Source organism: Rhinatrema bivittatum, chromosome 1 (assembly GCF_901001135.1).
Source record: "Rhinatrema bivittatum chromosome 1, aRhiBiv1.1, whole genome shotgun sequence".
NCBI classification, from domain to species: domain Eukaryota; kingdom Metazoa; phylum Chordata; class Amphibia; order Gymnophiona; family Rhinatrematidae; genus Rhinatrema; species Rhinatrema bivittatum.
In genome coordinates this window covers 503,088,087-503,160,175 of record NC_042615.1, presented here as the reverse complement: position 1 = coordinate 503,160,175, position 72,089 = coordinate 503,088,087, and the positions used below count along the sequence as shown (strand labels likewise).

The 72,089-nt window shown below is 48.0% G+C and overlaps 1 long non-coding RNA gene across 1 annotated transcript; it reads left to right on the top strand.

Moving 5' to 3' along the window:
* The first annotated feature begins 41,561 nt into the window (after nucleotides 1-41,561).
* LOC115095948 lies at nucleotides 41,562-69,823 on the top strand. Its single transcript, XR_003857917.1, has 3 exons — nucleotides 41,562-41,683; nucleotides 64,743-64,838; nucleotides 65,129-69,823. It is a non-coding gene; the product is annotated as an uncharacterized LOC115095948 (long non-coding RNA).
* The last annotated feature ends 2,266 nt before the right edge of the window (nucleotides 69,824-72,089 follow it).

The window sequence follows — 72,089 nt, the reverse complement described above, 5'->3', positions numbered from 1 at the left end:
TGGAACAGGATCAGATACTGGAACAAGAACACGAACACTGGATCAGGATCAGATACTGGAACAAGAACACGAACACTGGATCAGGATCAGATACTGGAACAAGAACACGAACATGCAGCAACTAAGCACATGACAGGAAGCATGGAGACCTGTTGCCAAGGCAAAGACTGAATGGCAGAGCCTGCCGTAAATAGTAAGGCTGAGAGACGTCATCATCCGGGGCCACAGGAAAGTTTCCTGCCGCAGCCCCTATAAAGTCAGCGAAGGTGCGCATGCCTAAGACAAGCAGGCTGGAACTAGGAGATGGCGGCGTCTCCCCTCGACGCACATGGGGAGACCCGACCGGGACTGGAGGAGGCCCCAGAGCTGCCGGAGGAGCCCGGGCGCGTAGCAGGAGTGTGAGCAAGTAGGCAACTGCCTACCACTGCCAAGGAGGAAGGGCCAGGCCCAGAACCCGGGCATCAGGGGTGAGTGGAGCCAGCTGCGGTCCTGCCGTGGCCAGGAAACGCAACAAAATGGATCAGATATATGAAGAAGACTATGATCTGTAAAGGCAGCAATTTACAAAAATTGTATGGCCTACATGTATACACGGAATCTCTTTATGATCATGCACCATATGAAGAAAAGGATCTAAAGTTAACAGTAACAACAAAAGAGACAATGGGCATCCCTCTTCACAATGAAAATTCATCCGGAGAAAAACATTAGCTAAAATCAAAGCCTATGGCAATACATATAGGGGCAGATTTTAAAAGGCGCGCGAATAGCCTACTTTTGTTTGCGCTCCAGGCGCAAACAAAAGTATGCTGGATTTTAGTAGATACGCGCGGAGCCGCGCGTATCTGCTAAAAAACCTGGATCGGCGCGCGCAAGGCTATGGATTTTGTATAGCCGGCGCGCGCCGAGCCGCGCAGCCTACCCCCATTCCCTCCGAGGCCGCTCCGAAATCGGAGCGGCCTCGGAGGGAACTTTCCTTTGCCCTCCCCCCACCTTCCCCTCCCTTCCCCTACCTAACCCACCCGCCCGGCCCTGTCTAAACCCCCCCCTTACCTTTGTCGGGGGATTTACGCCTCCCGGAGGGAGGCGTAAATCCCCGTGCGCCAGCGGGCCTCCTGCGCGCCGGGCCGCGACCTGGGGGCGGGTATGGAGGGTGTGGCCACGCCCCCGGACCGCCCCGGGCCATAGCCACGCCCCGTACCCGCCCCCAAAACGCTGCCGACACGCCCCCGAAACGTCGCGACGACCGGGCCCGCCCCCGACACGCCCCCCTCGCAGAACCCCGGGACTTACGCGAGTCCCGGGGCTCTGCGCGCGCCGGGAGGCCTATGTAAAATAGGCTTCCCGGCGCGCAGGGCCCTGCTCGCGTAAATCCGCCCGGTTTTGGGCAGATTTACGCGAGCAGGGCTCTGAAAATCCGCCCCATAATGTATTTATAATCTTCAAGAACAAACCGTCAAAGTCATAGTGTTTCAAGGATTCTTTCATAAAGATCCAGTTAACTCTGTCAAAGGCTTTTTCAGCATCAACACTAATAAACAAGGAGTCCCAGTTTCATAAAACAGAATGTTCCATAGATGCAATTATTTTATGCACATTAAGTACTGTTTGCATTCCTGCAAGAGGTTTATCTTTGTCTTTCTTCATGGATTTACCGCACATCTCTTGGGGAAAACGGGGGCTCCAAAAGAAGAAAACGAGTGCCGAGAACCATCAGCGACAACATATGGTGAAGATGAGTTATAGAAATGAAAAAAAATTGTGCCGAAATTAATGCAGAAGAGCAACTAAGAAAAATGTCCTAGTCCCCGCAGCGCATCACGCGGTCGAGTAAGGTTGATTTTAATCAGCTTTGTTAGCTCTGGTAGTAGCTGTCGCAGACGCTTCCCTTGTGCCCCACTCAGAAGATCAACTACATCCTGAAGAGCTGAAAGTTTAACTTTCTACTAGATTGCGATTTCCAACTGCATATCATGAGGAAGCTGTAATCGAGAAGCATCCAGGTCAGCTGCATTAAACCCTGCGCTTGATGCGCTCTCAGTCTCTTCAGTGGCAAACTGTTCAGTGCTGCTTATGAATTGGCAGACATCTGAAAAGGGACTGGGCAAGCAGCTGCTGATATTATCATCTACATCCTAAAAGATGTTTCTGTAGAATCCCTCGGGAGGCTTGCACCCAGCATCGTTGTGTCATGAAAGCTTTCTGTGCTTAGGCAGGATGGGACTTTCTACATGTAAGTACTTTGCTGTCAGAGTACCCTTTGACCAGAACTCTTCAGAGTTGTTCCTCGGTTGCTATGTACTCTCCTTGAACAGACACCAAAAGAAGTTCTGCTTGACAGAACTGAAGAGCCGTATTTAGTGTGCCCAAATGACCAAATATAAGCATCAACAGCTGCAGCATAAAGAAAAAAAAAATCAAACCACTGCAAGAATCAAACCTCTGCAGGCCCCAATCCATCCGTTTTTGTCTCAACATCTTCTCTCCCCTCAACTGATGCCTTTTCAAATATCTCAATCAGCACTTTATAGTAAATAGCAACTGACTGTAAGGAAGCTGCTTTAACTGTTGCGATCCCCCCTGTTGCTGCACTACAGGAGGCATCTTACCTTCCTCCAGAGGCCGCTCTGAAGCCAGGGCCTCGCCTATGCACCGTCCGGGACTTGCTCCAGGGCCTGAGAGGCCTAGCTGTTCCTGTGGCTTCGTGCCTGTGTTTGGACTTCCTGTTTCCAGCCACGCCCGTTTCTCTAGGGGCTGGCCCGCAGCTCTCTTCCCCAGTTATAGGGCCAGCAAGGGGCGGTCCTGTCTAACTCCTCCCAGGGAGTTGCCTACAACCTCCAGTATATAAGGACTTGCTTGTTAGTTCCTGTTTGCTTTTGGATCGGGCTCTACAGTTGTCTGTAACCTTGCTGATCCAGGTCTACCGTGTGCCTTGCCTTGATTTGATGTCGGTCTGTTCCTGGCCTTGCCTTGATGTCTGTTCCAGTCCAGGCCTTCGGATTGGGTTACACAGTTGTCTGTGGCCTCTCCCGATCCAGGTCCTCCGTGGTCTGCCGTGTCTAGATGGTACCTTGTCTCGATGTCTGTTTCTGACCGTACCCTGATGTCTTCGTGTCTCTGCCTTGACCTACGTCCTCGTCCGGTTCCTGAGCCTTCTGTCCTGTTGGGCCCTGGAGTGGCCAACAGGAGGGATTCGTCCCATGGGCTCTTGAGCTTCTGCCAGCCGAAGGGGCTTCGGATGTTAGTATCCCAGCATCGGAGTTCCTGCCTGCCTGGATCTTTCCTATGTCTCGCTTCAGCCCTTGCCCTGATGTCTCCAATGTCTTGCTTTAGCCTGTCCTGGATGTCTGCTTCAGCCCCTGTCTGATGTCTTCTGTAAAGGACTCTGTCTGCCCTCGCCTCTGTCCGGCCTGCTGTCCATTGCCGTTCCCAGCGGCAGGTCCGAAAGGGCCGGGAACAGTCGGAGGACCGTTCATTAGTCAACTTCCCCGTGTTGGCTAACATGGGCATGCAGGTCCGGCTGAGGGTCGGACTCCCTGCTTCTGTTCCTGCCTGCCTGGCTCACCATGCCTGCTCAGCTCACCTCCCACGGTGTGGCTTGGGGCTCCTCCTTGAGTCCTGCCGTGGCCCAAGGGCTCACCACCCACTTATGACGACCGCGCCTGCGCGCGCTCGTAACAGAATCCGAAGGCCATGAGCTCGGTGAGCTGTGCTCGTGATGGACTTGTTTGGTTCCAGGATTTTTTCTTTCGTCTGCTTTTGTTCCACGACCTGCTGGAGGCGCCAGCTGTTTGGGTTCCCACGACCTGCAGGAGGCGCCTGCGCTCCTCCTGATGTTGCTGTAGTTTCTGCCCCCCCCCCCCCCCTCTTGCTCTTGCTCTTGCTCTTGCTTTTGCTTGCTTCTGCTGTGGGTGTGCCTGGGGGTGCTCGTTTGTGCTGTGTGCTGTTGGCCCTGTGTTGCTTGTTTGTGCTGTTTTCTGTCTTTCGTTTGTTCTGTTCTGTTCCCGCTTGTTGTTTCCCGTTTGTGGGTTCCCGTCCTCCTCGTTCCCGCGTTTGTTTCCCCCGCTTCCTGTCTCTCGCCCTTCGCTCTTTCACCCTTCGCTCCCTCGCTTTCCGCTCTCTCACTCTTTGCTCTTTCGCTCCTGGGCTCCTTCGCTCTCCGTTCCCTTGCTCTCCGCTCTCCGTTCCCTTGCTCTCCGCTCTCTGTTCCCTTGCTCTCCGCTCCCTCGCTCTCCGTTCCCTTGCTCCCTCTCTTGTTTTTGTGTGTTGGTCGCGCGGTCTCCGTTTGCTCGGTCGCCGGTCCCGTGCTCCCTCAGTCTCTCGTCATGTTGCTTGCTTGTTGTGGTGTGGGTTTGTTCGCTTGTGGTTGTGCTTGTTTTTCTTGCTTGGTTTTTGTTTTTGGTCCCTTTGAGGGGGGGGTACTGTTGCGATCCCCCCTGTTGCTGTGCTACAGGAGGCATCTTACCTTCCTCCAGAGGCCGCTCTGAAGCCAGGGCCTCGCCTACGCACCGTCCGGGACTTGCTCCAGGGCCTGAGAGGCCTAGCTGTTCCTGTGGCTTCGTGCCTGTGTTTGGACTTCCTGTTTCCAGCCACGGCCCGTTTCTCTAGGGGCTGGCCCGCAGCTCTCTTCCCCAGTTATAGGGCCAGCAAGGGGCTGTCCTGTCTAACTCCTCCCAGGGAGTTGCCTACAACCTCCAGTATATAAGGACTTGCTTGTTAGTTCCTGTTTGCCTTCGGATCGGGCTCTACAGTTGTCTGTAACCTTGCCAATCCAGGTCTACCGTGGTCTGCCTTGCGTTGATGGCTCTCTGTTCCTGACCTTGCCTTGATGTCTGTTCCGGTCCAGGCCTTCGGATTGGGTTACACAGTTGTCTGTGGCCTCTCCCGATCCAGGTCCTCCGTGGTCTGCCGTGTCTAGATGGTACCTTGTCTCGATGTCTGTTTCTGACCGTACCCTGATGTCTTCGTGTCTCTGCCTTGACCTACGTCCTCGTCCGGTTCCTGAGCCTTCTGTCCTGTTGGGCCCTGGAGTGGCCAACAGGAGGGATTCGTCCCACGGGCTCTTGAGCTTCTGCCAGCCGAAGGGGCTTCGGATGTTAGTATCCCAGCAGCGGAGTTCCTGCCCGCCTGGATCTTTCCTATGTCTTGCTTCAGCCCTTGCCCTGATGTCTCCAATGTCTTGCTTTAGCCTGTCTTGGATGTCTGCTTCAGCCCCCGTCTGATGTCTTCTGTAAAGGACTCTGTCTGCCCTTGCCTCTGTCCGGCCTGCTGCCCATTGCCGTTCCCAGCGGCAGGTCCGAAAGGGCCGGGAACAGTCGGAGGACCGTTCATTAGTCAACTTCCCCGTGTTGGCTAACATGGGCGTGCAGGTCCGGCTGAGGGTCGGACTCCCTGCTTCTGTTCCTGCCTGCCTGGCTCACCATGCCTGCTCAGCTCACCTCCCACGGTGTGGCTTGGGGCTCCTCCTTGAGTCCTGCCGTGGCCCAAGGGCTCACCACCCGCTTACGATGACCGCGCGTGCTCGTAACATTAACAGTCCATCTTGTGGTGCAAAATTATTTCAGATGAGTGTCCTCCTCTCCCCCTGTGAAGTATCTAAACCAGACAAGGTGCTCGGGTGAACGTCTGTCATAAGTGATGAGGTCAGCTATTTCACTCAAAACATTTCTACACATTAACATTTCCTGATACATCTAGCACCACTAAGGGGTCCATATTCAGTGCGTTTGTCTGGCTTAATTTGGCATTTACCCAGTTAGAAACATATCCAGCTAAGTCAGGAGCGGTTTGGAAGTGTTCCGGGCTGGAGCGGAGTTATCTGGTAAGCTAGCCGATGTTCAGTGTTACCTGGCTAATGTAAGCCATAAAGCTCTAGGATTGTCTTAGAGCAGTCCTAAAGTTATCTAGGCAGGTGCATCCGCATAACTTGTCCACTCGCCGGCTTACTGTGAATATTGGCCTCTAAGTTCACAGCTTGGACTTCACAATACGCCTAGCATGCTGCTGGCTTCTCTTTCTTCATGAGAGTCTGAAGTCCACCAATGCATTCAGCCACATTTGAGGCTTCATCATAGCACTGGCCACGGCACCTATTAAAAGGAAGATTAAAATGGCAGAGTACATCTTTGAAAACAGCCAAAAGAATTTTAGACCTTATGGCATTTTTCATAAAAGCCCAAAAAAATAAATAAATCCTTCCATAGCCATATCTTCTGTGGCAGTATGAAAAGCAAAATGAGAGCTGCTCTTTTGTGGCAATATCTGTAGTCTCATCCAGAATTGTACTTTAGGAAACAGTGTTGTAAAGGAGCGCACGTTAAGACTTCTTTGGAAGATCAGGACCAGGCATCTAGCCTGGTCCATCTTAAGATAGCCACAAGGGAATCCTGGCTGCTGGGTGTTTTTTCCTGGGGATGAGAGGAGTAAGAAGGCAGGATCCCCGGGGAGGACAAGGAAACTCCAGGCCACAGGAGAAGGAAGAAGGATTTTTGTTAGAACTTCTTGTCTGCGCACATCTGCATTTTCTTTCCGGCACTGCTGAAGGTAAACAGGCTCTTGCTTGTTTGCTTTGTTGTAAATAATAAAAGTTTGCAGCAGAACAGCTGGAGTTCAGTTTTGCTGTGTTCTCTGGCCAGCCGGCCCATGCTCTTGTTACAAGCTTCTTCGGTCTCTCTCATTAATACACGCAGAACATTGTGAGCTATGATTTTAAGCATCTTGTTCACAACAGACGGTGAAATCCATTTGTAATATATACGATTCAACTAATCGCAAGTTAAATATTAATCCTTAATCACAAGTTAAATCCTTAATCGCAAGTTAAATATCGGTTACACGCCACACTGTGTATTCTATTACTGTCTCATGCTACATTGTATATATTGTATCATAGTATCTTTTAAGAGGCCCCCCTAGCCCAGTTCTACCTCTGACTTTTGCAACATCCTATACTTAATTCATAATGTTGTTTTTGTTCTGTGTTGACCCATTAAGGTTCAAGGTTACAATGTTTAAATAGTAAGACACCCCTGTCATATATTATACCTGTTATAATGTGAACCGATGTGATGTACTCCAATGAATGTCGGTATATAAAAACAAACAAACAAACATCTCAGCTGGGGAACATCATCAGTTTGAAGCAGCAAGAGCCGACCAGGGTTTGACCCTTACTCAGCCTGATCATGAACTGCCTGACCCTAACAGGCAGAGGGTACCTTACAGAAAATAAAGTGATCAGCATTGCTTTTCTAGCTTCTTGCATTCATTTCTGTTTGCGGTCTGAGCAAGGGACATGCATGTTTACTCCGCCTTTAACAGCACTCTAGATGCCCATGGACATCGACAGCCTGGTGGCACTGATAGAGAGCCCGGTGCCCAAAGGCATTGATGGACCGGCAGTACCGATGATGCCAAGAGCACCTGCAGGCAAAACTCTGTGACCCCAACATGGCCCCGACATGCCCAAAGGAACCGGCGCCAGCAACGGTACCCCTCAGCTCACCCATATGTCTGAGGGCATCAATGCTGCAAACTTGATGGTGCCCCTCACCAGTGGCCATGGCTGATGATAGTCTCAATAGCAACCAATGGTGTATAAAGCCAGGCAGCGCCTCCACTGCCCCCCAATCCCAGAAGCTCAGGACCCCCAAGATCATCAGCATCCATAGTGCCCGATAGCCATACACCAGTGATGGGACAGCACGATACCCCTTGGTGCTCCACCTGGACACCGTAAAGGAGCATTGAGAGCACTGGACCACTGCTCCTTGATGCCTCAGTGCTCCAGGGTGCCTTGGGTCAATAGCGACTCCGGAGCTTGAAAGCACCAAGGTCGTCCAAGGCCCAAAACCCCTATTGCCTAAGGGTTCAGTGGCACTCAAGGGCTCTCAGGAGCCCTGGCATTCAATGGCCTTGAGCGCGACCAGGATGCTCAAAAGCGATCCCAGTGCCTTGTCAATGGTGCTCGACCTTGTTGAGAGCAGCAATGAATGGCATCACTGGCCAACACACCTGATGGCCTCCATGGTGGCCCCGCATCTTGATGGCATCAAGGGTGTCGATGGTATCGAAGTGCCTCTGCACCGCGATGGCATTGAGGGGGACCACAGCATTGAGGCCACACATCTCAATGGGATCAAGGGTGGCCACGCGCGCACCTCGATGGGATTGAGGATGTCAGTGGCATCGAGGGCATCAATGGCCTTGATGGCATTTACGGCAGTCCGATGGCATCAAAAGGGACCATGGCATTTGATGGCAATCCTGGTCCCCAGCACAGTCTGGACCTCAACACTGGAGGTCGGTGCCAGTACTCTGCCACATCAAGGCCCTAGGCGCTCAATGACGCTAAGATCAATGCCATTTCTCCAGTGCAGAGACTCTATGGCACCTGCCTATGGCATTGAAGGCCCAGCCAGCTTGCTCGAAGCATGCACAGGTATTGATGGCGTCCACATGGCCCTTATAGCTTTCAGGGCGGTCACACACCTCGGCATCAAGGGTGCCCCAGCACCTCAATGTGTCAAGGGTGACTATGGTGTTCAATGACAGTCCTAGTCCCTGATGCGGTCCTGTCATTGACACGTCAGACCATCAGTGCACTGGCACAGGTATGCTCGGGCAACCGTTACTGGGCATAGCATCAAAGGTGCGACAGCAATGCTGCTTGTCCAGGCTCCTGCTCACCCTCTCTCACAAGGAGACTGCTCTGCCATCACAGGCAAGCAGGAGGGAAGGCTACATCTTCCAGGGCTCCTGCCTGTGGAGACTAGTTCTTTTGAATATAGGGAGGATGAGCTCTCCCCCCCCCCCCCCCCCCCCCCCCCCCCCCCCATAGGAACAGTGTGGTCCTTGATCTCTTCAATGTCCGAACCTCCAGTGATGCCGATCGATTGGTGAAATGACATGGAACTCCTGCCCGGATGGAACTCAGGCGAGTCCCCAGGCTCAGCAGCCTGCATGGATCACCCACGGACTGCATTCTGTCAGTCCTGCCAGCACCCAACAAAGGTACAAAAACAAACAGAGCAAGGAGAGGACGCAGATACTAAACTACAGGTGCAGTATTTATTTAATAAGGGATAGTAATAGACTCTTCCAGGCTGCACAGTGACTGCAGCCCGCCATGCAGCGGGCAGACAGTGGAAAGAAGAAAAAAAGAAAATAAAACTACCTTCAAACAAAACCTTAAAACATGGTTGTTTGAACAAGCATTCACTCTATGAATCTCATCTAACCTAAAAATTCAGCTATCCCTTATTATTCCTCACTGGCTCCAAATTCTTTTCCTCGCATTTTGTATTTACATTCTGCTATTCCATACCCCCCCACTGTTACTCAATTTAGGCTATTGTATGCAATGTGACATTGGTCTTGCTGCTGACAGTTAATTTGCTCCTGCGAATACATGGTTATTTATATTTTATAGTTTGATATTTTAATGATGTATGCATATTATCTTTAAAACCCTTGTTTCTGTAAAGCCTGTTGCTGTCAAATGTTTTACTGTTTTTTAAACTGTTACATGTAAAGCCTGTTGCTAATTTATTGTTTCACTGTAAACCGAGATGATGTATGTCTATACGTACCGCGGTATAAAAGAATCTATAAATAAATAAATACCATAAGGTAAGGGAAAGAAAGAAATCGATTACAAAAACTGTGAGGAGACAGCAAAGCTTAATACTATGGCACACATGTCTCCCGCGACCACACAGCTCTATAGAATAAAAGAGACTGAGGGACTCTGCCTAGGAGGTAGGGTGATAACTACAGCTTACTCCTGGGGGAATTCTGCGTAAAAAAATATAAAATTCTGTGCACAAAAATTTAAAATTCTGAAAAATTCTGCATACTTTATATTGGTCAAAACAACACAATATACGTAACAGTCTTTAAGTAATTAATTTAAAATGTAATACAGAAAAAAGTTATTACTTAAAGATGCATAGTTTTAAAAATTTGGAGCAGAATTTCCCTAGAAGTTCACTGTGCCTCTTCCACCTTCTCTCCCTACTCCCCTGGCCAGTCTCTGTCACTTTACCCTCTCAGGTCCCAACTCCTCCACCTGCCAGTATCTCTCCCCTCCCCCTCTAGGCTCAATGCCTCCATCTCCAGTCCCAGAGTTTGACCTCTCTCTCAGTACTGCCCCTCACACAGGCTCCTTCTGAGCCTCTCTCTCTCTCTCTGTGTCTCACACACACACACACACACACATGCTCCCTCTCTCTAGTGCATATACACACCCCCTCATACAGGCTCCCATTCTCTCTCTTGCACACCACATCCCCTCATACAGGTTCCTTCTCTCACGCACACACACACACACCCTCAGACTCCCTCTTTCTCTCTCACATGCGCACACACACCCTATTAAGGCTCCCTCTCTCTCACACACACACACACTCGCACCCTCATACAGGCTCCCTCTCTCTCTTGCACACACACACCCTCATAGGCTCCCTTTCTCTCTCATGCATACACCCTCACACAGGCTACATATCTCTCTCACACACTCTCCTGCACACTGGCTCCTTCTCTTGCTCACACCCCCCTACACATAGCCGCCCTCTCTCTATCACACACATCCCTTCACACAGACTCTTTCTTACACATATACACATCCCTTCACACAGGCTCGCTTTCTTACACATACATACACCCCCTCCCACAGGCTCCCTCTCTCCCAAAAAAATAAGCACCCTCACCTACACACAATCCCTTTTTCACACACACCAGCTCCCAATCTCTCACACACATATACACACTCCTTCAAAATCTCCTCACATAGGCTCCCTCTCTTTGGCACCCACACCCACATACCCTCCCACTTTCTCTCTCACCCCCCAGGCTTGCAGTCTTACACACACACACACACAAGCTGCCTCTCAAACTCTCACACACAAGCTGCATCTCAAACTCATGCACACACACACACACACACATGCACAAGCAAGCTGCCTCTTTCTCATGTGGGGCCTCTCTCTGTTCTTTGGCTGCTTCTGGCCTGAGCTCTGGCGGCAGCCCTGAGCTGAGCCTCAATTCTTCAGCTGCTACCAGCCTGAGTTCTGGCGGCGGCCCTGAGCCGAGCCTCCATTCTTCGGCTGCTGCTGGCCTGAGCTGCGGCAGCTGCACCAGGGGCAAGCAGGATGAGGTGGACGCTACAGCGACGTACTGAGAGGGGCATTTTTTGCCACCTCAAAATTCTGTCGCTTGAAGCGGTCGCCTCATCCTGCCTTATTATAGAACTGCCTCTGTGTGTGAGAGCAGGCATGTATGAGAGAGATGAAGCATGTGTGTGTGAGAGAGCATGTGTTTATAAGAGAGGGAGTGTATATGTGTGTGTTTGAGAGAATGGGAGCATCAATATGTGTATAAAAGCATGTGTGTATGCGAGATAAGAGCCATATGTGTTTGAGAAAGCATGTGTGTATGAGAGAGAGGAAGTGTATATGTATTTGAGAGGGAGCATATATATATGTGTGTGTGTGTGTATGTGTGAGAAGCGGAGCATGTGATTGTGTTTGAGAGTGTGTGTGCTTTTGAGAGCATGTGTATGAGACAGGGAGGAATGTTGTGAATATGTGAGAGAGAGAGCATGTGTGCATGAGAGAGGAAGCATGTGTGTGAGAGCATGTACAAGAGAGGAAGCATGTATGTGAGAGCATGTATGTATGAGAAAGCAGAAGCATGTTTGAGTGAGCATGTGTATGTGAGTAAGAATGAACATGTGTGTGTGTGTGTATGATAGACAGCTTGTGTGCCCTCCTCCCCACCCCTACTAATCCACAGCAATCTCAGGGTGACTGGAAAGCAAGAGTTCACAGATATGGAGAGTGGGAAATTTATAAATCCTTATTAGTTTTAATTGTTGGCTGTTATTTGATGTGTATGATGTTTTGAAATATTTTATTGTTGTTTGGGAAATTTAAAAACAATTTAAATAAGTTTTAAATTATTGGATGTTGCATACATCAGTTGTCTTAAAATATTCTTTTTATTAGTATGGTTTTACTATTATTGATATTTTATATTTCTTGATTATATTATCTGATGTTTATGAGGAATGGCGATGTTTCTGTTTTTCCACTATTCTATAAATATAGAGTCTGTCTTCTTGCTATTTCCAGTTCAGTTTTTGCCTGCACGTTTGTATTTCTACTTTTGATCTCGGTATTCTATATTTAGTGAGGTCTGTCTGTATTCATGTGGCCAAGGTTGAGGAATTTTGCTAGCATGTAGTTTCAGTATAGGGATCTATAGCAGCCTGACTTGTTCTCTTTTCCTAATTGGAGGTGTATTGTTTTTTTTAGGGCCTGATGTAATATTTGCAGTGTTGTCTTTTCATAGGTAAGATGGTTATTCTTGGAGTTTGGTTGTTAGGGTGTTATGGTATAGCAGGTTTCCTATAGATTTTGAGTACATTTTTTGGTAGTAGAAGGAGTTTGTGTTGCTGTTACTGAAGTGACAACTAAATTTGAATATTATTTTTCTTTGGTGAGTGGAAAGGCGCTATGTCAGGGGTCAGGAACCTTTTTGGCTGAGAGAGCCATAAACGCCACATATTTTAAAATGTAATTCCATGAGAGCCATACAATATGTTTAAAACTAAATACAAGTAAATGTGTGCATTTTATGTAAGATCACACTTTTAAAGTACAATAAGTCTCTGAAAATATTACACCAGGCCTTAAGACACCAATACATCTCCTATTAGGAAAACGGACCAAGTCAGGCTGCTATAGAGTCCTACACAGAAACTACACGCCAGCAGAAAACCTCACCTGAATCACATGCTGTCCCTCACCTAACATAGAATAAAGAGACCAAAACGCATAACAAGAAGCATGCAGACAAAAACTGAATTGGAAACTGCAACAAGCCAGAGTCTCTGTATGCAGTGTAACAAAGGAAAAAAGAAACATCACACATCCTTATAAAACAAATCAAGAAATATAAAATCATCAGCAGTAAAACTGTACTAACAAAAAGAACATATTTCGAAACAGCTGATGAGTGGAATATCCAATAATTAAAAACTCATATAAAACATTTCCAGATACCAACAAAATATTTCAAAATAGCAGACACAAAGATCCAGTAATGAAAAATAATAAGGATACAAAAATTTTTTTGCTCTGCATACCTGGGAACGTTTGATATCCAGGTGTCCTGAGATTGTTCTGAATTAGCAGGAGGTGGGGTGGTTTGCTTGGAACTTTCTCCTCTCTCAGTCACATACCAGCGCTCTCTCTCACACTGGCTCTCAATGACACACCTATACACACATGCTCTCAGTCACTCACATATACAAATGTTTTTTCTCTCTCACTTATATAGGCTCTTAATTACACATTTACACACATGCTGTCTATCGTTTCACGCTTACACACACACAGGCTTTCAATCACATAAATACATGCTGTCTTTTTCTCTCACACACAGACTCTCATTCACATGCTTACAAACATGTCCTCTCTTTCTCTCATTTACACACAGGCTCTCAATCACATACTCACATGCTCCCTCACCTAAATCAGCTCTCAATCACACACATACACACATGGTCTCTCTCTCTCATTTAAACACAGGCTCTCAATCACATACTCACATGCTCCCTCACCTAAATCAGCTCTCAATCACACAGACACACATGGTCTATCTCTCTCATTTAAACACAGGCTCTCAATCACATACTCACATGCTCCATCACCTAAACCAGCTGTCAATCAGACACAGACACACATGATCTCTCTCTTACTTATACACACAGGCTCTTAATCATACATACACATGATCTCTCTCACACACAAAGGATCTCAATCATACACACATACTCTTTCAAACAAACAGGTTTTCAATTACAAACTTACACATACAGGTTCCCAATGGTAAACTTACATTCATGCTCTCTCTCTCACAGGCAGGATCTCAATCACAGACATACTCTCTTTCACATATACAGGCTCTCAATCATTCACATACATGCAATCTCTCACTCACACACACAGGATCTCAAACACACATGCTTGCTCGCTCATTCATTCACTCTCTCTCTCCCCCCTCCCCCCCCCCCCCCCCCCGGGAACTCGCGGCAGCAGCAGCCACCTCCCAACGCTAACCTCCTTCATTTTCAGCCCTCGCGGAGGCGAAGGCGGAGTCCCATCGGCCGCGGTTGAAGATTTCATTTTCCTCCGCGCCGCGCTGCAGTCTTCTTCCCGGCGGACACTAGCGTGCCTGCGCGGGTCTTCCCGCGCAGGCACCCGATGCTCTCCCACTTCCTCTTCCGGGCCGCGGGAAGAAGAGAGCACCGGCGTGCTCTCTTCTTCCCGCGGCCCGGAAGAGGAAGTGGAGAGCATCGGGTGCCTGCGCGGGAAGGACCCGCGCAGGCACCCGGATGACTCCAGTCGGCGTGCTCTCTTCTCCTCCCCCCCGCGGCCCGGAAGAGGAAGTGGTGAGCATCGGGTGCCTGCGCGGAAGAAGAGACCACGCTAGTGTGGTCTCTTCTTCCCGCGCAGGCACCCGATGCTCTCCACTTCCTCTTCCGGGCCGCGGGGGGGGGGGGAGAAGAGAGCACGCCGGTGCCGCTGACTCCAGCTGTCCTGCCGCGTTCCGCCCGGGCTGACAGCATTTTAAGCCCGGGCGGCGGAGGACCGGGGAGCAGCTGGGTCAGCGGGGAACCGCGAAGTATGGCGACACTTGTCTGCGAGCCAGATGCAGCCCTCAAAAGAGCCATATCTGGCTCGCGAGCCATGGGTTCCCGACCCCTGCGCTATGTCCTTGTTCCGCTCTGTATCCTTTGTTGGGTGAGTTTCTGTGAATGCAGGGTATTGTAGAACGTGAGGTGCATGTTTTATATTGGGATTTGTCCCACTCCTGTATGGAAGAATTTTTGATTGATGCTCTTGAATAATTTTAATGGTAGTTTTACCAAATGGTTGAAACTGTTATTTTGTTACTTAGAAGGTTTTTCTGTCTAGAGATGCAACTGACAGCACCTTCTGATAAGAGTGAAAAATGTTTGTAGCAGTGCCTCTTGCTTTATGATCGGGGGGTGTCCTGTCTCTGCATACATGGGATTTGGAGACAGGCAGGTGTGGAGAGAGCCATTAGACCTGCCAAGACCAAACTAACAGGGTGGTTTCCCTGTCATAGGTGACTTTCTTCAAAATAATAATTAAGAAATAACATGATGGGGGTGGGGGGAGGTTTACATAAGAACATAAGAAAATGCCATACTGGGTCAGACCAAGGGTCCATCAAGCCCAGCATCCTGTTTCCAACAGTGGCCAATCCAGGCCATAAGAACCTTGCAAGTACCCAAAAACTAAGTCTATTCCATGTTACCATTGCTAATGGCATTGGCTATTCTCTAAGTGAACTTAATAGCAGGGAATGGACTTCTCCAAGAACTTATCCAATCCTTTTTTAAACACAGCTATACTAACTGCACTAACCACTTCCTTTGGCAACAAATTCCAGAGTTTAATTGTGCGTTGAGTAAAAAAGAACTTTCTCCGATTAGTTTTAAATGTGCCCCATGCTAACTTCATGGAGTGCCTCCGAAAGAATAAATAACCGATTCACATCTACCCGTTCTAGACCTCTCATGATTTTAAACACCTCTATCATATCCTCCCTTCTCTCCACATCTCCCTTCTAGGGATGGGAGCCCTGTGGGGACTCACCATGACAGGCGGGGTCTCAGCAGTGATGGACACAAGAGGCAAGAGGTTTTATTATACAGCAGATGTAACCCAAGGAGCGGGTTATTAAACACAGTCCAGAGTAGAAGAGTCTCAAGCTAGTTTCTCCGGTAGTGGTCCGCAGCACGGGGTAGGCCGGAGGCTGGTGTTGGAAGCAGGCACAAGACAGCATGGATCCGGTAGTGGTCCGCAGAACTTCTCACACAGGGTAACCCGAGAATCCACATAGCGTGCAGAGAGGAGGAGAGTAGAGCAGATATTGTATCAACAGATACGCTACTGTTGTAGATGTGGTGACCAGAATTGCACACAATACTCAAGATGAGGTCACACCATGGAGCAATACAGAGGCATTATGATATTCTCAGTTTTATTCTCCATTCCTTTCCTAATAAACCATAACATTATATTTGCTTTCTTGGCTGCTGCTGCACACTGAGCAGAAGATTTCAACGTATTTTCAACGATAACACATAGATCCTTTCCCTGAATGGTGACTCCTAATATGGAACCTTGCACTGTGTAGCCATAATTTGGGTTACTCTTCCCTAAGTGCATCACTTTGTACTTGTCCACATTAAATTTCATGTGTCATTTGCATACCCAGTCTCCCAGTTTAGCAAGATCCTCTTGCGACTTAATAACTTTGAATAATTTTGTGTCCTCAGCAAAAGTGATCACCTCACTTGTTGTTCCCATTTCCAGGTCATTTATAAATGTATTAAAAAGCATTGGTCCCAGAACTGATTCCTGGAGCACTCCACTATTCACCTTTCTCCATGGGGAAAACTTACCATTTCACCCTTCTCTCTGTTTTCTATCTTTTAACCAGTTGGCAACCCACAGTAGGACACTGCCACCTATCACATGACTTCCTAATTTCCTAAGAATTCTCTCATGAGGGACTTTGTCAAATGCTTTCTGGAAATCCAGGTACACTATATCAACTGGCTCACCTTTAGCCACATGTTTATTTATGCCCTCAAAAAAAATGGAACAGATTGATGAGGCAAGAATTCCCTTGGTTAAATCCATGTTGGCTTTTTTCCCATTAAACTATGCCTATCTATAAGTTCAGCATTTTTGTTCTTTATGATAGTCTCTACCATTTTGCATGGCACAATGTCAGACTCACTGGTCTGCAGTTTCCTGGATCACCCCTTGATCCCTTTTTAAAAACTTGACATTACATTGGCAACCCTCCAGTCTACCATAAACAATTTTAATAATACTTTATAAATTACTAATAGCAGGGCTGCAATTTCATTTTTCAGTTCTTTCAGTAATCTTGGATGTATACCATCTGGCTTTGGTGATTTGGTATTCTTTATCAATTTGCCCTACTACATTTTCCATACACTGAGCTTTGTTTCAGTTCCTCTGAATCATCACCTTTTAATATCATTTCTGACATCTGTATCTCTCTTACATCTTCCTCAGTGAAGACCGAAGCAAAGAATTAATTTAGTCTCTCTGCTATGGCTTTGTAAAACATTGATAAGACAGGCGAAGAGAGAATTTGAAATGAAGTTGGCCATAGAGGCAAAAACTCATAATAAAAACTTTTTAAAATATATCCAAAGCAAGAAACCTGTGAGGGAGTCGGTTGGACCATTAGATGACAGAGGGGTTAAAGGGGCTCTTAGGGAAGATAAGGCCATTGCAGAAAGACTAAATGAATTCTTTGCCTCCGTGTTTACTAATGAGGATGTTGGAGAGATACCAGTTCCGGAGATGGTTTTCAGGGGTGATGAGTCAGACGAACTGAACGAAATCACTGTGAACCTGGAAGATGTAGTAGGGCAGATTGACAAACTAAAGAGTAGCAAATCACCTGGACCGGATGGTATGCATCCTAGGGTTCTGAAAGAACTAAAAAATGAAATTTCTGATCTATTAGTTAAAATTTGTAACCTATCATTAAAATCATCCATTGTACCTGAAGATTGGAGGGTGGCCAATGTAACCCCAATATTTAAAAAAGGCTCCAGGGGCGATCCGGGTAACTATAGACCAGTGAGCCTGACTTCAGTGCCGGGAAAAATAGTGGAAACTATTCTCAAGATCAAAATCGTAGAGCATATAGAAAGACATGATTTAATGCAGGGGTCGGGAACCCATGGCTCGCGAGCCAGATATGGCTCTTTTGAGGGCTGCATCTGGCTCGCAGACAAGTGTCGCCATACTTCGCGGTTCCCCGCTGACCCAGCTGCTCCCCGGTCCTCCGCCGCCTGGGCTTAAAATGCTGTCAGCCCGGGCGGAACGCGGCAGGACGGCTGGAGTCAGCGGCACCGGCGTGCTCTCTTCTCCCCCCCCCCCCCCCCCCCCGCGGCCCGGAAGAGGAAGTGGAGAGCATCGGGTGCCTGCGCGGGAAGAAGAGACCACACTAGCGTGGTCTCTTCTTCCGTGCAGGCACCCGATGCTCACCACTTCCTCTTCCGGGCCGCAGGGGGAGGAGAAGAGAGCACGCCGACTGGAGTCATCCGGGTGCCTGCGCGGGAGTCATCGGGTGTCAGCCGGGTGCCAGCGCTGGAGTCATCGGGTGCCTGCGCGGGTCTTCCCGCGCAGGCACCCGATGCTCTCCACTTCCTCTTCCGGGCCGCGGGAAGAAGAGAGCACGCCGGTGCTCTCTTCTTCCCGCGGCCCGGAAGAGGAAGTGGAGGAGAGCATCGGGTGCCTGCGCGGGAAGACCCGCGCAGGCACGCTAGTGTCCGACGGGAAGAAGACTGCAGCGCGGCTCGGAGGAAAATGAAAATCTTCAACCGCGGCCGATGGGACTCCGCCTTCGCCTCCGCGAGGGCTGAAAATGAAGGAGGTTAGCGTTGGGAGGTGGCTGCTGCTGCCGCGAGTTCCCGGGGGGGGGGGGGGGGGAGGAAGGGGAGAGAGAGAGAGTGAATGAATGAGCGAGCAAGCATGTGTGTTTGAGATCCTGTGTGTGTGAGTGAGAGATTGCATGTATGTGAATGATTGAGAGCCTGTATATGTGAAAGAGAGTATGTCTGTGATTGAGATCCTGCCTGTGAGAGAGAGAGCATGAATGTAAGTTTACCATTGGGAACCTGTATGTGTAAGTTTGTAATTGAAAACCTGTTTGTTTGAAAGAGTATGTGTGTATGATTGAGATCCTTTGTGTGTGAGAGAGATCATGTGTATGTATGATTAAGAGCCTGTGTGTATAAGTAAGAGAGAGATCATGTGTGTCTGTGTCTGATTGACAGCTGGTTTAGGTGATGGAGCATGTGAGTATGTGATTGAGAGCCTGTGTTTAAATGAGAGAGATAGACCATGTGTGTCTGTGTGATTGAGAGCTGATTTAGGTGAGGGAGCATGTGAGTATGTGATTGAGAGCCTGTGTTTAAATGAGAGAGAGAGACCATGTGTGTATGTGTGTGATTGAGAGCTGATTTAGGTGAGGGAGCATGTGAGTATGTGATTGAGAGCCTGTGTGTAAATGAGAGAAAGAGAGGACATGTTTGTAAGCATGTGAATGAGAGTCTGTGTGTGAGAGAAAAAGACAGCATGTATTTATGTGATTGAAAGCCTGTGTGTGTGTAAGCGTGAAACGATAGACAGCATGTGTGTAAATGTGTAATTAAGAGCCTATATAAGTGAGAGAGAAAAAACATTTGTATATGTGAGTGACTGAGAGCATGTGTGTATAGGTGTGTCATTGAGAGCCAGTGTGAGAGAGAGCGCTGGTATGTGACTGAGAGAGGAGAAAGTTCCAAGCAAACCACCCCCACCTCCTGCTAATTCAGAACAATCTCAGGACACCTGGATATCAAACGTTCCCAGGTATGCAGAGCAAAAAAATTTTTGTATCCTTATTATTTTTCATTACTGGATCTTTGTGTCTGCTATTTTGAAATATTTTGTTGGTATCTGGAAATGTTTTATATGAGTTTTTAATTATTGGATATTCCACTCATCAGCTGTTTCGAAATATGTTCTTTTTGTTAGTACAGTTTTACTGCTGATGATTTTATATTCTTGATTTGTTTTATAAGGATGTGTGATGTTTCTTTTTTCCTTTGTTACACTGCATACAGAGACTCTGGCTTGTTGCAGTTTCCAATTCAGTTTTTGTCTGCATGCTTCTTGTTATGCGTTTTGGTCTCTTTATTCTATGTTAGGTGAGGGACAGCACGTGATTCAGGTGAGGTTTTCTGCTGGCGTGTAGTTTCTGTGTAGGACTCTATAGCAGCCTGACTTGGTCTGTTTTCCTAATAGGAGATGTATTGGTGTCTTAAGGCCTGGTGTAATATTTTCAGAGACTTATTGTACTTTAAAAGTGTGATCTTACATAAAATGCACACATTTACTTGTATTTAGTTTTAAACATATTGTATGGCTCTCATGGAATTACATTTTAAAATATGTGGCGTTTATGGCTCTCTCAGCCAAAAAGGTTCCTGACCCCTGATTTAATGGAACATAGTCAACATGGATTTACTCAAGGGAAGTCTTGCCTAACAAATCTGCTTCATTTTTTTGAAGGGGTTAATAAACATGTGGATAAAGGTGAACCAGTAGATGTAGTGTATTTGGATTTTCAGAAGGCGTTTGACAAAGTCCCTCATGAGAGGCTTCTACGAAAACTAGAAAGTCATGGGATAGGAGGCGATGTCCTTTCGTGGATTACAAGCTGGTTAAAAGACAAGAAACAGAGAGTAGGATTAAATGGACAATTTTCTCAGTGGAAAAGGGTAAACAGTGGAGTGCCTCAGGGATCTGTACTTGGACCAGTGCTTTTCAATATATATATATATATATATATATATATATAAATGATCTGGAAAGGAATACGAGTGAGGTTATCAAATTTGCAGATGATACAAAATTTTTCAGAGTAGTTTAAATCACAAGCAGACTGTGATACATTACAGGAGGACCTTGCAAGACTTGAAGATTGGGCATCCAAATGGCAGATGAAATTTAATGTGGACAAGTGCAAGGTGTTGCATATAGGGAAAAATAACCATTGCTGTAGTTACACGATGTTAGGTTCCATATTAGGAGCTACCAACCAGGAAAAAGATCTAGGCATCATAGTGGATAATACTTTAAATCATCGGCTCAGTGTGCTGCAGCAGTCAAAAAAGCAAATAGAATGTTAGGAATTATTAGGAAGGGAATGGTTAATAGAACGGAAAATGTCATAATGCCTCTATATTGCTCCATGGTGAGAACATACCTTGAATACTGTGTACAATTCTGGTCGCCGCATCTCAAAAAAGATATAGTTGCGATGGAGAAGGTACAGAGAAGGGCAACCAAAATGATAAAGGGGATGGAACAGCTTCCCTATGAGGAAAGGCTGAAGAGATTAGGGCTGTTCAGCTTGGAGAAGAGAAGGCTGAGGGGGGATATGATAGAGGTCTTTAAGATCATGAGAGGTCTTGAACAAGTAGATGTGACTCGGTTATTTTCACTTTCGAATAATAGAAGGACTAGGGGGCATTCATTGAAGTTAGCAAGTAGCACATTTAAGACTAATCTGAGAAAATTCTTTTTCACTCAATGCACAATAAAGCTCTGGAATTTGTTGCCAGAGGATGTGGTTAGTGCAGTTAGTGTAGCTGGGTTCAAAAAAAGGTTTGGATAAGTTCTTGGAGGAGAAGTGCATTAACGGCTATTAATCAATTTTACTTAGGGAATAGCCACTGCTATTAATTGCATCAATAGCATGGGATCTTCTTAGTGTTTGGGTAATTGCCAGGTTCTTGTGGCCTGGTTTGGCCTCTGTTGGAAACAGGATGCTGGGCTTGATGGACCCTTGGTCTGACCCAGCATGGCAATTTCTTATGTTCTTATGTTCTTATGTTCTAAGTGCCCCTTTTACTCCTTGATCATCTAATCATCCAACTGACTCCCTCACAGGCTTTTTACCTTGAATGTACGTGAAAAAGTTTTTATTATGAGTTTTTACTTTCTCAGCAAGCTATTTTCAAATTCTCTCTTTGCCTGCCTGGATCTCTAAAGGCTAGAGGACAGAAATGGGATAAGCGTACAGGAGGGTAACTTGCTAGAATGGCGGTCACTACCTTAGCAGAAGGCATGGAGATTACTACCTTTAACCAATATGCTTTGATGCAACATTGCTCCCTGCTTAGACGGCAGGGAATAAGAAGAATTGGATTCAGACAACAACTGAGGGCCCCAACTTCCATGGTCTGGGATACTGTTACGCAAGGACAGGACTAAGACCTAAAGGAAAGGAAGAAAGGGTGCATGGGGGTAACTTGTTGTGGTGGTGGTTAATACCCTTAACCAATGAGCCTTGGTACTTTTGATGCAACTCCAACATTGCTCTCTACTTCAGCGGCAGGGGAAAAAGGGGAATTGGATTTAGATAGCAACCGAGGTCCCCGACTTTTACAGTCTGGGGAACTGATATGCACGGAGGTAACGAGCACAGAGCAGCAGTTACTACCCTTGAAAGAAGGTATGGATTACTACCCTTAACCAATAAGCCTTGATGCTTTTGCTGCGACTGCAATATTGCTCTCTGCATCGAAGGAGGGGGGTGGAAGCTGAAAACAAAGAGAAATTTGGATTCAGAGACAACCAACACAAGCCATGACGTTTTTTTTTTTACAGTCTGGGGTACTGATGCACAGACATTAAGAAAAAATCTCAGGACGCTTTTACGGGCCAAGTCCATAAGCAAAGCATGTCAAGCAAAACTTGGGGGTAACCTTGGGGGTAACCTGCACAGCAGATACTATCACGGGAAGCTTTCTGGGCAGACTGGATAGACAAGTGGTCCTTTTCTGCTGTCAATTCTATGTTTCTTATCAATGCTTTGCATTTAACTTGCCAACGCTTATGCTGTTTCCTGTTTTCTTCATTCGGATTCCTTTTCCATTTCTCTCTTTCCCTTTGTTATACCAGTAAGAAGCAACCAACCCAGCAGCCCACATGGGGGAGCTGTAATCCATTTGGAATGTTTTATCTCTACCTACACAGATGGAATGTTCCTTCCAGTAGAGGCCAAGCAGGGTTCTCTACATATGTATGAAAAAGTAAGGACCTCCCCGACTAATCCAGGATAATCACAGGGCGATTAGAAATCAGAAGTTCCCAGATATATTTATAAATCCCAATACCACCCTGTTAAAGGTCTTTTTTTGGTGTCTAATGACAAATAACATACTCTGGATCTATTTTAGTTCTTGAAACATGAGTGACCCCCTAATAACCCTTTGGATGTTATGCAAGGTTTGCCTACCCCCGATAAATCCTATTTGGACTAAGTCAATAATTCTAGGTAAAACTCTGTTCAATTTTGTGGGCAAACTTTATGAGGCCCCCAGAGCCATGTATTAAGATTAATGGTGGCTATTCCAAGAGCTTTAGAGTCGGTTGGGGTACTAGGCAGGGATATTCCTTATTGTCTCTCCTTTTTGCTCTTGTAGTGGAGCCATTTGCTGAAAAGATATGTAAATCTATATGAGTGAAGGGTATTTGTGTGGGGGGGGGGGGGGAACAATTATAAAATCTTTCTTTTTGCTGATGATCTTGTCAGAGCCATTGGCATCTTTACCTGCTTTGATCAAAGAACTGGAAAATGTCGGGAAAGTCTCCAGCTTCAGGGTAAACATGGATAAGTCTGAAATTTTGAATATTGCCCTACCTTTGAACACAGCAACCTATCTTCAGGCCCAGTTTCCTTTCAAGTGGGCTAAAGATAGTTTTCCTAGCGTGTAGACAGATGGACTCAGGATCCGTGGGTTTATGCTCCCCTGCCAGCAGATGGAGACGGAGCAAGCTGATGTAATAGTATATATACTCCCACAGTGACCCCAGCCTGCCAGTATTCTCCGTCTCCAGCCAATGGTGGATGTGCATCTCCCTGTGGGGATTGCCTTGAGTTTTTTAGAAGGAGAAATTTGAAATTTGACTTAAGGAAAAAAAGTCCGCTCTCCTGCGGTGATACCTAAAGGTCCCTCCCCCCCATTGAGAATTCCTGAGGTGATTTCTGTAGTCCCTCAGAGGTGTGGCTTAGTCTGGTAAATGGCTTTCCCAGCGTGGACTTAGCTGTTCGTTCAGCTGAACAGCAGCAGGTGCAGAGGGCTGAGCGCGGCAGTGACAACAGATGCTCTCTCTCCCTGCAGCCGGAGACCATCTCTGTACTCAGCCAGTAAGCGCTGAGCTCAGGTAAGGTTTAAAAAAAATAAATAAAGGCGAACTTTTTACCTTCAGTAACAGAGACAGAGGGGTTTTTAGGACTTCCTCTGGTTTCTGTGCTTGGTGCGCCATCCCAACGTTCGTTCCCGCACCAGTTGTGATTGGGGAACTGGGCAGCCTGGCGGGTTGAGCAGCCCCAGTGGACTAGGCCCTACAGTTAGGCTTTGTACATGTATGCTGCGTGTTAGGCCACAGCGGCATTTTTGCGTGCTCCTCTGTGTGTTTTTTCTGCCCTCTACAGGCTGTTGGTGTGCGCAGTGCGTCGGCTCTGCACACACATTGTGTGCTCAGTTTTGGGTGCGTCTTTTGCACGCACAAGTTTTGCACTGTTTCAAATGCTTTGCTTGGCACACAAGTTGTGCGTGTGCCTTGTTATGCTTACCTCTCCGGCGGGCCGGCAGCAGCAGGCGAGGCCACAGGCTGCAGCGCAGCCTAATCAGCTGGCAGTCGAAGAAGGAGAGAGGATTGGCTGCCATACAGCCTACCAATCTTCCTGATTTGGGGGGGAAGGGAGCGATGGCCTTGCAGCTTCCGCTCCCTTCTTCGGCTGACATCTGGTAAGGCTCCACCGGCAGTCCGTGGCAGTCCGTGGCCTCGCCTGCTACCACTGGCCCACCACCTCCCTGGGTGTGCCAGTCGCACCGGGCCTGGCCTTGCAGCTGCAGCCCTCCTCTTCACCGTCGTGGGGATGGGATCCCCCCCTCCCCAGCAGGAAGACTGGTGGGCCGTACGGCCCGAAGATAGCAGGAGGCCCTCAGGGCCTTGGTGGAGCTCATCTCACCATGGCCCGATGATAACAGGAGACCATGATGTGTGTGATCTTGTATGATTGTCTGAATGAGTGAGAGCATGTGTGTGTGTGAGAGCCTGTTTGTGTGTGTTGGGGAGAGAGTGAGAATGGAAGTTTGAATGTGTGTATGGGTGGATAAGAATGGGAACTTGAATGTGCGTATGTGGGTGAGATTGGAAGCTTGAATATATGTATGTGTGGGTGAGAATGGGAGCCTGGGTGTGGGTCTGTGTGTGCATAAGAATGGGAGCCTGGGAAGGGGGGTGAGAGAGTGAGAGCTTTTGTGTGTGGGGGGGGGGGTAGAATGTGAGCTTGTTGTGGGGAAGAGCAAATGAGTGAGAGCTTGTGTGTGTGAGGGAGTCTGTGAGAGAAAGCTTATATGAGAGTGTGAGGGAGGAAGGGAAGAAGACTGTAGGAGAAGAGAGACACTGTAAAGGAATTAGGAAATGAGCGACTAGAGAAAAATGAGAAAAAGAGACCAGGACCAACTGATTAGAAAAATACAAAGATCAGACAACAAAGGTAAAACAAAATATTTTGAGATTTTAGCAACTGGAATATACCATCTTTAGGAATATGAATTTCTTATATTTTTGTATTTTGCTCTTTCTTCAGTATTGCACTAGTCAGAGTCTAGTTTCTCAGGCTTTCTATTTTGGTTTTGTCTGCATGTTTCTGCTTCTAATTTGTAGTCTCTTAATTCTCTGAGGTAAGGGTCAGTCTCTATTTTGCCTGTGTGTGTGTGACTGAAGTGCAGTATTTCTGCTAGCATGTAGTTTCTCTGTAGTACTCCAGCTTGCTCTGTTACTCCAGTAGGTGATGTATTAATGTTCTAGGGCCTGGTGTAATATTTGCATTGTTGTATTTTTCATAAGGTTGCTGTTATTTGAATCCTGAGAGTCAGTGCTGTGACTGTATGGCAAGGTTCTAGATGCCTCTTTCTTTGCAGGAGTTTGTGTTACTTCACAAAATAGCAGTGGAGATATATGTTTTGCTGAGGTGACACCAGAATTTGAATTTTTTTTTCATGTTAGTTGTAACGTGAATTGTCCTAGCTCTGCTCTGCACCTGTTCTGATGATTAATGATATTTTATTGTAGTTATGATGATTTCTGGCTTTCTGCAAAGAGGATTCATGAAAGAATACATTCATTTTTGTTTTATTACATGATTGATTGGATCTGATTGCTTTTTTTCTTTGCTTTTTACATGATATACTTTGCATTTATAAATTGCAATAAATATAAAATAAATGAATACAGATTAATAAAGAATTTTTAATGCTGGTAAATGCTTGAAATAATTGAGGTAAAATATTTTAAAGTTTCAAGCATGGCTGTTGCAAACTACTTAGAAAGCCATTGTAAGGTGCAGTATATGGCATTATTTATCAATAAGAATACAACTAGTAGGTCTCAGACCTGCAGGCCTACAGCCCACACATGTTAACCCTGTGCCCACCCAAAAAATCAATTCTGGCTACGCCACTGAGTCGGACCCTCAGCTGGTGGCTCTTCCCTCTTCCAGTCCTATGCTAAAGCGATAGGGCTCGCCTCGGCTCCCTGCAGGTGTTCCCGACAGGAACCCGGATGGCACTGATGATAAGGCAGATCCTGATTCCCTGGAAGATGGGGAAATTTCCCCAGGGCTGGAACCGTATCGCACCATGTTGTGGTTCTTTCATAGAGATGAACTGCCGGCCCTGACTTCCCAGACCTTGAAGCAGCTCGGTGTTCTTGGCAAGGATCCCATGTCAGAGCCGAAGAAGAATCCCATTTTGGTTTCCTTGCGTAAAGCCTCTTGTTTTTTCCCTGTGATAGGAGCCATTCAGGAATTGACTAATCTTGAATGGGACGCCCCAGAGGCAAATTTTAAAGGGGCTCAGATGTTGGAAGGCCTGCACCCCCTGGATGAGGCAGTCTAGGATTTGTTAACTGGAAAGAGCTCTGTTTCATGTTGGTTGGTAGAAAATGAAAACAAAATGTTAGTACCAATGGTACTGGACTCCCATACATCAATATAGAATATACCTGATGGTGTCAGATAGCTGCTAATGGAATTTATTTATTTATTATTTTTATATACTGACATTTGATCTCAATTGAGATATCACACCGGTTTACATTCAGGTACTGTAGGTATTTCTCTATCCCTAGAGGGCTTACAATCTAAGTTTTTGTACCTGAGGCAATGGAGGGTAAAGTGACTTGCGCAAGGTCACGGAGTCTCCTGGTTCATAGTCCACTGCTCTAACTACTAGACTATTCCTCCTCCTCCCTCACTCATGTCTCTCCCTCTTCCATACACACAAAGAAACATAGAAATAACTGCAGCCTGTGGCCTAAGTGAAGTGGTGAAGTGGGTGCTTTTATGCTTATTTGATGGGACTGCCCAGTAATAATAATTTTTTTGGGATATGGTAGTCAGGTTGAGTAAAGATATTATGGATGCCTCTATTGGTAAAAGATCAAAAAATATTTCTTCTGGGTTCCCAGTTCCTGAACTTTCTGCTGGCCTTTGGGTTCTAATATCCCAAATCATTCTGGCGGCTTGTCTGAAATTGCTGTCTGGTGGAAGAAACCTCACATGCCGCCAATATCCCTTGTAGCCCAGAGGCTCCAGACGAATTATTGCTTGGTGAGGTTGACAGCTATTAGAAATTAATCTGTTGTTAAGTTCTATAAAATCTGGGAACCTTTCAAGATTTGGTTAGCAGCCCAGAAGTAAGACTTTATACTCTCAGGTTTGTGGTGATATATTTTACCCTCCTTGGGATGGTATTTAAGGGTGTTTGTGCAGTGGGATGATAGGTGGAAGGGGCTATGGGTCTGTGTGTGTGTGTGGGTGGGGAATTAGAAGTGAAATATTTGTTTTGATTATTGGCTCTTTTGCATGGCTTGGTGTTGTGCTGTAATCTTATTTGTGTTGAAAGCTCTGTTCAGTTATGTGTGCTTTAATAAAATTTGAATTATTACCAAAAAAAACCCCTCTGCTTAATAAAAAAAAGTTTAAACATAAAAAAACTCTGTTCAGTTGCTTTGCCAAGGCCTTTGCAAGATGTTTAACATCATCTGTATTGAATAATGAAATTGATCTGTATGCAGCGACAATCAGTGACAGCCTTCCCTTGCCTAGGAGTTACTGTGATATGTGCTTCCTTCATTGTAAAGAGGACTTGAATCTCTCAGAAAAAAAATTAAGCAAGGAAACTAATTTTCCTACAACTGGCTCTCTAGAAATGGTATAAAATTCAGCAGAGAAGCCATCAGGACTTAGGACTTTTTAAGTTTTAAATTAATTGCTGCTTTAATCCCCAGGCCATCCCCACCCATCTGTCCCTACTAGTCTCTCTCTTTCTTCCCCAGTCTGACTCACTAGTCTTTCTCTCTGGTACCCTCCCCAGTCATCCAGCACTCTGTCTCTTCCTCCTCCACTCCACCTTTATCCCTCTTGCCACCACCACCATCACAACTATTTATTTATTTGAAAAATGTCTAAACTGCCCATCAAAATTACTAGCTGGTTTATAAAGCACATGCATAATTTCCATAAATAAAACATATATAAATACAACCAATATTAAAAATACAGTATACATATATCAACATAACTCATAAAAGCATAAAACATAAAAACATATAACCAATCCTAAAATGTAGCATGAATATGTAAACAATACATAAATCATAAGCACATATAAAAACATATTAAACAATACATGAGACTTAAACACTGTAGCTCGACAGTGCCCTCAACTATTAAAATAGACTGTAGTTTGACCCTCATACATCAAATGCTTACTGGAAAGATAAGATGTAACCATCTTTCTGAATTTTAGAAGTGATGGTTCTCTCTTAATTGCTCCTAGTAACCATACCTGGGAACTTTTGATTTCCAGTCACCCTGAGATTACCATGGATTAACTGGGGGGGGGGGGGGCGGGAGGAGGCGGACAACTGCACAGTGGGACCAGATGCTTACAGATTTGCTCTCATAAACACTCTTGCATGTTCACATTTTCACTGCTCATTCTCTCACATTCTCACATGTCCATTTACACCTTTACTTCTGCCATTCTCCCACTGACACACACTCACTCACTCATGTCTCTCCCTCTTCCATACACACAAAGAAACATAGAAATAACAGCAGAAAAAGACCAATTGGCCCATCCAATCTGCCCAACAAACTCCCACACTTATTTTCCCATACTTATCTGTTTCACCAACCACCAAGTTCAGGCCCTTGTTGGCAACTGTTTGATTCAAATTTCCTGCCATCCCCTGCCATTGATGCAGAGAGTAATGTTGGAGTTGCATCAAAGGTGAGCATAAGGCTTAATGGTTAAGGGTAGTAACCGCTGCATCAAGCAAGTTACCCTGATGCTTGTTTACCCAGACTGCACAGATCAATGCCTTGTTGAATGTTGTCTGAATGTAAATCCTCGTTTCCACATTTATCCCTGCCGTTTAAGCAGCAAGCAATACTGTATATGCATTCAAAGTGCTGTATCAGGCTTAATTGGTTTAGGGTAGTAACCGCTATAATAAGCAAGCTACCCCCACGCTTATTTGTTTACCCAGATTGTGAAGTTCAGTCCTTGTTGGTTGTTGACTGAATGCGAATCCTCTTTTCCACATTTCCCCCTGCTGTTGAAGCAGAGAGCAACGCTGTATATGCATTCAAAGTGATGTATCAGGCTTAATTGGTGTTATGTTCGGAATTAGCAGACTGCTAGGGAGTTAGCAATCTGATGTAGATCTGATGCCTGATGGGCGGAGCAATCAGATAGAAGTTAGCAATCTGTTATTGATCTGACATTAAGCTGCTGCTAGAAGTAGCAATCTGATATTAATGGCCCATAAAGGAGGAGGAGACAGCAATCTTGTAGTGTCTCAGATATCGTTTTACTAAGGAGTAGCAATCTGTAATGAATCTGATATGGTTGTGGGTGGATCCCTGGGCCGGTGGCAGATGTCCACGCCCCTGGGAGGATATCCCGAGAGGGACCACCGGCTAGGCTTGAGTAAGGAGACAGACACACATTAGTTCTTTTATTAAACAGGTTTTTTAAACCACCAGAGGTGGCAGTAGTGAGCTGAAATGCCCGGCAGGGCTGTAGTCCCTCAGGTACTTGAACAGCGATCCAGGATGGCTGAGCTGCTGAGAAACTGTAGAAAGTGAGTAGGCAGAGAAGACAGAGTTCATGAACAGAACTAGATGACAAAACTCACATAAGGTCTCAAGGAACTCAGGAGCTGGAAAGGATTAGGCCCTCGAGGAGCGAGTACCTGGTTCCAGGGAAAGCTCTGAGAGAGCGATGGTAACTCACAATTGTTTGTAGCAGCGATAGCTTCCAAGCAGTAGAGAATCTTCAGCGTGTCCAGAAACATGGGCCCTCGAGGAGCAAGTACTGGTTCCTATCTGTAATCTGAAAGTAAAGAAACAGATCGAAGCCCCGGAGGAGCGGGTACCTCTGGTAAGTCCGAGGAGGCAGAGTAGCTTGGATAGCCGAAGCAATCCTCTTGCTAACTCAGTTCAATAGTGAAAATAGAGACCTTTAAATATTGGAAGCGGATGACGTCATCTCAGGGGGACGTCCCTGAGGTTCGCACCCTTGCTGGTACTTCAATCAGAGCACACGCGCGCGCGTCCTAGGTCTTCAGGCAACATGGCGGATCTGCAATGTCGAGCCGGTCTGGGGATGCCGGAGGGAGAAGGCATGGAGACGCCACGGCAGCCAGCTGTCCATCAGATCCGGAGGGAGTCACCACAGAGGTAAAGAGGGCAGAATGAGGACGTCGAGCAGCGACGGTCGCAACAATTGGTTTAGGGTAGTTACCACTAATAAGCAAGCTACCCCCACATTTATTTGTTTACCCAGATTGTGAAGTTCCCACTCACTTTCACACCCATGCTCATTTGCATTCAGCTCTCTCCTACTCACCTACACACTCTCAGATCTCTTCTTCCTACACAAATACACATGCTCACAGACATGCTCAGTCATTCTCTCTCTCCTCCTTTCAAAACGCACTAGCAACAGCAGACTCTAACTTGGGCTCCTGGAGCAGCAGCAGCCTCCTCCTTCTCCTCCTGTGCTGCAGAAGTGGACGCTGCCTGTTTCTTACTCCTCGTTTCATGCACGGGCAGGAAATCGCAATGTCGATTGGCCAAGGCAAACAGGATGGGGTGGGCAAGTGGCTGAATACAGGAAACAGGCTGTGCAGGAGCAGGTGGTGTCACGAGGAAGCGAAGTTAGGAGTTAAAAAGGTCCGGAGATGTTAGAAATCACCGTCGAGTTCCTCCTTTTTCAGCCACGCAAGACCAATGACGTTCCTTTCTTCTTTCCGGGTCCAAGCAGATTGGTTTTGCTGCAGCACCCGGGGATTTCCAGAGAGTTTTTAGAATTCCAGAGTCTCTGGGCCAAATCCGGAGAGTTCCCAGGTGTGCTGGTAACGTGTTCCATAAGACTAGGCCCTGTACACAGGAAAGGCATTCTCGAAATTCATCAAGTCTCAATTGCCTGAAAGAAAGTACACATAATAACCCCGGTGACTCTGATCTTAAACTTCTAGTGGGGGAGATCACGTGATGTGGAAAGCTGAGACAGCTGTGTCTGGGCTAGCTCTGGGTGCCACATTCCTAAATCCACAGTGATCCACACTGCTTATCAGCTTTAGAGATTCACTAAATGCTGGGACACATTCTCTTATGTCGATCGCCTCTTAAATGCCAAGATCTCTCGCTTCTATACCCCCAAAAACTGTAAGAAAAGAAAAGGAGAAATTGCGGGTCCCAGAATCCAAGATGGCAGTGATATCAGGAGTGGAGGTTGAAAAAACAATGCCCTTGCACCCTACTATGGCGTAAATAAAAGAAGCGGTGATCGCAGCTTTAGACAGCAAACTCATCAGCATCTCCTCGCAAATATCATCCCTGCAAGCCTCCATTTCAGAATTCACTCCTCGTATAGACCAAGTGGAAGGGAGAACGTCAGTTTTAGAGGATGACGTCCTGACCCTGACAAGGAAAGTCACCGAAATGGAGAAGCAGCTACAGGAGAACGCTGACAAGATTGATGATCTAGAAAATAGATCTCGTCAATCTAATTTGCAACTTGTTGGAGAACCAGAGAACCGGAGATGGTCTTTTACTGACATGGCTGCCGGAAGCACTCGATCTGCTCGACCTGCGAGGAACAGTAGAAATCGAGCAGGCTCAATGGTTGGGCCCACGAATCACGTCAGCACAAAGGCCAAGAACTGTAATTTTTAAAGTTCTCAACTATTTCCACAAGCGGAGAATTTTACAAGCAGCTAGGAAGAAATCTGAGCTACATTTCCAAGGTGCCTCAGTTTGTCTGGCCCCAGATTACTCTGCGAGGGTGTCTGCTCTGAGAAGGGTCTTCTCGAAAGTTTGTGGCGAGCTAGTGAACAAGCAAATCTGTTTCTCACTTTTATTCCCTGCAAAGCTCAGAATTCTCTATGAGGGGAAATGGTCAGTATGTGAATCTCCTGAGGCAGCCACAAAATGGCTAAACGAGCTTAAGCAATGACTATATTTTTATCTCCTTAGTCTTGCTGTAGCTATGATTTTTGTCGCTTGGTGAGGGGACTTGGCACCCAGTCACATTAGGGCATGATCTCCGATGTTGACTTCTGGAGTCATTGGTTATTTTAGTGGGGTTTTTGGGTTGGGGAAGGAATGGGGAAGTTAATGAAGTTTGATATGTTCACCCTGTTTTTCATGGTATCATATGCAATATTTCTTATGTTGATGCTCTTGCCTTAAGAACATAAGAACATGCCATACTGGGTCAGACCAAGGGTCCATCAAGCCCAGCATCCTGTTTCCAACAGTGGCCAATCCAGGTCATAAGAACCTGGCAAGTACCCAAAAACTAAGTCTATTCCATGTTACCGTTGCTGGTAATAGCGGTGGTTATTATCTAAGTCAACTTAATTAATAGCAGGTAATGGACTTCTCCTCCAAGAGCTTATCCAATCTTTTTTTAAACACAGCTATACTAACTGCACTAACCACATCCTCAGGAAACAAATTCCAGAGTTTAATTGTGCGTTGAGTGAAGAAGAACTTTCTCCAATTAGTTTTAAATGTGCCACATGCTAATTTCATGGAGTGCCCCCTAGTCTTTCTATTAACCGAAAGAATAAAAAACAGATTTGAATGTATATGTTTTTGTAAGGTTCTACTACCTACTATGATTTTTGTGGGGGGGTTGGGCTGGGAGCCTTCCCCATATGTCTATGATTATGTCCTTTCTTCATAATCATGTGTTGGCTGGATAATGGGGGGTAAATACAGATTTATTTCATGGAACATTGATGGCCTTGGATCCCCTATAAAAAGGAAAAAAAATCTTTCAGGCCTTGAATCGCTTCAAGATAAATTTAGCTTATTTACAGGAGGCTCATCTAAATGCTTTAGAAAGTGCAAAGCTCTGTAGAGACTGGGTCTCGGCCTGTTTCTTTTCCCCTGCTATGGGTAAAAAGGGTGGGCTGGCCATTGTAGTAAAAAAGAATACAGACTTTGTCATGATGTGAGGGATAAGAGACCCCGAAAGGCCGTTATATTATAATCACGGGCCAACTAGAGGGCAAACCTGTCACCCTCTGTAACTTGTACACTCCCAATACACCTGACCCCGCTTTCTTCACAAATATTATAAACTCACGCACATGCATGGAGACAGAATTTTAGCAGGTGATTTTAATAATACATATGACCCAGTAGTGGACAAATTGATGCTGCCCAAAGGCTTCAGCAAACGGTAGATTCAGGGGTCAAGCGCACCAGCAAACAGGGAGGAGGAATAGCCTAGTGGTTAGAGGAGTGGACTATGAACCAGGAGACCAGGGTTTGAGTCCAGCTGTTGTTCCTTGTGATCTTGGGCAAGTCACTTTACCCTCCATTGCCTCAGATACAAAAAACAGATTGTAAGCCCTCTGAGGATAGAGAAATACCTACAGTACCTGAATGTAAACCGGTGTGATATCTCAATTGAGATCAAATGTTGGTATATAAAAATAAATAAATAAACAGCTCCAACTTGTGGACGTTTGGCAAGCCCTCCATCAGGAAGTATACACACTTTTCCTGAGTGCATGCTACCATGTCTAGAATCAATTACATTCTTATCTCCCAAGAATTATTTACAAAAGCTGACTTGGCTGATATAGGGCCCATTGAGAAAGCAGACCATGCGCCTATTTGGACTGATTTATGGTTCTCTTCTAGTGAGAGACCTGCCAAACCTTGGCGCTTTCCTAGTCACTTAGTAGAGGACAAGTTTTTTCATCAATTTTTAGTGCAAAAATGGGAGACGTTTGCCCAGACCAACTCTCAGCACCAGAACAATTCAACCTTATTTTAGGAAACCTGCAAAGTGGTCTTGAGGGGAGAAATAATAGTGTAGGTCATATGTAGAAATAGACAACTTAATAAGACAATTTTAGATTTGGAGGCTAAGTTGCAGGTAGCCAAATCAAATTTAGCCAGAAATCCATCGCAGTGTCATAAGGAGGCCTATCGGGCTACTCTGAATGCGCTCAATGCTCACCTATATCTTGAGCTCAAAAAGCCCTACGCACTTTGGAACATTCCTTTTTTAGATTTGGCAACACATCTAGGAAGCTTTTGACCCGACTCATTTCCATTAAGAAAAGGAAATCTATAATACAAAGTTTAAAAACACAATCTGGTAAATTGCCAAACCAGGCCCAGAAATTTGTGAAATGTTTTGGCAATTCTATGAAACTCTATACACTGAAGACAGGCTAGGTAATTCTTCAGATGAATCAAAATTCTTTGCTGATCTTCATCTGCCCAAATTAACGGATACCCAGTTAGTAGCTTTAAATCATCTGATCTCCACAGTGGAAGTCTTAAACGTTATTAAAAATAGTAAATCTCATAAGACCCCTGGCCCAGATGGGTTCACAAATGACTTCTACAAAATTTTATGCCCCTAATTAGTGGCCCCTTTGACCAGTTTCTTTCAGGATGCATGTAAAATAAATGAGTTTCCCGCTTGCTCTAAAAAGGCTCTTATTACAGTTCTCCCAAAACCCGGTAAGGATCCACTGCTGGCCTCTTCATATAGGCCAATATCTCTGCTAAACTGCGATCTAAAATTATATGTGCGTATTCTTGCAGAAAGATTAAGTAATATTATCCCAGATATTATTTCTTGGCATCAAACTGGGTTCGTTAAGAACCGTAATGCGGGATCCCATGTTATTTGACTTATTACTGCGATCAAATCTTCTTGGAAGACTAGCACTCCCACTTTGGCCATTGCCTTTGTCTCCGAGAAGGCTTTTGATCGGATTTCCTGGGACTATATGTTCTCGGTACTTAGCAGATTTGGCTTCGAAGGCCCAATTTTGGATTATATAGCCATTCTATATCGTTCCCCAACTTCACACATAATTGCCAATGATTTTGTTTCAGAACCTATTCGACTTCAGAGGGGGGTCCACCAAAGTTGCCCCTTTTCCCCCATTCTTTACATCCTTACTATTGACCCCTTGCTTAGGAAAATTGACAATTCGCTGCAGATTCATGGGCACTGCTCACAGGGTAATAATCTTACTGTGGCGGCGTTTGCTGATGATGTACTAATCTTTTTAGCCAACTCATGCAAGACTTGGCAACTGTCTTTGAAGTCCAGCAGGATTTTGGAAAATTTGCAGGGTTAAAAATAAACATCAAAGTCTGAAGCCTTAGACATTCTAGGAACTTTGCGGGCCCAGTGGACTGGTATATTTCCACTTCAATGGATGACGCAAAAATTAAAATATTTGGGCATCTATATTTCTGCCAACCCTTCACAACTCTACGAGCAGATTCTTACCCCACTAAAACAAAAATTGCTTAAAAGGCTTCAAACTTGGCAAACTCTACCCCTCTTGCTTTCAGGAAAAATTTACCTCCTGAAAATAATGGAGATTTCTAATTGGCTCTATATATTCCATATGCTGCCTATTTGGGTTTCTAAATGAGACATTGCGGAAATCAGTCAAGGGATCAGAAAATTCTAATGGGGGGGGGGTGGAATCAAGGATAATACTAGAGTTTCTAATGCGTCCTAAAAATGCAGGAGGGCTTAACTGCCCCAATCTGGTTTTTTTTTATAATTTGGCCAGTCTGTTACGACACATTCGAGACTGGCTTTATGATACATCCTACCTACACTACTCCTTTAGCTTATTTTAAATGATGGGTCTCCCCGCTATCTTTAAGTGCTGCCTTACATATAGATCATAAGCTGTTACCCAGTAGATTGCAATCTAGTTATGTTCTACAACCTTTGTGGAGAGCTTGGAAAGCTCTATGTTGCTCTTTCCAAATTCCCCACATGGCTACTGCCCTTTTGACCATCAGAGGGAACCCATGTTTTTCCCCGGGTGTGGAGAATATGCTCTTTCTTAGATGGAGCATTCAAGGACTGAATAGGATATCTCAAGTGCTATCTGCACACGAAACAGATAGATGTATAGAAAGCTTTCAAAATTTGCAAGAGTCTTTTTCTATTCCTGCTAGAGATTTCTATGGCTACCTGCAGCTTCGGCATTACATCTCTCAGGTGTTAAAAATCAATCCTCACCTTTTACATTTTCAAGCACTGCAATTGTTTCTTGTGGGCAAAGATGGTAAAAGATTTAAATGCGCACACTATTATCAGGTTTTATTAACCATCATATTGAATTCTCAATTAATTATGTTAACAGAAAAATGGAACAGCTCACTCTCTCTATTGTCACCGTCAGAACTCCGAATCTGTTTTAATAGAATACATGTTATTTCAGAAAATGTGATCCTAAGGGACAAACAATTTAAATTTTTACATCAGGCTTTTTTCCCCTCCTCAAAGAGTGTTCTTGATGGGGATAATCCCGACTCCTAATTGTCTCAGGTGTTCTCATCCAACAGCAGACTTTATACATTGTTTTTGGTTTTGTCCAACTCTGCAAATTTTCTGGAAGGACTTGGCAGGTCTTGTGGCTAAACTATGGAATCGAACTGTCCCTCTGGACTCTACTATTTGGCTACCGGGTCTATATAAGAAAGTTCTTCCAGACATTACCATAGCACAAGCACTAGTATTTTTGGATAAGGTATCCATCTCAGCTAAGGCAGCCATCCTCTCTCAATGGACTGCACACCCACCAGCTTTGATGCCCACTTGGAAAAAAATTATTAATAGACTTTTGAGTATGGGATTTCTTACAGCTCAGAAAACTTCTCCAAAAAGTGTCAAAAAGATGATGTCCATCTGGGAGAGCTATATCGGCAGTCTACCGAACACTTATACTCAACAACTGCTGGGGCAGTAATCTAGTTTCATAGACTATTTACAGAGTATCTATGCCATATCCACCTATATCTACCTGATATTCCATGTCAACCAAGCATGCATTTATTATTTCTGTGTATACGTTGATAGCATCAAATATAAGATGGGTCATCAGGAAAGCGGCCTGACATATATTACCTTTCCTTCTTGTTACCATGATCACGATCAACATTAATGTAATTTAGAGTGGTTCAGGTTGGGGGGGGGTTGTTGTTGTTGGCATTTACTCAAATAAATGTATTACTGAATATCAATGTTTGCCCATCGTGCTTGTTCACCATTTATTGTTTGTCTGAATGCCTGCACTAGATGGCAATATTGTCTACATTCATTGTACACCTAAGTTGTATGCAATTCTTTATTGTTATAGCTGTACAACACTTTCAATAAAAATTATTGAATCAAAAAAAACAAAACACTTCTAGTGGGGCTGGTAAAGTTTAAGCACTGCATTAAAAGTGGGCGGTGCCAAACAATTAATACCCCTATAATCTAGAAGCAAGATTTTAGGCTTTATCTGCCACTTTATAGATAACCAGTGTAGTCTCCTCAGAACTGGGGTAATAAGCTGTCTAATTGAAATTCCAGAAATGATACAAGCAGCAGTATTCTGAACAAGCTGCATCGCTCATAGTGTAGTCTCAGGCAGGCCAATAGGTAAAGCCTTGCAATAATCAAATGACGATGTCACTAGAGTGTGTATGTTGGTTTTAAATCAGCTTCAGCTAAGAAAAGACGTAATCTACGTAACATATGCAACTTGAAAAAAGAATTCTTAGCTACTGTATCCCACATGAGGTCAAAGGGACAAAGTAGTGCCCATGATCGCATCTAAGTATCGTACTTGCCTAGTCTCTCTCACTCGCGCGCTCTCTCTCTTTCTCTGTCCCCTCAACATATTGCTGCTGCGCTGTTGATTTGGCCACTGCCGCTGTTCTCGGCCCACTGCTAATCTCAGCTGCAGCTCTTGTTCCCTGCCACTATTGCAGCTGTTCCCGGCCTACTGTTAATTCTGCTATTGCCACTACTAATCCCCTTCTTCCCACCACTACTCCTGCTCTGGATCCCTGCAGACTGCCCCGAACCTGCTGCCACGGCTCCTGTTTCCAGCCCGCAGAGGTGGGGGCTGCCATGGATGATATCACCGCTGTTGCTGATCTTCGGAGCCCTCGTGGATTGCAGCCTCATGATCAGTTTTTTTTTTAATTTCCTTTACTGTATTCTGTGGATTCTCTGTGTCAGTCTCATGGACCACGAGGGGTCCACGGACCACAGCTTAGAAACCACTGATCTGGACTGAGCAATTCTTCCTCTTAAAAAGATTTGCTTCTTTTGCGTTTTTTTTATACCTTTGAAATATTTGAACGTCTCCAGTGGTAATTTTCGTAAAAATAAAAAAGCACCAGGTCAGAACTAGCAGCAGCCTCCAACTTCCACTCCAGCTACAATGGGGAAAAAGAAACCAGTTAAAACGGTTCTAAGACAGCAATCTGGAAGGAAATCACCACTGAATGTCTCTATCATATTGCCTCACCGCCACCACCGTCTGTCCTTTCCTCTACGGTATAGTTCTTTAGCTCCTTATGTCTCATCTCACAGAGCTTTTGATGCAGACACAGCATCGTTTTGGCAGCCTCTATGCACCACCCCTAATCCTGTCACCACCACCACCACCACACAGGTGCTGCCTTCTGCCTGGGGACAGGAAAGGATGGGCTGGAGCAGACACAGATCAGTAATTCTCTGTGCTCCTGGGACTCGGGACTCAGCTGCTTGTTCATGTTCTCCTTTTTCATGTAAAATAAATCTGTAATTACAAATGCAGAATTTGTATTCATACTAATGCACAATATTAACTTTCAAAAGTTAGTTGGCAGGGGGAGGGGGGTTGCAAAGCTGAAGGTTTGCCTAGGCTTCCTAATTCCCTTGCACCAGTCCTGTTGCATCGGCCCCTCTGTCTATATCCTTTCAACAAGGTAGAGGCAATCCAGAGACATAGAAGCACAGAATGTATGATGCAAGATAAGGACCGTAAGGGCATTCTTAAGCTTCTACAACTGGCAGCTGGGAGATATCCTTAGCCTTATGGACAGGATTAACTGGGCAGATTGTATAGGCCACTTGATCTTTTTCTGCTGACATCTATCTACTATGTTACTAGATCTAGGCTGCCCAGTTTTACTCCAGGTGCAATGCCACAGACCACATTTTGATCTCTAGCTTTCCTTTCCCTTCCTTACAACTAGGGATCCTTTGTGCTCATCCCAAGACACTGAATTCCCTTATTTTGTTGTCTCCTCCATCTCCACTGGCAGGCTCATGTTTCCACCACCCTAGCAGAGAAAGGCTCTAGAACAGATGTTTGGAAGGTGTCAGATGTGCCACCTTTCTGGCTGCATCCCACCACTATAATCTGGAAATGGGTGGATCCAGAACCAGGGCTGGGAATAGAACCCAGTTTTCCTGACCCCCCTGCAGTCCTCCCAGCAGCCTGAGAAGCAGAAGCCGAGGCTGGGAGTGGACCCAAGGTCTCCTGACCTCCTCTGCAGCCTTCCAACCCAGAAGCTGAAGCCGAGGCCGGGGAAGAGAACCCCCCCCCCCCCTCCTCCCACCAAAAAACCCTCTTGTAGCAGCGGCAGTGGTTCTCACGCCTCATTATTGTACAGACCTTTACATACCCTACAGCCAATTTTTAACCTTTCTGACCTGCAGGGAGAGAACACTGATTACAGTCTGACACCCCTCCTCCCTCTTCTAAATGAATTCAAACAGGCTTAATTGCAACAGGATCCTCCCTTCTCTTCCAGCTTCTGCCTGCCCCGGGCTGGAAAAAAAAAATCCCAGCAGAGGGCAATCTCATTCCCTCTCCTGAAAGGAAATTAACAGCCTTGCTTTGTCCAGTCTCCTCAATGGTGAGGGGGGAGTGTCTTTTAGCTGAGACCTTTCCCATCCATGCAGCCCTGCAGGGGGTAGAGGGGCAGGGGGGGGAGAAGGACAGAGATGGCCCTAAGCTCTGGCAGCAGAGGCACAAAGAGGCTTGCAAAGAATATTTCCTCTATTAAGAGAAGGAAGGCAGCTTGTAACAGTGGGAGGTTTGCGGCCGCAGTGTTTCCAAAGGCCTCACAAGAGAGGAGTTCTTACCTAACAGAAGGGTCTTACAAGGGAGCAAAAAGAATTAAACTAAGGGGGGAAAATGGGAATAGTGTTATCTTTCAAGTATACCTCCCCCCCTCATCTGGAAAGGGAACTCGCTTACATATATTGTACTTGCCATGCTCGCGTTAACCGGGAACCGTGTGCCGAATCTGTCTTTTCCCCCCCGTATTCGACCCTGCACCCGCTGTCAGTGCCAAGTTACTGCAGAGCTGCAACAGAAGGCAAAGCTCGGTCCTGTGCTCTTTCCGTGGCTGATCTCAGCAGACGTCGGGGGCATTCCACTGCCGATGACCTCCGCCGAACCACTTGAAGACCAGGAAAATAAAAGCAAAAAAAAAAAACAACACATCCTCAGGTTTGCAATCTATTGTCACTCTGCAGGAACTGTAAGCAGAACTGTAAGCCTAAAAAAAAAAAAGAAGAGGATGTTAACCAGCTAACATGAACAGATGTTACCGAAACGCCACTTTTACATAGTGGCTTTTGCCTTATCAGCCACAGAGCAAAAGAGAGAGAGAGAGAAACAAACCAGGAGGCTTTGCCAGACCCAGAAACGAGAGGGTGACAGATACATACAGGATGAGAGAGAGTGTACAGAGAGGCACTATAGAAACAGAGATCTGATGGCCGATGGCCTCCGTGAGGCCCATTCTCATATTTAAGGATCCTCTGTGCTTATCCCATGTTTTCTTGATTTCTTTATCACCACCACCTCCCCCGGGAAGCTGTTCCACATATCCGCCACCCTTTTCCACGTGGACATATATATATAGATATAGATAGGGATAGTGGTGACAGGCAGGGCCCTCAGTTTACCATGGCTCTGCGGCCACGACAGAAAGCACAGAGAGGTGATGGAGACATTCAGATACGTGAAGGTATAAATAAGGCACCAGAAGCAAAGCTTTTTCAGAGGAAGGTGTGCCCTATAAAGAGGGATGTCAAGCCTTTTCATGTGAGGGACCGCACTGCAAATATTTTCTGGCGAGCAATTTCTGGAAACATAAGGCAGTAGAAATGTATTTATTAATGAAATCAGCAAAGGAAGGGCCTGATTCACCAAGGCTTTTCTCCCATTACTGTGTGTACGGAGAGAGAGAGAAAGAGAGGGAGAAAAAGAAAGCTTAGCAAATCGGGTTGAAAATTAATTAAAACAGCCGTTCCCAACACAGCAGTTGTGTGGGTGAGATATGTCCAGGGCAGAGACTTTGCTCTGGGTCCCAGCACATTTTACATTGATGAGTTATTAATACGCTCTGTCAGCCAGAAGTTCCCAACCTTGTACTTGATTTTCTGACTCAGCGTCTCTCTCTCTCTCTCTTTCTTGTCCTGATTTTGTCTCTGTTCATTTGTAGGCATTCATAGATGAAGTAAAAAAAAGAGCACCTACTGGGGAGATCATGTCCAGGTGCCTGGCCGTGACCTTGCATCAGCAGACAAACTGGAGAGCGGATCGAGGTGATATTCAAGGGGGAGTGGGAGAGAGTGCGTCAAACCTGATAGGGGTTGTTTTGTGTGTGTGGGGGGGGGGGGGCCAGGGAATAGGGGAGTAATTTGCATCTGTTTCTTTTTTCACGTTACGGTCGGCATCAGCGCACCTGCCTGCCCCTAAAGACTTTCACGGCTAAAATCCCCTGCTGCGTGCGGTGACAGAAGTAACGGGCGCTGAACCAGTGCGGTGCGGGCTAAAATCTGTTACTGCGCGGGAAAGCGACTTGGCCCACACTAACAGGTCGATACACTACATTTGGACGCGAGTTTTCGACGCGCTATTACCCCTTACCGAATAAGCAAATGCATGTTGATGGCCCTATTAGTCATTCTCGCGCGATACAGTAAGTAAAATGTGCAGCCAAGCCGCACATTTTACTTTAAGAAATTAGCGCCTACCCAAAGGTAGGTGTTAATTTCTGCTGGCGCTGGCGCTGGCGATATTAAGTCGGAGGTCCCAAAAGTTAAAAAAAAAGTAAAAAATAATTTAAAAAAAAATAAATTTTAAATGGGCCCATGGCTCACAGGTTGAAAACCGGACGCTCAATTTTGCCTGCGTCCGGTTTCTGAACCCGTGGCTGTCAGCGAGCTCGAGAACCGACGCCGGCAAAATTGAGCGTCTGCTGTCAAACCCGCTGACAGGCGCCGCTCCTGTCCAAAAAGAGGTGCTAGGCACGCACTAGTGTCCCTAGTGCCTCTTTTTACCGCCGGCCCTAATTTAAATATTTTAGTTTACTGATTCGCGCGCACAGGACACTGGCCTGGGCGCTCGCCCGCGAACTTTACTGTATCGGCCTGTAACTGCGAGAGATGGTCTCTTTGATGGATGTAAAATTACCCCCCACATAGGAAAAGCCAGCAGGAGAACATCCTGTAGCCTTGTTATGATTTCCCTCTCTCTCGCTCTCTGCCGTCATCCCTTTTTTCTTGTCTCTTTCCTTCAGTAGATACCTCAGTACACTCTCCTCCTGCCACTCTTCATTACCTTCTCCCTGTCCTCCCTTTCTGAATCCTTTCTCCCTCTATCCTGGATCCTTTCTCTCTCTCTCTCTGTGCCCCCATCCCATGGTTGATCACTCCTCTTTCTTTCCCCTCTCCAATCCCTGCTCTCCTCTCCCCTCCCGCTTAGCTCCAGGACGGCCTGTCCTAGCTTGTCCTACCCTTCCAGTCCTTCCCCATGTGCAGGTCAGCAGCAGGAGCCGTGCCTAACGCCACCTCATCTTCCTCCTGTGGGGCGAGCTGCACCAGTCCCCAGGGAATTTCATGCCTCGTACTGCAGAGCTGACCTGCTGTGCCAACCGCCTGCTTTCACTGTACTTTAGATTGGGGAAATGTTCCAGCATGGCAGCGCTTCTCAACCTTTTTTTATTGCATGGCACACTTTCAACTTTGCTCTCTCCTCCTGGCACGCCAAACTCAATTTTTGCACGGCTCTCACTCCCTCCCCCACCCACCCCCTTTCCACTGGCAGGAGGAGCCTGGCACTTTTTTTTTTTTTTTTACCTGTGCGGTCCTCATTCTGTCAGCTTCAGCCTGACATCTGAATGTGCAGAACCAGCCCATCCTGTGAGATTACAGGGCCGCACGCGTTCAGTCAGCAGCCGGGAGCTGGCACAGGGGGCGCACACAGACAAGAAGCACTGTGGGAAGGAGGGAGATAGGGTAGGATGATCAGAGTTCTGGTGGGACACTTGTTCCCTGTGGTGCTAGCAGCAAATGAGCAGTTCATTCTTGTGGGCGAGGGGAAGTCTGGTGGCCTGTCCCCATGGAAAATTGTAATAATCCACTCTCAAAATATTCCTAAATGCACATTCTTTAAGTTTTGTTATCACAAAATATTTTTGGGCCCAATACAAAAGCCTCCGTGCTGGGGGGTATGCCCTGTATACAAGAACATGAGAAATTGCCATGCTGGGTCAGACCAAGGGTCCATCAAGCCCAGCATCCTGTTTCCAACAGAGACCAAAACCAGGCCATAAGAGCCTGGCAATTACCCAAACACTAAGAAGAACCCATGCTACTGATGCAATTAATAGCCAACGGAATCCAACTATTCCCAGCATTCCTTCCACACAGAATTCCACCTTTGCTCTCCAGAACGAGGCTCGGGGACCAGAGAGCGGCAGCAGTGGGAGTGCAGGCCTGCTTGAAAACCTGATGGCGAGGTTTGCCACCTAGTTCCCTGCTTCTTATGATGGTCGGTACTGGCTCTGGTGGTTTTCTCCCTTGTCTCAGAGGAGTCAGAAGAGGCCCGGATACATTTGCCGCTCTCCCCGGAGCCAGCGTGCTCGTCACTTACTGAAGACGTTTTCTGCCAGAGACCTTCCTGCGAATGTGGATTTCTCCCTCAAGAAGCAAGAGGACCCCTGCAGGAAGCGCATCGAGACCCAGAGCAGAAGGGAAACTAAGCGCCTGCTTTAAAATAAAATGAAAAAAACAAACAAACAAACAAACAAATACTGTTGAAGAAAAGCATGTGTTTCTAGCTGTAACATTTTACACTTGGATCTTACACCATGGCTTCTCGGCCTTTTGGCTAACATTTTAATAGTTAATACCGACTTCTATAATCATTGACTCATTCAGTGGCTATCGCATATGAGACAGCTATTACAGTCAAGCCTGTGATCTATTACTATTTATACAAGGGCTCGCGCCCCGCTCCCCTTTTTAATCAAGAGGGTTTCCGGGGGCACGTTGGCCGGGGCCTCTCACGACGTCATCGGCCCGCGACGCGCGATCAAAGCGCGTCGCAGCCCCAATAAAAGGGTGGGAGGCCGCCGCCATCGCTCTCTTTTGCAGCGGCGGCAAGCAAAACCCACCCACCCACCCATTGAGCAGTTGAGATTTATTGGGTAAGAACATCAAGAACGGCATTTGCGATCTAGAGGGCGGGAGTAATTAAGGGGTTACAAGAAGAATGAATAGTTACCTATCTGTTATTGTTCATTTTATTTCGTTACACGGATAATTTGTTCGTTACTTGTTTTGTTTGTTAATCATTGCAGTATTCAGCTGTTGGTGCACACGTCGCAGCTTTTAGGCGGGGGCACGGGTCGGGGCCGGGGTTGGTAGGACCCGATGGGGGACCCCTTGCTAGGAGGAGCACGGCGGGGGGGGGGGGGGGGCGGAGGAAGGGGTCGCCTTGCTAGGAGACACGGTGGGTGGCACCCTGGACTGTCGATTATACGCAGATAAGACGGGCGACTCGTGCATCTCAATGTTATTGCTAATTAGATAATAAAGCTGCGGCCTTTACCACCATAAGAAGACCTTGTCTCATACGTTTTGAATAACTTGTAAGCAAGATCCAGAAGGTGTAGGTGAGCGGAGGTGCGCGTAGTGCATCTGCGGTCACGACGTTAAAAGTTTTATACGGTTTGTAATCATACCAGCCAGGCAGGGGGGCTTTGTTTTCAATATTTAAAAATAATATTTTAGTGCAAGATTCATAGAATGCTGGCCATTTATTTTTTTTTTTGCAGGGGTGGGGGGTGCTGATCTCAAAGGTATACAAACTGGTTTTGTGGTGAATGTATTTCTGCACATTTACATTTAAGGAAGAATGGCCGGTGCCAGCTCAGCTGGAAATGAGAAAGGAGCAGAGGGGGGGCTATAAGAGCGTTGGGAGTGTCTGGGCATTGGTCCATGGTGGCCGGAAAAGATGAGCCTGCAGCCTTGGCCTGTGTGACCCAAACAAAGGCAGGAGCAGTTGGGGGGTCCAGTGGAGCCTGGGCATAGGATCTTGCTAAAGAGGGGCGCCTGGCATACAGAGAGAAAGCTGGGGTGCTCTTACAGGGGTGAGGGGAGAGAACTGGGGAGGGGTTCAAACCTTGGGTGGGGGGGGGGCTTCCTGAGGCGTGGGGAGAGAGAAATAAGGGGGAGGGGGGGTTGAATCTGGTGGGTCCGAGAGAGGCATCTAGCGGTGTTAAAGGGATGGGAGAGGGGGTCAAACCTTGAGGGGAAGGGGAGGTAGAAAGTGAACTGGGGGGATTGACCCAAGGAGGACGAGAGATCAAGCACGGGGAAGGCGTTCAGGCCATAATGGGGAGACAGCTGGAGAGGGTCATTGAGCCTGGGGAATGGGAGATCGATCTGGAGGGGCCAGGCCTTATGATGGGGCAAATTCTGCACAAAAAAACAATTAAAAATCCTGCATCTTTGAGAGTTATAACTTTTATCTGTATTACATTATAAATTAATTATTGCTCAATGACAGTGATTACCGGCAAAGTCTGCAGAATTTTAAAACATTTTTTGCACAGAATTCCCTCAGGAGTACAACATGTAAATTCTATATGGGAGACATGTCCAGGTCAGAGACTTTCATCTGTGTCCCAGGATATTTTATACTGATGAGTTATTAATATTCTCTATCAGGCAATAAAAGTTTCCAACCTTTGATGTCTCTGGCTTGCTTTCCGGGCTGATTGTGTTTCAATCTTTTCTCATTCTCAGGTCTTCTCGCTGTTCCTTTTTTTGTTTTCTCCTCTTTCTATCTGGTATCTTCTTTCCTTTAGGAGTTATTTTAATACTTTCTCTTCTCTTGATGCTCTCCTTTCCTTATTCCTCCTCCTCTTTCTCCCCTTATAAGAAATTACAAGAAATTGCCGTACCTGGTCAGACAGCATCCTATTTCCAACAGTGGCCAATCCAGGTTACAAATATCTGGCAAGTACCCAAACATTTAACAGATCACATGCAATTAATGCCACTAATAGCAGTGGCTATTCTCTAAATCATCTTGATTAATATTAGTTTATAGACTTCTCCAAACTTTTTTTAAACCCAGATAAACTAACTGCCTTAACCACATCCTCTGGCAACAAATTCCAGAGCTTAATTGTGCTTTGAGTGAGAAAGAATGTACTTCAATTTGTTTTAAATGTGCTACTTGCTAACTTCATGGACTGCCTCTGGTCCCTGTATTATCTGAAAGAGTAAATAACTGATTCAGATTTACCCATTCTAGTCCTTTCATTATTTTGTAGACCTCTATCATGTCCCCCCCTCAGCCGTTTCTTTAAGCTGAGCATCCTTAACTTCTTTAGCCTTTCCTCATTGGGGAGCCATTCCATCCCCTTTGTCATTTCAGTCACCCTTCTCTCTATCTTTTCCAGTTCAGTATATCTTTTTTGGGATGTGGTGACTGGAATTGCACACAGTATTCAAGGATGGCCTCACCATGGAGCGATATACAGCTTTCATTACATTTTCTGTTTTATTCACCATTCCCTTCCTAATAATTCCTAATATTCTGTTTGCTTTTTTTGACTGCCGCAGCACACTGAGCCGACAATTTCAATGTATTATCTACTATGATGCCAAGATCTCTTTCCTGGGTGGTAACTCCTAAGATAGAACCTAACATCGTGTAGCTACAGCCAGGGTTATTTTCCCTATATGCATCACCTTGCACTTGTCCACATTAAATTTCATCTGCCATTTGGAAGCCCAATCTTCCAGTTTCACAAAGTCCTCCTGTAATGTATCACAATACACTTGTGATTTAACCACTCTGAATAATTTTGTGTTACCTGCAAAATTTGATCACCTCACTAGTCATGCCCCTTTCCAGATCATTTATAAATATATTAAAAAGCACCGGTCCAAGTACAGATCCCTGAGGCACTCCACTGTTTGCCCTTTTCCACTGAGACAATTGACCATTTAATCCTACTCTCTGTTTCCTGTCTTTTAACCAGTTTGTAATCCACGAAAGGACATCGCCTCCTATCCCATGACTTTTTAGTTTTCTTAGAAGCCTCTCATGAGGGACTTTGTCAAATGCCTTCTGAAAATCCAAATACATCACATCTACCGGTTCTCCTTTATCCACATGTTTATTAATCCCTTCAAAAAAATGAAGCAGATTTGAGAGGCAAGACTTCCCTTGGGTAAATCCATGCTAACTGTGTCCCATTACATCATGTCTTTCTATATGCTCTGCATTTTTGATCTTTAGAATAGTTTCCACTATTTTTCCCAGCAGTGAAGTCAGGCTCTCCAGCCTTTAGTTTCCTGGTCCACCCCTGGAGCCCTTTTTAAATATCAGGGTTACATTGTCCACCTTCCAGTGTTCAGGTACAATTTCCATTCTCCTCCATTCTCTCCCAGACCTTCCCTACCCCCAAATGCAGGTGCCTCACTCTCTCTCATCCCCTTTCTCTCTCTATTCCTCCCTAGTACCTGGTCCTCTTTCTCTCTCTCTTTCTGCATCCTAAGTCCTTCCCCTTGTTCTTTCTCCAGGGTCCTTTCTCCCTTCTTCCTCTCTCTGAGTCCCTGGTGTTCTCCCTTCTCCTGCCTTTTCCTAGTTTTCTTTCTTCTTCTCCTTTATACCTGGTCCTCTTTCTCTCATTCTCCTTTTCCCCACCTTCCCCCCTCCCCTGGTATGGTTCAGCTTTCTTTCCAATCTTTTCCCTGCCTCCCTGATCCCCAGCAGAAGCAGCAGTGCATAACACTGTGTCAGCATCCTAAGCCCCACCACCACCACACACCCCCCCCCACACACAAGTATTCACACATTCCTAACCTCCCTCAAAATTCACCACCTTTTGTGCTGCCCCTCCCCAAATATTCACCCCTTCTCTCCTCACCTCCTTTTAACATTCATCTCTCCCCCATCTTTCATTCTCACAACTCATTCTCATCTGGCGGAATCTACATGACTCCCTACTCTGTTGAAATCTGAGTCCCATGTCCCTGCCCCACAGACATCTAAGACCTGGGGGAAGTGATGCTCCTTGCTGGTGGGAGAGGGTGGAGCAGGGAGCAGAGGATCTTCCCTGCCATTCACTGCTGCTGTGTGGTCTCCCTGTTCCTTCCCCTCCCCCTCTGGTCTTCCTCACTGCTGTCTGGTTACTTAGGGCACAGGAAGGAGGGGGGGCTGAAGAAGCAAGCAAGCAAGAGATTTGGGGCACTGTCTAGTAGAATCCAGCATGAGCCCAGGAATCCACTGTGCCACAGGAAGAACTTCAGTTCAGTATGCACTAAAGAAGACCCTAGAGAAGGACCATCGCTGGTTGACAAGACCGTAGATGGGGGTGAAGTAGACTAAACTCCATTTACAGAAGAGAATGTATGGGAGGAGCTAGGCAAACTGAAAGTGGACAAGGCCATGGGGCCGGATAGGATAAACCCCAGGATACTGAGGGAGCTCAGAGATGTGCTGGCGGGTCTGCTAAAGGACTTGTTCAATAGATCCCTGGAAAGGGGAGTGGTGCCCTGGGATTGGAGAAGAGCGTTAGTGGTCCCGCATCACAAGAGTGGGAGCAGAGAGGAGGCTGGAAACTACAGGCCAGTTGGCCGCATCTCAGTGGTGGGAAAATTAATGGAGACTCTACTGAAGGAAAGGATAGTGAACTATCTACAATACAGTAGGTTGCTGGACCTGAGACAGCATGGATTCACCAGGGGAAGGTCCTGTCAGACAATCTGCTTGATTTTTTGATTGGGTGACTAGAGAATTGGATCGAGAGAGAGCACTCAATGTAATCTACTTGGATTTCAGCAAAGCTTTTGATACGGTTCTGCATAGGAGGCTTGTGAATAAAATGAGAAGCCTGGGAGTGAGCGCCAAGATGGTGGTGTGCAATACAAACTGGTTGGCTGACAGGAGACAGCGTATAATGGTAAATGGAATTTACTCTGAAGAGAGAACGGTGTTAAGTGGAGTTCCACAGGGATCAGTGTTGGGACCAGTTCTGTTCAATATCTTTGTGAGCAACACTGTGGAAGGGATAGAAGGTAAAGTTTGTCTATTTGTGGATGATACTAAGATCTGCAATAGAGTGGACACGCCTGAAGGAGTAGAGAGAATGAAAAGGGATTTAAGAAAGATTGAAGAGTGGTCGAAGTTTTGGCAGCTGGGATTCAATGCCAAGAAGTGCAGAGTTATGCATCTGGGATGCAGTAATCCAAAAGAACTGTACTTGATGGGGGGTGAAAGACTGATGTGCACAGACCAAGAGAGGGATCTTGAGGTAATAGTGTCTGGAGATCTGAAGGTGGCAAAGCAATGTGACAAGGTGATAGCTAAAGCCAGAAGAATGCTGGGCTGCATAGAGAGGAATAACCAGTAAGAAAAAGGAGATGATAATGCCCTTGTACAGGTCTTTGGTGAGGCCTCACTTGGAGTACTATGTTCAGTTCTGGAGCCCATATCTCAGAAAGGACAAAGAGAGAATGGAGATGGTCCAGAGAAGGGCGACCAAAATGGTGTGGGGTCTGTATGAAAACTATGAGGAGAGGCTGAAGGATCTGAATATCTATACCCAGGAAGAAAGGAGGTGTAGGGGAGATATGATATAGACCTTCAAATATTTGAAATGTTATGGAACATGGACCCTTGAGCCGGCTAGAGTATGTAAGGAATCTGCTGAAGGGAGCCCTGCAGCAGAACTCGTAATCGGGAGGCGGTGAGAGGTTCAAGTCGAGGCAGGCGGAGGGTGAACGGAGACAGTTCAGAGGTCGTGGCAGGCAGCAGAAGAGCGGAACAATGAGACAAGCTGGAGGTCGGGGCAGGCAGCAGAGAAGCGGAGTCAGGAACAGACCAAAAGTCAGGACAGGCAGCGAATAGAGAATACCAGAGTCAAGCCGAGGTCAGGAGCCAGGAAATCAAGCAGCGCAGGAGAGAAGTAGAAGGCGGGTACTGGAGTGGAGCAGGAACTGGAACACGGAGGCAGGATGGAGCAGGACTGGATCACGGAGGTAGGACAGAGCAGGTCTGGATGACGGAGCAGGACTGGATCACGGAAGCAGGATGGAGCAGGAACTGGATCAAGGAGCACAGGAATCGGGATGCAGAGACAGCAACCAGCAACTCTAGTAGAGTACGACCTGTTGCTAAGGCAAGGAAGAAAGGCACGGGTTGGGTTTAAATACCCAGTGGCATCTGACGTCATTTTAGGGGCCGGGCCGAGGTTTCCCGCCACGGCCCCTTTAAATCTCAGCCCCTTGCGCGCGCGCACGCCTAAGGGGCAGGGTTTATTGGAGGAGCTCGGCCGCATCTCCCTCGTGGAGAAGCCGCCACAGAGAGGCCCAGCTGCGGCCCGAAAGAGAGCGAGGAACACCGCGACTATTGAGCAGTCGGCAGCAGGCCAGGTGAGGACCCTGTCGTGGGTTCCCATGGCCAGGGTTCGTAACACGAAAGGTTTTAATAATGCACATTCAACAAGCCTTTTCTGTTGGAAAGAAATCAGATGAACTAGGGGTCAAGAAATGAAACTTCAGGGGGGAGGGAGATGACTCAAAACCAACAACAGGAAATATTTCTTCACGGAGAGGGTGGTGAATGCCTGGAATGCCCTTCTGGAAGAGGTGGTGAAGACGTAAACAGTGAAAGAATTCAAAGGGGCATGGGATAAACACTGTGGCTCCCTAAAGGCTAGAAGATGGAAATGAAGAAAAGAGAGTATGGGGGTAACTTGCTGGTGCGGCAGTTACTACCCTAATGGGTAGATTTTAAATGCCCAGTGCACTTAAATTCCGGCCTTTATGCATGTGGCCGGGCCTTACATGCACCGGGCGAATTTTCCAAGAGGCCCGGCCGCGCGCGTAAAGCGCAGTTGCTTATCTGTAATAGGTGTTCTCCTAGGACAGCAGGTTGTTAGTCCTCACATGTGGGTGACATCATTCGATGGAGCCCGGCATGGAAAACTTTGACTGGCAGACTGAGCATGGCCAGCCTGCTGCTATCCGCGCGTCCATGCGAGGTCCCCCTTCAGTCTCATAATATTGTTGTGCTGGAGAAAATCCGGATGTGGATCCTTGGGCCGACCGACCCGAGGGAACAGTCGGTAGGCAGAACTCCCACTGGGCAAATGGATCTTCACCTGGAAACCCGAGACTCCTCCAGAGGAGCTGTGGGAGCCCGGGTTGCTAGGACTTAGGAGACTTCGCCCTGGAAGCCAGAGGTCCCCCCAGGAGGAGCCCGTAGGGACCCGGACCGCTGGGACTTAGGTGAGAACGAAGAAACCCAGGAGTGGAATCCGGACTGGAGTCTGGGCAGGCAGCGAGCAAACAGAAGTCGGGGTCACGAACCGAGGTCAGGGCAGGCTGAAGAGAAACCGGAGACACAGACACGGACCGGAGTCAAGGCAGGCTGAAGACAAGCAGGGTCAGAACTACGAACCGGAGTCAAGGCAGGTAGCAGGCAGGTGGAGTCAGGCAATCCGTGGTCAAGGCAGGTAGCAGGCAAGCGGAGTCAGGCAATCCGTGGTCAAGGCAGGTAACAGGCAAGCGGAGTCAGGCAATCCGTGGTCAAGGCAGGTAACAGGCAAGCGGAGTCAGGCAAAGCGGAGTCAGGCAGGTAACAGGCAATCCAGGAACGCAACTAGAACTACCGGAAGTAGTGAACCTCGTTGCAAGGCAAAGAAGGGAAGGGACTGCAGGGCTTAAATAGCCCTGCAGCGTCTGACGTCAGAGAAGGGAGGAGCCGGGTCTTCCCGCGCTGGTCCCTTTAAAAGCGGAGGTCAGTCGCGCGCGCGCGCCTGGGGGCGGGGCTGGCCGCGAGGGCACGCCAGCGGCAGCGTGGGAGCCGGCGCATGGCGCCCGAAGGCCCTGCAGGCCCGCGGAGGATCGGAACGGCTGAGGGAAGCAGCGGCCGGGGTCCTGATCCCGCGGAACGCGGCAGCTCCCCGGGACCCGGGAAGAAGGTAAGGCCTCGGGCGCCACCGTGGCGACCGAGACCGCAACAGTACCCCCCTTCTTACGCCCCCTCTGCCGAGGGCCAGGTTTCCCGGGATGGTCCAGATGAAATTGAATGAGCAATGATTTGTCCAAGATGTTCCGAGCTGGTTCCCAAGAGTCCTCCTCGGAGCTACACCCCTCCCATGCCAGCAGGTATTCCCAGCGACGGGCATGGAAGCGAACGTCCAAGACTTCTCGTACCTGATATGTAGTCTCTGTAGACGTAGGAGATGATAGTGCATCCGTGGAGGGATGATGGTACTGGGACAGTACCACCGGTTTCAGCAAAGATACGTGGAACACGTTATGGATGCGAAGTGAAGACGGAAGGCGAAGTCTGTAGGAAACGGTACCAATACGCTCCGCAATCTGAAAAGGCCCGCAGTATCGAGGGGCCAACTTACGAGAGCGGTTAGGTAGTTGGAGGTTCCGAGTGCTTAACCACACCTTGGTACCTGGCAGAAAAACTGGCGCTGGTCGTCGATGACGGTTGGTATACTGCTGGGACCTTTTTGCTGCGGTGGTCAGTTTGAGTTGAATCCTCTTCCAGAGAAGATGCACTTGACGTGCTGTGGTTAAGGCAGCAGGCGATGGAATGGAAATAGGAAGCGGCAAAGGAGGCCTTGGGTGACGTCCGTACACAATCTGGAAAGGGGTTTGTCCTGTGGCAGCATGGGTATGGTTGTTGTAGGCGAACTCTGCCCAAGGCAGGAGAGTAGTCCAGTTATTCCCTTTTTCGGAGATAAAACTGCGGAGGAAAGCTTTAAGAGTGCGGTTCGTGCGCTCCGTCTGACCATTAGTCTGGGGGTGAAAGGCCGTGGATAAATTTAATTGGACCCCAAATTTCCTGCAAAGGGCACGCCAAAAACGAGCCGTAAACTGTGGCCCTCGATCCGATACGATACTCTGTGGTAGACCGTGAGCCCGGAAGACGTGTGTAGTAAACAGGAGTGCGAGTTCAGGTGCAGAGGGCAGCTTAGGCAAGGGTACCAGGCGAATCATCTTAGAAAAACGGTCTACAGTTACCCAAATCACCGTATTGCCTTCCGAGGGGGGCAGATCCACTACAAAGTCCGTGGCTATGTGGGACCATGGTTCCACGGGAATAGGCAGCGGCTGCAGGAGGCCCCAGGGACGACCACTAGGCGGTTTTTGCCGGGCACATACTGGGCATGAGTCAACATATACTCGGACATCTTGTCGCATTCGAGGCCACCAGTAATAGCGGCTAAGCAGGTCGAGCGTCCTCTCCCTGCCGGCGTGACCTCCTGAAAGCGAGTCATGGGCCCAAGCTAACACCCTTCTGCGGTCTTTGTGGGAAACCACCACGCGTCCTAGGGTGGAAACTGTGGTGCTAGCTAACTGGATTTTAGCGGGATCAATAATGTGTTGTGGGAGGTCTTCCTTCTCCTCCTGAAGTTCATAACGGGAGAGCGCGTCAGCCCGTACATTCTTCAAGGCGGGTCGGTACTTCAGAAGGAAATTAAAACGGTTAAAGAAAAGGGACCATCGTGCTTGTCGAGGATTAAGACGTTGGGCCTGGTTAAGGAACTCCAGGTTCTTGTGATCTGTATAAATTGTAACCGGATGAAGGGAGCCCTCCAACCACTGTCTCCATTCCTCCAGCGCAAGTTTGACAGCCAGCAACTCCTTATCCCCAATACCGTAATTGCACTCGGCTGAGGAGAACTTTTTAGAAAAATAGGAGCAGGGTAGGAGATGTCCGGAGTTAGAGACTTGTGAGAGGACCGCTCCCACAGCAATGTTAGAGGCATCGACCTCGACAAAGAATGGCCGTGTTGGATCTGGGTGACGTAAACAGGTATCCCGGAGGAACGCCTCCTTTAATAGTTCGAAAGCCTCACAAGCTCCCTCAGGCCAAAGGCGAGTGTTTGCCCCTTTCCGAGTTAGCGCGGTTAAAGGTGCCACCAAGCGAGAGTACTGAGGAATAAAGTGTCTATAGAAGTTAGCAAACCCCAAAAAGCGTTGTAATGCTTTCAACCCCTCAGGTCGGGGCCACTTCCTGATGGCGGATACCTTGCTGGGGTCCATCCAGAAACCCATAGAAGACACTATAAACCCGAGGAAGGGTAACGACTCTTGTTCAAAGAGACATTTTTCGAACTTAGCATACAAATGGTGGTCTCGTAAAATCTGGAGTACTTGTCTCACATGTTGCCGATGGGAGGCAAGATCCGGGGAGTGTATGAGAACGTCGTCCAAATAGACGATCACGCAGGAATGCAATAAGTCACGCAGAATCTCATTCATCAAGTGCTGGAATACAGCGGGAGCGTTGCACAGTCCAAACGGCATTACTAGATATTCATAATGGCCGTCCCGGGTGTTGAACGCCGTCTTCCATTCGTCCCCGGGGCGGATTCGAACCAGATTATATGCGCCGCGGAGGTCCAATTTAGTGAAGACTTGGGCTCCTTGGAGTCTGTCCAACAACTCCAGGATGAGGGGAAGCGGGTACCGGTTCTTCTTGGTGATAGCATTGAGGCCACGGTAATCAATGCAAGGCCGTAAGCCTCCGTCTTTCTTGGCAACAAAAAAGAAACCTGCTCCGGTGGGAGACTTGGAAGGGCGTATGAAGCCCTTAGCCAGATTCTCGGTGATATATTCGGACATGGCCCGGGTCTCTGGCTGAGACAAAGGATAAACTCGTCCCCGGGGGGGAGTAGTACCTGGAAGCAACTCTATTGCACAGTCAAAAGGTCGGTGTTGCGGTAATAATTCCGCTTTTTCCTTGGAAAAGACATCCTGAAAGTCAGCATAAGGAGCCGGTAATACCGGTACGGTGTGGGCCAGCGGAATCCGTTGGAATCTTTTCGCTTGGAGGCAGGATTGGAAACACTCCGAACTCCACTGGGTAATCTGAAAATCTTTCCAGCGAATCACAGGAGAGTGTTTCTGAAGCCAGGGTAACCCGAGAACCACCGGATGTACCGCTCTCTCCAACACTAGCAAGGAAATCTCCTCTGTGTGTAACAAGCCCGTCTGCAAAATCAACGGGACGGTCTCGGTGGAGATGCACCCTGATAAAGGAGTACCCTGAATAGAGGTTATCCGCAAGGCAGGAGTCCTAGGTCGCGTAGGGAGATTCAACTGTTGCACCAACTCTTTAGTAATGAAGTTGCCTCCAGCCCCGGAGTCAACTAGGGCTTGCGTGAGGAAGGAACCACCTGGATATTCCAAGGTTACCGGTATAGTACATTGAGGAGCAGGACTAAGGCAGCCTAGGGGACACTCCTCCCTTACACCTAGGCGCGGGAGTTTTCCGCCCGTTCTTTACACTGGGCAAGGTAGTGGCCCTTTCCTCCACAGTACAGGCATAGTCTCAAGTCCCGGCGTCGCTGCCTTTCTTCGAGTGATAAAGACGAACGACCCACTTGCATGGGCTCGTCGGAGGCAGTTGCAGGTGAAGATGTAGTTCCTCGTGACCCCGAACTCGAATTCGAGGACCTGGGAGTCACGGACGTCGAACGTCGGAAAGGGCGCCCCTCTTTCGCCCTCTGCTGCAAACGCCGATCAATTCGACCCGCTAAGTCAATCAGGGAACTCAGGGTCTCCGGCAGGTCCCGAGCTGCTAGCTCGTCCTTAATACGACCGGCTAAGCCCTCCAGGAACACGCCCCGGAGAGCCTCATCCTGCCAGCCTACCTCGTGGGCGAGGGTGCGAAAATCCAATGCGTAGTCTGCCAAAGTCCGTGACCCTTGCCGGAGCTGAAGTAACTCTGAAGTAGCGGAAGCCTGTCGTGCTGGCTCATCAAAGGCCGCTTTGAACTCTTCCACAAAGCGATTCAAGTACCCCAGTGCAGGATCATTATTCTCCCACATGGGGGAAGCCCAATTCAGGGCCTTTCCATCCAGAAGGGCAAAAATGTACGCCACCTTGGTGCCATCAGTAGGAAACTGGTTAGGCAGTAGTGCAAAGCGCACATAACATTGATTTAAGAACCCTCGACATGCCTTGGCATCCCCGGCATAGCGAGAGGGCGCTGGGAGCTGCGTAGGGGTCTGGAGGGTTACCAGTGGTGCAGGAACAGGTGCCGGTACTGGAACGGGCGCGGGCGGCTCGGTATCCATGCGAGACGCCAGCCGCTCTACTGTAGCAGCCAGGGAATCCAGGACTTGCTGTTGCTGAACCAACCGCTGGGCCAAACCCGGAATGGCCTGAAGCCCGGCGAGGTCTGCCGGATCCATGGCCTTGCAAACTGTTGTGCTGGAGAAAATCTGGATGTGGATCCTTGGGCCGACCGACCCGAGGGAACAGTCGGTAGGCAGAACTCCCACTGGGCAAATGGATCTTCACCTGGAAACCCGAGACTCCTCCAGAGGAGCTGTGGGAGCCCGGGTTGCTAGGACTTAGGAGACTTCGCCCTGGAAGCCCGAGGTCCCCCCAGGAGGAGCCCGTAGGGACCCGGACCGCTGGGACTTAGGTGAGAACGAAGAAACCCAGGAGTGGAATCCGGACTGGAGTCTGGGCAGGCAGCGAGCAAACAGAAGTCGGGGTCACGAACCGAGGTCAGGGCAGGCTGAAGAGAAACCGGAGACACAGACACGGACCGGAGTCAAGGCAGGCTGAAGACAAGCAGGGTCAGAACTACGAACCGGAGTCAAGGCAGGTAGCAGGCAAGCGGAGTCAGGCAATCCGTGGTCAAGGCAGGTAACAGGCAAGCGGAGTCAGGCAATCCGTGGTCAAGGCAGGTAGCAGGCAAGCGGAGTCAGGCAATCCGTGGTCAAGGCAGGTAGCAGGCAAGCGGAGTCAGGCAATCCGTGGTCAAGGCAGGTAGCAGGCAAGCGGAGTCAGGCAATCCGTGGTCAAGGCAGGTAACAGGCAAGCGGAGTCAGGCAATCCGTGGTCAAGGCAGGTAACAGGCAAGCGGAGTCAGGCAAAGCGGAGTCAGGCAGGTAACAGGCAATCCAGGAACGCAACTAGAACTACCGGAAGTAGTGAACCTCGTTGCAAGGCAAAGAAGAGAAGGAACTGCAGGGCTTAAATAGCCCTGCAGCGTCTGACGTCAGAGAAGGGAGGAGCCGGGTCTTCCCGCGCTGGTCCCTTTAAAAGCGGAGGTCAGTCGCGCGCGCCTGGGGGCGGGGCTGGCCGCGAGGGCACGCCAGCGGCAGCGTGGGAGCCGGCGCATGGCGCCCGAAGGCCCTGCAGGCCCGCGGAGGATCGGAACGGCTGAGGGAAGCAGCGGCCGGGGTCCTGATCCCGCGGAACGCGGCAGCTCCCCGGGACCCGGGAAGAAGGTAAGGCCTCGGGCGCCACCGTGGCGACCGAGACCGCAACAAATATAGCAAAAAATAAGAGCGAGAAAAAGTAACACAACAAATCGAAGATGAACCCAACATCGTGAGGAAGTGGGCGGGATTCCTGAGGACTAACATCCTGCTGTCCTGGGAGAACACCTGTTACAGGTAAGCAACTGCACTTTCTCCTAAGACAAGCAGGATGGTAGTCCTCACATGTGGGCAGTTACAGAGCTCCAGTCTGCCCCCTGTGATCAGAGGGACCCACAGTAGCCGAACAAGGTGTCAGTGGTCACAACACAATTGCAGCGCTGTGGGGAAATACAGGGGGGCGGTCTGGGCTCACAGAGAGCACGATAAGACAGTTGGGTTCAGGACTGGAATAAATTGTGCAGGACAGACTGGCCAAAAGCGCTGTCCTGACGACTATCCATGTCAAGGCAGTAGTGAGCAGCGAATGTGTGGAGAGAACTCCAAATCACGACTCTACAAATTTCAGCAACAGGGACCGCATGCAGATGGGCCACTGACGCTGCCATAGCCCGCACAGAGTGAGCTTTCATCCTGCCAGCCAGCTGAAGGCCTGCCTGCTCGTAGCAGAAGGCAATGCAATCCACTAGCCAGTTGAATAGGGTCTGCTTCCCCACCGCTGCTCCCAATCTATTGGGGGTTAAATGACATGAAGAGCTGGGAGGACTGTCTATGGGTCACTGTACAATCCAAATAGAAAGCAAGCGCCCACTTGCAGTCCAGGGTGTGGACAGCATATTCTCCCGGGTGGGAATGAGGCCTTGGAAAGAAGGTGGGAAGGATGATGGACTGGTTGATGTGAAAAGCAGTCACCACCTTAGATAGAAATTTGGGATGCGTATGCAATACCACACGATCACGGAAGAACTTTGTGTAGGGAGCGTACGTAGCCAGGGCCTGGATTTCACTAACCCTGCGAGCGGAAGTGATCGCCACCTGGAACATGACTTTCCAGATGAGGAACTTCAGGTCACAGGTCTTAAGAGGCTCAAATGGATGCCCCATTAGCCTCACCAGGAAAACGTTAAGATCCCACAGGGTAGCCGGAGGTCCAAGCGGGGGCTTTACCTGAATGAGGCCCTGCATAACGTGTCCGACAAGAAGCTGGACCGAAACGGACGCACCAGCAACATCCTGATGGTAGGTGCTGAGAGCGCTGAGGTGCACGCGGACCGAGCTGGTTTGGAGGCCAGACTCAGACAGATGGCAGAGGTAATCCAGCAGGTAGGGGAGCAGACAGGAGAAAGGGTCCTGTGACCACTGCACCAGATGGAGAAATGCTTCTACTTCGAGCTGTAAAACTTCCGGGACTCAATCAAGACCTTGGACACACCCTCCGAGAGCTGAAAAGGCTGAAGGATCATGCGCTCAACATCCACGCTGTGAGGCTCGGGGCCCGGAGGTTTGGGTGGCACAGGGTGCCCTGGTTCTGCGATATGAGGTTGAGAACCGTCCCCAGTGGGACAGGTGCACTCACTGACAGGTCTTGGAGAAGAGGGAACCAAATCTGCCTTGGCCAGGAGAGTGACACCAGAATCATGGTCTCCCTGTCCTCTTGCAGTTTCATCAGAGTTCTTGAGAGAAGCGGGATAGGGGGCCAAGCGTACAGGAGACCCTAACCCCAGTGAAGGGAGAAGGTATCGCAGCACGGATGGCCTTCCCTGGAATCAGGGAGCAGAATCTGCTCACCATGTGATTGCGGGGAGAAGCGAACAAATCCATATCCGGCGTACTCCAGTAGCGGAACAAGTCGGCTGCCACCGCAGGGTTCAGGAACCACTCGTGTGGCTGGAAGGACCAACTGAGGCAGTCCCGCCAGCATGTTTAGGTGACCCGGCAGGTTGGTGGCCCTTAGATACATCCCTCTGGTAAGGGCCCAATCCAAGACCTGCATTGCCACCTGGCAGAGAACGAGCCCGTGCAGTCCTGCTTGTTGATGTACCACATCGCCACCTGGTTGTCCATTCTGATGAGGATAATCTTGGAGGACAGCCTGTCCTGGAAGGCCCACAATGCATACCGGATCGCCCAAAGCTCCAGATAGTTTATCTGGCAGCGAGCCTCAGCCGCGGTCCAGAGGACCTCAGAGTGCAGGCTATCCGTGTGGGCCCCCCACCCCAGAGGCAAGGCATCGTGGTGAGGGTCATCTGAGGTGGCGCGGATTGAAAAGGGAGCCCACTCTCCAAGTCGGGGAGGGCTTCACACCAGGCCAGGGAGGAGCGGAGGGGATCTGTGACCATAACTGGAGCCTCCCAGATCATTGGATGCTTGCCACCACTGGGACCTCAAGGCCCACTGAGGGTTCCTCATGCGGAGGCGGGCAAAGGGGGTCAAGTGGACGGAGGCTGCCATGTGGCCCAGCAGGCAGAGCAGTAGGTGGGCTGGCACCCTCTTGCTGTTGCGAACAAGGGTAGCCAGCAAGGAGAGAGCGACCACCTGATCCTCAGGCAGGAAGGCCTTTGCCTGTGATGTGTCCAACCTGGTGCCTATGAAGTCTAGCTGTGGAACTTGGGGAAGTTGATGACAAACTCCAGCATCTGCAAGGTCTGAACAGTCAGGGCCAGTGCTTGCAAGGCCCTGGAGCAGGAGTTGCCCCGGATTAGCCAATCGTCCAGGTATGGAAAGACATGGACCAAGCAATGCCTGAGGTAGGCAGCCACCAATGCCAAGCATTTGGTGAAGATGTGTGGGGCTGATGCCAGCCCAAAGGGCAGCACTTTGTACTGAAAATGTGCCATCCCCACCAGGAAGTGGAAGTACTTCCTGTGGTTGGGGACAATTGCAATATGGGCGTAAGCCTCCTTTAAGTCGAGGGAGCAAAGCCAGTCTCTTCTTTGGAAGAGCAGGATCAGCGTGCCCAGAGAGACCATTTTGAATTTTTCTCTTACAAGAAACCTGTTCAATGCCCTGAGGTCGAGAATGGGGCGCAAGCTGCCATTCCTCTTCGGAATGAGGAAAAATATCGAGTAAAAGCCATGGCCCCGCTGCTCGTGGGGTCTACTGCGCCCACTGCTAGAAGGGCGGAAAGTTCAGATTGAAGGATGACCTGATGGGTGGGTAAACCCCACGATGGACATGGGGGAGCGGTCTCTGGGAGCCTGCTGAAGTTCAGGCGGTAGCCCTGGCAGACAATGGAAAGGACCTAATGGTCCGAAGTGATTGCTTCCCAATGGCGGGCAAAGCAAACTATCTTGCCACCGACCGGGGGATTGTCCGCAAGGGGAACTGGCATCTGGCTTGTGCCCCCTTACCACCAGTCAAAAGCCTGTAGATGGGGGCCTGCTGGGGGGCTGGCTCGGAGCCCGCTGCTGCCGACCACAAGCTCTGGATCTGGTCCGAGGTGGGTGGGCACGGGCAGCTGGAGGATAGTATTTCCTTGGCCGGTAAAAGGGCTTGCGAGAACTCGGTCTGGAGGTCTTCCTGGTGGAGGAAGGGCCTTCTGAAGGGCTGGCGGACAGTTGCTGAAGAGTATCATGCTGATCCTTCAGCTGCGCCATGACTTCCTTCACCTTGTCCCCAAACATGTTCTCTCTTGTACAGGGGACATCTGCGAGCCTGTCTTGAACCTCCGGCAGGAGTCCTGAGGCTTGGACCCAAGCCAGCCTTCTGGCACCAACGCCTCTGGTGGCCAGGTGGGCCGCGGTTTCGAACACGTCATAGGTGGATCTCACCTAGTGCTTACCCGCTTCAAGGCCCAGCGTGGCAATGGCTGCAAGAGATTCCTGCTGTTGCTGGGGAGGGCCCTCTGCAAAGCCTTGGACTTGTTTCTACAGATTGTGGTTATATTAGGTCATGTAGAACTGGTAGGTCACAATGCGGGCCATCAGCATGGCACCCTGAAACATTTTCCTCCCTATGCCATCGAGTTCCCTGTGTTCGCACTCTGGAGGGGCGGAAGTGTACATCTTAAAAATCTACCCCTTAACCAATAAGCCTTCATATTTTTTATGCAAATCCATCATGGCTCTCCGCTTTAACGGCAGAGGGAAAAGGGGAATTAGATTCAAACAGCAACTCATGAGGGTCCCGACTTTTAAGATCTTCCAAAGCTGGGGGCAATGCTGAACTTCATGATTCTGGCTATGGGGTCTCTAGTGGAAGACACATTGACCTCTGGCATCTCCCTGAGATGGTCTGTGTCCAGTTCAAGTCCGAGATGTCTTCAAGTAGCACTACAGCCTGGAGACAGCGTATGCTAGAACTAACCTGTGGGATCTGAAGTGTATGGGAAGGGGAATCTGGCATTGATCTGCCCACAGTCCCTATGCCTGATGATTTAGTGAAGGACCTTTGGGCCATTAGAATTTTGTGTACAAATAATTTTGCTCAGGCATATGGCAGCAAGTAAATGTTTCCTTCTATTCATCTATTCTGTGCTGGCTACAGTAGTCACTGAGTGGGCCCAACTCAATGTATACCTGGAAGAAAGTGGCTTTTGTGTTATCACTGCTTGACTAATCTGTTTTGCCTTTCTGCAATATTGTCTCAGAGCTGTCATGGGCATCAGTCATTCCCTGGTGTACAGGGTTAGCTAAGCCCTACTATAGAAAACAGAGGAGTTTTTCCAGAGATAGAAGGGTTGGGAGCATTAGTTGTTTTGGTAATTGATAGGAGGGTCCACCCTCTAAGGGTGAGTCAATAAGTGGGGATTATATAGGAGACTCAATGAGTCATTGGGAGTGGTGGTTAGAAAAGACATCTTCCAGGAAGCAAGGAGAGACAACCATGAGCTTCTGGAAGGGAGAGGGTACTTTCCTCTATTCTCCTGGCTAAAGGTTAGCGTGGATCCAGTAAGAGCAAGGCTGGTACTTCTATTAAGTGAATTAAGCAGTTACCTAGAGTGCCATTCCTCGGTGGTGGCAAAATCCCACCAGTCTCTTGCCGCTGGCAGAGCCCATTTGACCAGCAGCCAAAAGAGAGGCCTGGGGATACCAGTCGAACCCATCCCTCCAGGGGACGAGGAAGAAGCAGCTGTGGATTCTGGTGGTGTCCACCTCACCAGCAGGAGTAGGCCTGGGGCTGCCAATTGAGCCCACCCTGCCAGGAGCCGAAGGCGAGTCCTGAAGCTGGAACCACCAGCAGAGCCTACTCCACTGCCAGCAGAGCCCACCCCCATCAGTGGATGAAGAAGAGTGAGAATCCAGGGACTAGGGCCTCTGGCGCAGCCCATCCCACCAAATAGCAGAAAAGGAGTAAGAGGCCAAGAGCCTGGATACTGGTGGAGCCCATCCTAGTGGCAAAAGCAGGAGGCAGCCCTGGCAATAGGAGGGGAGAGAGAGAAATGAATGCTAGGTAAGTATAGAGGGATGTAGAAAGAGAAAAAGAGGGTAAAGGGTGGGTGGGATGAGCATAGAGAAAGAGGGGGTACTGGGTGGGTGGAGTAGAGAGAGATGGGGGCACTAGGCGAGTGGGGGTTAGAAAGAGAGTATGCTGGGAGGGGGGTTAGTAGACTGTGTATGTGGGTGGAGTGGGGAGAGAATACATAAAGTAGGTGGTGGGATAGGGAAAACAAGAAGGTGCTAAGTAGGCGGGGTAAAGAGAGAGAGAAGGTACTGAGCAGTTGGCAGGGTAGAGAAAAGGGATGTTGGGCACCTCGGGCAGGGGGGCAACAAGATGGAGATGCTGGGCAGAGGGTGAAAGAAGAGATCGAGGAGGGGCGCTGTGCGAGAGTCAGTGCCACCAAAGAAGGGAGGACTGTGCTGGAGCTGACACAGGTAGGTAAATCTCAGCGGGGCACAAGACCAGGGTGCCCAATGTCCTTGCAGCAGCCCTGAGTAAGGGATACACCCTGTATCCAGAGCCAGGGCTCCTCCTTAGCCGAAGGGTCAAAGGGTTTGTCCAAAGGACTGGGTCGCCATCCAGGTGGAGGGCTGCCATTCTTTACTGTGGGAGAAGAGGATTTTCCTGGATTGCAAAGGTGTCACAGGGAAAAGGTAGCTTTTGGGAGAATCAGGAGGGACCCCCTGAGTTCTGCCGCCAGTGGCCAGAGGACTGATCTTCTCCAGTCTGGGACTGTGCTGACATTGCTTTTGGATAAGGACTATTTTTCTTACATCAGTTTACCTCTATTTATTTATTTATACATTTTTATATATCACTTATAAAAAAAATATATATTGTACCGTTCAACTCTTTGCCCTGTGTACTGTTGAATTTGCTTATTATTTTGTTTTGGAACACAACACTTGGCGTGAGATCTGTTTTGTTTTTTTTCTTCTGAGTGTGATCACTTGGGCCTTACAAGTTCAGCCTGTCCCCCCCCCCCCAAGGCAGAAATCTGTAGGATCCCAGATGGTGCAAGGAGTTTAAGAGTCCTCAGCAGTCTCTGTAGTATGACCTCCTGCTCGCATCAACACAACCTGACTCTGCCTGCTTCTCCCAGCAACACCACGCACGCTCTCTCCCAGTAGCCCCTTGTAGCACAGGAATATTCTTACAATTTAACTCCCATGACAGGACCTGCCAAGAGCGGTTCATGGGTCAGTGAGAAACCCTGGGCAGGCCATATATTGGACGCTCCTGCTCTAGCTCAAAAACAAAGGGATACACCAGTATCGTATTGAATCACACAAAAAAACTGGCTGGTGCAACAAAAAGAAGTTGCTACTCTGTAATAGTAATATTTCTTAAAATTGATACTTTATAATAGAGAGGTAAAGACCTCAGCACTGGTACCAATCGGTACTGTACCGTCGGATTTTATTGAAACCAGTAGTTACTTTGGAGACTGGTTTTTGTGTTTTATATTTGTATGTGGCTATGCATTTTTTTCTTTTCACCAATCATAGCTCAAAAACAAAAACCAGATTTTACTTTTCTATTGGGCCGATTCAGTAAAGTCCGCGGGAGAGCGGACGAACACCCGCTCGCCTGTGCGCGCGATTCTGTATTTAAATTAGATTGTGCAGTAGAAACGGGCAAAAGGAGGCGTTGGAGCGCACTGTACTATATTGGCCTGTATGTCAGCAACAGAATCGCCCGATAGATACTATTTGTCACACTTATCTTATTGAAATGATTTCTCATTGGATTTTTCGCTAAAATTACAGAAAATCTTCTTATGGTAACACTTGATCAGCGCTGTATCAGCTGCTATTGAAGTCGCCGACGTTGTCAACGTTTCGCCAATGCTGCGTCGGGGCGATGTGAGTTCAGAATTTCACAACATGTCTCTTCCAAAGAAATGTTTTCCTCAAAGTATGGATGGTGGACGCATGGAACGGCTTTCCGGAGGGGCGGGGAGACAAAACCAGCAACAGAGTTCAGGAAGACCTAGAAGCAGCACAGAGGATCCCTAGTTGTGAGGGGAAAAAGGCAGAAATCAACTGGGTGGGATCTTCGGCACTGCGGCAAGGGAGTATTTGGGGCAGAGACTAGATGGTCCTTGCAGGTCTTTTTTTTTTGCCAACAGAGTCTCTGTTTCTATGTTTCACAGAATTTGCCCCTTGCTGTGGAAGTTGGCACACGCTGTGGATCCTCAGAAAACCTCCACTGACTCCTGCTGCCACCTCCTTCCTCTTGTGCCAAACCCGATTGGGGGGGGGGGGGGCTCTGGCAGCTCCTGCCTTTTTTTCCTACTGGCTAAGGCCAGTCCATGGCAGCTCTTGCCCCTAACCCTCCTGCTTCAGCCGAGACTTACCCCACCCCTCGATGGCTTCAGGGGCTGCTCCTTCCACCACTGCTTTTCTGCTCCCAAAAAAACAGGAGCGTGTTGGGAAGCTAAGGAGAGGCGGCAGTGGCTGAAAAGCAGGGTGGTGGGGCGGCAGGGGCGATCTGGAGAGGAGAGACTGGATGCAGGGATTAAAGGAAGGTGGGCATGAGAGTCTAAAGGAGAGGGAGGGAGGGAAGAGAGGTAGGAGGGAAGGAAGTGTGAGGGTGGAGGAGAGAGGAAGAAGGGGGAAAGGTCTGAAGCAGGGGTGGCTCAGACTCACTCATCGGGCACCCCCCGGCCAGTCGGGTCTTCAGGATATCCCTAAGGAACATGCATGGGATTTATTTGCACGCACTATTGCTGGACCGGTTTGAGCTCCCCTGGTCTAGAGGAAGGATATGGTAGGAAAGAGAGAAAGGAGGAGACTATAAAAAGACAATTTGATAAGGAAAAGAATGAAAAGTAAAAAGGGGACAAAAAGAAGTGGGTTATCCAGACCCACACAAGAAAGGCTGTACAACTATTTTATTTAGTTTTACAGAAAAATAATTTGTCATATTAAGCAATATATTAATATAAGCAAATATGGAGCACACAAGCTGCAACCTGCAGAACCTCACCTCTCCTCCCCCAACTTCCAGAGCAACCCAGAGGCCTTGCAATACAGAGAGATCGTGTGGAGAGAGATACTGTACAGACCGCCAGTGTACGGACAGACAGATGTTTTAGGAACCCAGAGGCCTTGCAATACAGAGAGATCGTGTGGAGAGAGATACTGTACAGACTGCCAGTGTACGGACAGACAGATGCTTTAGGAACCCAGAGGCCTTGCAACAGAGAGAGCTCGTGTGGAGAGAGATACTGTACAGACTGCCAGTGTACGGACAGACAGATGCTTTAGGAACCCAGAGGCCTTGCAATACAGAGAGATCGTGTGGAGAGAGATACTGTACAGACTGCCAGTGTACGGACAGACAGATGCTTTAGGAACCCAGAGGCCTTGCAATACAGAGAGATCGTGTGGAGAGAGATTCTGTACAGACTGCCAGTGTACGGACAGACAGATGCTTTAGGAACCCAGAGGCCTTGCAATACAGAGAGATCGTGTGGAGAGAGATACTGTACAGACTGCCAGTGTACGGACAGACAGATGTTTTAGGAACCCAGAGGCCTTGCAATACAGAGAGATCGTGTGGAGAGAGATACTGTACAGACTGCCAGTGTACGGACAGACAGATGTTTTAGGAACCCAGAGGCCTTGCAATACAGAGAGATCGTGTGGAGAGAGATACTGTACAGACTGCCAGTGTACGGACAGACAGATGCTTTAGGAACCCAGAGGCCTTGCAACAGAGAGAGCTCGTGTGGAGAGAGATACTGTACAGACTGCCAGTGTACGGACAGACAGATGTTTTAGGAACCCAGAGGCCTTGCAACAGAGAGAGATCGTGTGGAGAGAGATACTGTACAGACTGCCAGTGTACGGACAGACAGATGCTTTAGGAACCCAGAGGCCTTGCAACAGAGAGAGCTCGTGTGGAGAGAGATACTGTACAGACTGCCAGTGTACGGACAGACAGATGCTTTAGGAACCCAGAGGCCTTGCAATACAGAGAGATCGTGTGGAGAGAGATACTGTACAGAATGCCAGTGTACGGACAGACAGATGCTTTAGGAACCCAGAGGCCTTGCAATACAGAGAGAGATCGTGTGGAGAGAGATACTGTACAGACTGCCAGTGTACGGACAGACAGATGCTTTAGCATACAACAGGCTTATTTTTTTTCCATCTCACATACGCTTTAGGAGGGGGGGCATCACCTCCTGGCCTTTCTCCTCTGCCCCTGGTCTCACAGGTCATTCCCCATGGCTCTGGTATTAAGCCTAGGAGAAGGGATTCTCTTCTTTTTAGCTGAAGCAGGAAGCACTCCTGGAGCATCATTTACAGAAGCCTGTGATTAAGCCCATCCCCCCCCCCTCCTCCTCAACCTCTACAGATTCTCCCGTGACAGATGTCTCCATGGGGCAGTAATTGACCCATCACACAGGCCAAAGAGGGGAGAAGAGGGCAGGGAGCCCCCTAACAGCTGGTGGTAGGTCACACCAGCTAATTCACTCTTCCTTTCTACCGACCCCCCTCCCTCCCCATTACCCATAAAAGAGAAATCAATGCTTTGCTGCCATCTGCTCGGAGGAAGCTGCCTGCCGGGTACGCAGAGGTGTGCGAAGTAGCAGGCTGCCTGGGGGAGGAAAGGAAGGCTGGATGCTGCCACCCCCCCCCCCCCCCCCACCTCTACAAGCGCAGGCACTCCCATCCCGTAAGTTCACACCCAAACACCAGAACTGAAACGCTTCATCTTCAAACCCCTTCTTTTGAATTTTTTTTTTAGCCTGGCAGTCTCCTCTTCCGACTCAGTTGGAACCGACCTCTGTTGGGCTACAGGCTACCATGAGCCTTCATTCACAGCTTCCCGGTTTTATATCCCCTAACTCTCCTCCAACATCACAACCACAAACAGCAGCTCCTTTCTAGACCTTGCTAAGGCCGATCCTAAATTCAGTCGTTGGATGTCACTGTGGCACAATGACTGGGACTCCCTTCCCCGAGGGGCTGTCGGCCCTGCCAAACCAGCACAAACACCCAGGACTCAAAGTACAACCCAGCCTACAAAGAGGCAGAAATACAAATATCACAGCGCGCCCTAGAACACCAATATACCTCCTCTATTGGGAGGTGCAAATTGGAAAACAGAAAAAGCTGAGCTGCTAGAGATCCCTGCACAGAAACTGCCTGCTAGCAGAATACCTCTGTCACAAATTAAAAAAGAAAACAAAAGACAGACCATCACCAAATACAGAATAAGTGATCACAGACTAGAAACAGAAGGATGCTGACCTAAACTGAACTGGAAACCCCTAGAAAGCCATACTCTGTATGCAGCGCAACATCAGAGAAACAGAAACAAAAATGCATTTCCTCCTGTGCTGTGCAAAATGCAACAATATCAAAGATGCAATTTTCCCCAAGCCGACAGAGAAAATCAAAGCCTTCCCACAAAAGAATGAGGAGAAACAGCAGCACAATCTGTAGTCCCTTGCCACCGAGCTAGAAATGTAATTCGACCAGGGACAGGATGGGCTAGCACCAGAACCTAAGACCTGTCCCTGATACTGTTCTCTCTGTACCTGTAACTCTACTGTTATTATTGTTTTGTAATTTTTACCTTGCTTTTCTTCCCCTTTTTGCTTTAATCATTCTGTATGTAACGTGGGCGGCACGGGTGAGATTCTCATGCCTATAAAAGTTATCTGAATCTGCAGGCCTGAGCTGAGAATCAAAGCCAGGACCCTTCTACATGCCAGCACACACAGCACCATCACTAAGCTACAGGGCCAGGCCTTCTTACAGCATGGGCTATTATTAATAGGGAATCAGGATGTGGGAGGAGAGTACTCCCCAGTGGTGAGGGGGGAGTGGGTTCTAGCAAGGGCCTTTCCTATTCAGTCTGCCCTGTAGGGGGCCAGGGAAACTCATCAAGGGGTAGAAGTAGGGAAAGGAGGACAGAGATGGCCCTAAGCTCTGGCAGCAGAGGCACACAGAGTCTTGTAAAGAATATTTCAACGACTAGGGAAGGAGGACGGGTGGTAACAGTGGGAAGGTTTGCAGCCAGAACGGGCTGGCGGGGCACAGCTTTTCCAAAGGCTTTGCAAGAGAGGAGGTAGGTCACATGGTTGCACGGTCCACTCCCCCCCCCTTCTACTCCCTCTTCGGCAGCTGTTTCTTTACATCAGTGCTAGGAACCTTCTCCCAGGGCTGGGAGGCTCATCGGCCAGGCCCCAGGTGAGCAGGAACAGGTGGGGTCTGTCCTACTTTTGTCTTCCTCCCTTCCACCCTATGAGGCAGGGGCCGTAGCAGAGGCATTGAATTTCACATCATGGCTCCTGTCAGATTCCTACCAATCTGTGATTTTTCCTGTGCACCCCGGTCACTGCCTGTGACAAGGACGCGAGGAGAGAAATCTAGCAGATTTGTAGTTCTAGTTTCGTAAAAGAGAGAAAAAAAAAAAGAGTAGTAGAAAAATAGCTCTGCTCATATTGTACACATAAAAGCAGACGCACACAGAGGATGAGTTAGAATCAATTAGGACAAGAACTGGAAAGTATCAAACTAGAGAGAAATGCACAACTAATCATCTCAGATGACCTCAAGGTGGCCAGTCAATATAATAAAGCAACAGCTAAGAGTTTGCGTGGGGAGTCATCAGAAGGAACAAGGAGGCAATATCGCTCTGATAAAGGTCTCTGGTGAGGTCTTGAGTACTGTGTTCAGTTCTGAAGGCTGCACCCTCATGAGGACATTGAGAGGACAGAGGCGGTTCAAAGGATAATACTGAAAGGAAACAAGGCCGCAACACAAACCCTTCAATGAAAGAAGTGAGCCACTCAAATGCATTTGCTGGAGGAGAGAAAGGGGGGGGGGGGGGGGAGTGTGTGATACTTAGCAGGCTACTGTGAGGTACAGGAAGGTGCAATTCTCCATAGAAAGGGAAATTTTAGGGCAAGGGGTTATGATCTGAAGTTGCAGGGAGGAAACATGAGAAAATAGTTCTGAGAGGGTGGCAGAAACCAGCACTGTGACAGAATGCAAGCACGTTGGGGGATAGATAGAGAGGACAGCGGCAGGAACCATGTTAGGAGGTTGCGGTATTGCAAATATCCCATCTTTCACTCCCTCAGAAGTTGAGGGCAAGGGGAGAAGTGAGAAGGCTAGATCAAGGCACCGATAAGGGAAGCAGGCCAGGAGGTAGCCAGGTTGGTGCCAGAAGGCTGCCCCTCCCCATAAACCAGTCAGGTTGGTGCCAACCGGCTGGTGGTGTCCAGGTGCCAGTCAGCAAAGTCAGGGACACATAGGAGGCTGAAGCTTGGGCACAGCCTCACTAGTTATTGTAGCTGTTTGTTATTACATAGCTTGCTTGGTGGTAAGACCTAGGGGTATTGGATCAGGTAGGGGGAATTTGTAAATTCCTCTACCCATGGCCAGCCCTAGACCAAGTGGCACCCTGCACAGAAGGGCAGGAGTGGGGGTCCTCTCTCTGTCTGCCATAATCTAAGGGTGCCATCTGGGCGGCCTTCTCTCAGACACGGCATTCAGTTGCACATTCAGCTGGATAACAGCATCGCATCAGACAGAGGGCTGCCCAGACGGAGCAGGGGTCAGGGCCGGGGATAATGGGTTTTACCCATTAAAAAAAAAAAAACCCAGCAGCAGCAGGAGTCTCAATTTCGGGGTTCTTTCAGAATTTGGGCACCCAATGCACATGGCCCATATTACCTATGCCAAAATCCAAACCTGGCAAACAACCCTTCAGAACAGCGACACCCTGTGCAGGTGGCAAAGATCGTCCACCCCTAGCACCAACCCTGCATTTACCCAGGGCGGAAAGACAAAATGTGTCTTAGATAATGTGCAACGTCCTATAAGCGGTCAAGCTGTGATATACCCGTGCAGTGTCTCTCACAATAACTACACAGACTGGATGGAACAATCGGGTTTTTTTCATCTGTCATCATCAACTGTGCTACTACGAATTAGACCACATCTGAAACTCATGAACAGTAGGCACCAGTGGTCTGGGCTTCAACCCTTCTCAGCAAGTGGCAATTGATTTTGCTATTTATTTAGAAAAAAATAAATAACAAACATTCAATCTCAGTTTAAAAGCTGTGCTAAAATACTTCAGGATTTGGAGGATTTTAATTGTAATTCTGGATGGCCAGACTTCACTTCTGTTTCTCTCCCTTTGAAAATAGGGAAACCAGGTAACGCATATTTTATGTTAGATACATGCCCTTTTGTAGTAACTTAAGGGGCTGCAGGAACCTATCTACAAGGTCATCCAGCTTATAGTAAATAAATCCTTGTCAGAAGGTAAGATACCTGGATCACTGAAAGAAGCAGTAGTACGCCTGCTTCAGAAAAACCATACATCCCCGCCAGATGATATTACCAACTACCATCCGGTTTCTAACTTAAAAGCACTGAGTAAAATTATTGAGGAATGTGTTTTGGTACAGCTGGATGAGTACTTAGATAAAAGTGATGTCCTGGCGAAGTGTCAGAAAGGCTTTAGGAGAGCTCATAGTGAGAAACTGCTACTACGTTCCTTGCTGGATGTCTTACATGCTTACTCTTGATCGTAGTGAGGCAAGGGTGCTGGTCCAGTTGGATATGAGCTCTGCCTTAGACCACTGAATCTGATGCTTTTTCGCCTTCAGGAGTTAGGACTTTAGGGACTGTATGAAGGCGGTTTGACTCAATTTTTGTCTGAACGACACCTGCAGGGGTACTCTGAGAAAAGCCATTCTTCCAGAGTTAAAACGGAGTCCGGTGTAGCACAAGGGGCCGCATTATCTGCGGTTCTGTTTAATGGATGTGGGAGTCCACTGGCAAAGAAATTAGAAGGGATGGGCATGAACCATTTTATGGACGCCGGTGACATCCAGTAGTTTGTACCATGTGATAAGTTGGGTTGCTTTCCTGATAAAAATTTTTCAAATGATAATGCAGGAAATATATGACAGGCTGTAGGATAATAAATTGCCTTTAAATATAGCCAAGGCTGTTTTGATATGGGTGGAGAAAACAAAAATGTTTGGTCCAGTAGTGTTCAGAAGAGCTCTCTTTGCAAGTGGTTTTTGAATCCAGAAACCTAGGGGTTATTATAGATAGCAAATTAACAAGGAG